We start from the raw sequence: 72,089 nt of genomic DNA on the forward strand, positions 1-72,089 counted from the left end.
GCTTCTTCATTTCATGTTTGATGATCCTGTTTCTCTGTAATAAAGGAGAATGTTTACTACTCATCAGAATGAAAACTGCAATAGCCCAAACACTATGCCTTAATTTAAATTCTAAGCTTCCAGATTCTGCCCTTTTTGATAATCACTCTTTGCTAACCAATCGTATTTATATTATATAGTCAAAAGCTTTACTATACCATGTATTTAATTTAAAATGTCAAATTCTACCTAAAACTGTTCTGATCTACCATGTGGACAACATCATTCTGGCTAGTAACTCAGGCACCCCAATATTTCATGTGTAATGACTTTCATTATAAAGTGAAATACTAACAGCAATCCATCAAAAATATCTGATTTCTCAGCAGGTAATTCCTTCCTCAGCTATACCTTGGAGGACTGACACACAGATCATGTGGCTTCAAGTCCGATCGACTACTGAAGAGAAAGTGGTGGCCGAAGAAGCATGAAAAATCCAAGGTATTCACATACTTTGTGTCCCTCCATAACCCAAGCCAGGAATAAAAGGCTATTAACACCTGTATGCGATTCTAAAGCGAGAGCTACAAGCACTAACCCCATAAAGAAGCGACACTCAAACACTTACCATTTTCTTTGCTTTCATAACCTTGTAGCGATCGAAGTCAGTCATTTTGGCTTTCTGTTTGAAAAGAATCAGTCATGAAGCTCCGATATATACATTCACAAGTAGTAAAACTCAAGTGTTACAAAGCATTCCACAAGTAACTCTGATCATCTCCAAATTAGGTTTAGCTGCACATCTGGATCTAGTTCACTATTTAAGGCCTTTGCTAGGAAGCAATGGTGCAGGAAAAAAGGTGGTTATAGAAATGACTAAACAAAACCACCTTTATTGTTATAATACAAGAAGCTGATAGCAAATTTTAAAATTCTACGCCTTGCCTGTCTTTAACCTTAGCCTGCAACTGAAAACACAGAGTTTATTAGATTGCACCTAATTGTACTAGGCAGAAGCAGTACAACATGTATTACTCATCCAGTGGAAAACAGTACCTTTTCTCGGGCTTCAATCTTCTTTGCCCATCTTGTTGCTGCCCATTTTTCATTGATATTCTCCTTCTCCCAGGCACGTCGCACACACTTCTGACGAGCACTGCATTAGAACAGTCACAAAATTATATTCAGTCTTTGTAAAAAAAGCATCTCTCTGGTGTTGGCCCATCAAATTTCATTCAAGAGAAGATCACCCTCTACATTACTTCAGACCCTTACATTAAGTCAACATACATCTCTGTGGCCTAGTTAACATTTTGCTGTGCAAATACTTGCTAGGACTGAACAGATGAGCGACTCCAAGAGGCATATCCACAGACTATTCCTAGCACTGCTTCAGAATCAGAAAGGCAGCAATTTTTGTTTCTCAATTACAGAAACTCGTACAGTAACTAAGCTGAAGAGAACACGATCAGTTCAGCCTCCTGCAATTCCAGTGTAGTTCTGCAGACAGGGAACATATTTACTGTCTCCAGGCGACCTAAGCAGTAGTAAAAACAAAACCGCACAGTACTTACTGCAACTGCTTCCCCCTCAACACCACTCACGCCACAACTATCTGCAAGTTGACTAGGCCAGTGTGCTATTTTCTTTGCTCCTGAACAACAGTTATCAGCCATATTGACGACAAAAACTTAAATGTATTCAACTATGATAACACAGCCCGTCAAATTTTTATTGTGCACACGTTAATCCATTGACTTAATGTTGTATGAACTTTTTAGATTTAGCAAGCATCAGATCACATAATTCAGGCATCAAGTGACAGCATGGTGCATTGTTTTTTTTTTTTTTTTACACAGATCAAAAAAATAGCAACTACTCACCTGTGTGGAAACTTGAGAACAAAGTCAGTCAGCTGCATGCACTTGAAGGGCATAGCCTGCCTTCTAACACCACTGCAGGGGCCATCAACCAGTGCCTGAAAAAGGAAAACAATTGTGGGGGGTTTTTTTAGCAGTTTTCCCATCATACCTGATTTAGACAGCAGCTTCCTAATAATGTACAAACAGTATCTTGACAACAATGGTACAAAATTGAAACAAACATTATGCAGACAAAATCTGAGATTGTTAAAGTCTTGCATACACAACCCAAGCTTTACAGTAAGAATTTTAAAGGCCCATCTGTGCCTTTGATAAAAAAACAAACTGAACTTTAAAAAAAGCACACAGAACTAAGACAGCATACTTCATCTTTCTTTCTTCTCCATTTTTTTCAGGAACATTAAGCAAAAAGAGTCTCCTAGCCCAAACATTTGCTTTAAACATACACTAACGCCATTCCATTCATAAGTTTCAGACTCCAACTGACATCACTTGTCCAGTTCTACTCCTAGGAAACACAGCAGAGAGGGGAATACATCACTTGCCAGTGAAAAAAGCTTGCTACTGAAAGTTTCAAATACAACAGCTGTTATTTCCCATCTCTCTGTTACAGAAAATTTACTTTAAAATCGATGCACTGCCTTAGTGTACAAGCTTCTGTTAAGGCAGAAAAGAGAAAATAAAGGTATAGCATTAATAGCTTACCCTATTTTGGTCAATAACGTCCACAATGGCCACCAGCTTGCCAGCATGTGGCCCGAAGGAAATGAAGGCAACTCTGCCAATCTCGACGAAGCGTTTGAACACCTGGGAGCGGTAAGAATTGACAGAAATTAGACGAGAATATACTTCAGGCCATTACCAGATTCAAGGCTTTCACAGCCTTTGAAGCAGGTTCCCAAGCTTTCGAACTGCACAAAGTCCCCTCGCTTGAGCAAACGGCCCCCGGTAACGCTCTCAACTACTTCTTCTCGGCCCTGGCCACGCGTGGAGGCCGCGGGACAGCACTGCGCTCCGTGGGCCGCAGAGAGCCAGGCGCTGCCCTCTGAAGACGGCGCTGCCCGACCGCCAGCCGCGCCCGCCCAACGGCCGCACGCGGGGCCCGCTCCCGGCCCCGCACGGTGGGGCGGCCGCGGCCTCCCCCCGCCGCCCGGCTCCCCCCCCGCCGCCCGGCCGGGCGCAGGGCGCCGCGCGCAGGACGGCACGGACGCGGAGGCATGGCGCAGGGAGGCCCCCGGGGCGCCGAGCCGCGGAGGCCCCGACCACCCGCACGTACCATGATGGCCGCCCGCGAGCAAGAAAGGAGGGGCAGCCCCGGCAGTGGCCGGAAGCCTCCCCCGGGCCGCGACTGCGCATGCGTGGAGGCGGGGCCCGCGCACCGCCGGGCGGGGTGCGTGTGCGCAGAGCGCCTTTCCCGTGCGGAGGGAGCTCGGCGCGGGCGGAGCGCCGGTACGCATGCGCAGCACGGCAGCCGCCGGGCGGGGGGGGGGGCGCGGGCGCGCCTCTTCGCGCGCATGCGCGCTGGGGTCGGGGAGCCAAGGGAAGGCTGGTCGCCGGCGGGGTGTGCGCGGTGGGTGAGGGTGTCGGCGCTGCGCGGAGCCGGTCCCGTTCATTCTAGCGAGCGGCGGTTCCTCCCGAGCCGCGGGGGTAAGGACAGCCGCGGTGCGTCGACCGGCAGCTGGCAGTGGCTGCGGACCGCGGCCAGAGAGCGGTTGTGGTTCCAGGCCTGGAGAGCGCGGCGCGGCGGCCGGCGCATACGGCGAGGAGAGCAGACGCAGGGGCCGCGGCTGTGCGGGGCCAGCGCTCGGGAGCTGCTTGTGTCTGAGCGCGGGAGGAGGCTGGCAGAGCACAACCAGCACGCTCTGAGACAACTTCTTAAAATTATCCTTCTCGTCGAAAGGTGTAGCGTTTCAGTCAGGCGATGAGTAAAATAAAATACCAAAATCGTGCGTGCTTTTTCATGTCACGGTGCAGAACTGGCCCGAGGTGAGAGAGCAGCTTGGTCATACGCAAGGCACTACTCTGGATACAACGGAACGAATAAAATGGGCTTGGAAAGGAGGCAGGAGTAGTACACATTCAGAACAAACTTTTAAACAGGGTAAAAACATTATAATCCAGCTTAGTGGGTGATGTAACCTGATGGTGGAAAGTTGGTTTAAAAACAAACAGAAAAGGAGTGTTTCATTGACTCCATGTGTTGTGCGTGTTAGCACTCCCTGTGCGGGTCAAGCGCCTGGCCGGTGCTGCTCACTTCCTGCTGCATGTGGCAGAAGGCATCGCGCTAGCGCTGGCGTCACAGATGCACACGCGCTGCCAGGAACACATGTTCCTTCTGCTCTTGGAGCGGGTTACCTCTGAGCTGTAGAGACGAGTGCAGGACAGCTCTTAATTTGTTCCTTGGTACCTGCTGCCACAGGAGTGGCGTTTCCTGGAGAGCAAAGAGACAGCGCGAGCTGTCTGCAGCGCATGCAGGACAGACCTTTCCAACCTTGAGCAGAGCTGCAGAGGAGGTGTGCCAGGTGGAGAGATGTTCCATGGGACGACCGGCTCACGGCGTTGCAGGAGCCCAGCCCAGCGTTTGACCCAGAGCTCTCCGCAGGCCTCACTCTTCTTGTCGCTCTGCCCAGCAACACCGCTGCCGAGGGGAGGGAAGGCGGGTGGCTGGGGCCTGTCCTGGTTTAGCCCAGCTGGCAGCTAAGCTACCATGTAGCCGCTCACTTCACTCCCCTGCCTTAGTGGGGTGCAGAAGAGAAGAAAAAGTTTCCATATTGCTTTATGAGAAGTTTGTCACTTTTCCCCCCTTCAGAAATGGCCATATGCATTTCATTTCTCATCTCTTTTCTTCTGGTGGATTTTCTTGCTGCTTCTCCACAGATGAGGCTTTTCATACTACATAATCCTGTCCCTATTCCCATGCCTGACAGTTCTTTTTTTAATCAATCTGTATCTCGATGGACTGTCTGTGATAACTGGAAATTGCTGTTTATCTGTCACACAAGCTTTCAGATCAACATTATGGAAGTGAACGTGAAAGAAGCCCTAGAAAGTGTCAGTGTCCCTGAGTGAAATGTTAACAGTGTTTAAAAGTAGAAGTTGTTTATATGTGTTTATGTGTGTTGTGTGTACATAAATAAGTCAGAAGGGCCGCTTGGTTTTAACCATCAAGAGTTTCCTTGCTGAGAGTATGGATCCTGGAGATAATGAGCACTGTCCACTACAGAATCTTGCAGGATCAGTTCGGCAGTGTGCAAATTCCTATTCCCCAGGAAGAGCATTTCAGAGATTTCCTATCCCTCTAACAAGAATAACTTGTCTTCCAGGATGAAAACGTTGGTATTGGGGGAAAAAAAAAATACACTTGGCTTAGCTTTTCACAACTTAATTTTATTAATCTTCATAAGCAGGCAGTAAAGAGTATAAAAACATAAATAACCTGTAGTTTGTACACATTCCTGAATGCTGTTCACTTCACTGGCTCTCCCAGAGATCTGTCCAGTTCTAGATGACAGGACAACGTTACACCCACTGATGCGGTTCTGACTCACACTTGGAGGAGGATTTAGCTATGGTTACTGAAACCATTACTATCCCCACTGCCTCCCCTCCCCTCCAGAAGCCACCACTACAGCCGAGGGTAGCCAAGCCAGCTGCGTGCCTGAGCCATGGTTTTTTACTCTAACACTGAACTGCAGCCATGATGCTGGCTTGGAAGAAGCTGTAAGTGATGGTGGTGCAGCTGCCTGGCTGGAAGTTTCAGCTTTCCCAGCTGGAACTGACAGGAGACAGAAGACTGAGCAGGTGGGTATCCTGGTGATACAGGAGGGATGTTATAGACATAGGGAGAAGAGGGAACTACTGAGAAAGAAAGAAGGTGATTCATGGAGGGAAGGCATTCTTTGATCAGCTACTGGCTCTATCCAAGTACATCTGGAAGTCCAAATGATTTTTGAACAAATTTACTTGTTCTTTAGCTGCCATCTCTAAGGAGACAAACTTCCAAGCATGTTCCATTTGTGCAAAACCACATCTGAATGGCCCTGCCATTCACAAGCAAAGCAAAGCAAAGGTTTTGTAGGGCAAGTGAATATCCCAGAATATAATTTTCAGCAGAAATTTAGCAGCTGAAGAAAACGTTTCAATGGTGTGATACAGCTGCCTTTTTTTTTAACCCTGAACTGCAGTTCCAGATCCATCACACAAAAGAAGACAGGGCTTTTATCTCATGCCATCCTCTGTAATGTCCATGCATTCTGAAGTAAATTTTGTGTTTTATCAGATGTAATTTGGGTGTCATAGAGTGCTTCTTCATCTTGTAATACCTTCTGCCTTATTTTAAGTACTGCTACTCAGGTAAGACTGACAGGACATAGTAGTATACCAACAGAGAAGGGACAAAGCCCTCACTGCTGATCCTCTTGAAAAAGCACTGACTTTTTTCTTTTTTTTTCCCTCTTTTTTCCATATAAAAAGATATTTAGTTCCTTTCAAATCAACTATCAGCCTGTGAAAAACGAAAGAAGGGAAAACCGTACAACCAAACCGGAAATAGAAATAGTGATATAGAAACAAAAGACAGAAATTGAAAATACTATTAATGGGTAAAAAAATAGTTCTCCTATCTCACAACCTAATCAATACAGGGAACAGATGAAGTTGAGATAGAAAACACATTATGTGCCATTGGAATTCCTAATCCAATGTTAACTTGACTTTTGTGTGTATGCATCAACAAGCAGATCTCTTGCGTGCCACACACCTATATGGAAACTGCTACTCACACAGCCTCACAGGCTTCAGCTGGTTGGCAATAGATGTTGACTATCGTAATCTCCCTTTCAGATTTTACTTTTTCACCCTGAAAAGCTCCGTGCATGAAATGAGTAACCATCCTTTCAGAGAGGAAAGATGCAAGCAAGGGAAACTACACAAAGAGGGGAGAAATCCTGAGAAGATGGAGAGGAATGCATTAAAGTGATTGGCAGCAGCTATTTGTAGGACATCTGGGGAAATATGGAGCCCCATGTAGGTACTGAACCTGGGTGAAAGGAGACAGTAGAAGGAGAAGAGGGAACAATGCCTTCTTTCTGCTAACTCTAGGGCCCTTCAGATGCATTCCCCTTGCAGCTTCACAGATCGCGTTATGGCAATATTAAGACGAATTAACAGAAACCGTGTGCAAAGGGAAGAGATGGTAGGTGATGTGACAGGAGGCTTTTTCAAGGGTTATTTCAGAAGCCAGCTAAAGAAGACCAAAGCTATACTAAAGACAGGCAGGTAAAAGGGGCACCTACCATGAAGAACTCCTTGAGCAGTGGGTAAAATTGTAGTCTTACAATTTAAGGGAATGAGAGGTTTGGTGAAGAATGCCTGGCTTTCGAGGATGTCAGCTCTTTGGAGCATGAAGGCAGCAGCACTTCCAGGAAAGCTCTGGAGTTAATACGTTTGACAGAAGCATCTGCTAGGTAGATTCTAGTGCTGCTGAAGGAATGCTAAGGCCAGGACAGTGGAAGGGCTGAACAAGGCATTACTGCTGTGACTGCAGCTCCAGCAATGTGTTCCCAAACCTGCTACAGTGTTCTGCTGGCCTGCAGACTGGCTCCTATTCCTCTTGGCCTGGAATGAAGCGTTTAACCCGTTAATGCTTCGGAAGGTCCCAGGTCTGAGACTCTATCCAGACAGTTGAAATAATATGTAACGTGACAAGTCATTACTGTCTGTGACTGTCTGAGATCAACAAAACGTGGGCAATACAGGTCAGTGTTTCAGGATGAGAACTTACAAAAAGTATTTCCGTGAAAGTTAGAGAAAAGGACACTGAAAACTCTAGTGGCTTCTGGAGGTAACTATGAGTCGTTTAAATTTAGGCTCAGTTACTAAAGCGTGAAAAGCATTTTGTTCCACCTTCAAAGCAAATCTTATGTACCATAGCAGAGGCATTCCGAGATCTCCATGGTACTGAAAGATACAGCTCAGTTTTAAGACAGGCTTGAAAGTCCTGAGAAGTGTTAGCAGTCTATTACACCTTTATGCAATAGGGATCAATGAGTTTGGAACAGCAATAAAAACAATTCTATCTCAGCTGTTCCTTTCAGTTCCTATCACTACCCAGTGCTTGCTCCGGTTTCAGAAATTAGATTATTTGCAGGCTTTTAGTGTCAGCACTGCACACAAGAAGAGCTGACATGTTCCCACCTCCTACAATTCCTACTGACTTGTTGTTTAATTTTATCTTAAACAACCTCTGCCATGATCGAGTCCATCACCTCTTCAGTTTACCAGTTAGCACAGAGTTAATGAACGAAAAAATAACGCGTACCTGGCAGGAAAAGGCTATTAATCCCTTATCAAGCAAAGTGACATATCTGCCCACGTTTTCTCTGCTGCACACTGGACAAACTAGTTTTACAGAAACAATTGCCAAAATATTTCAAAAGCACTCCAACTCACCATATCAGAGATTCCTTTTTGTCTCTTCTCTTCTCTATTTATGCTTCTGGTCCTGAAGTCCTATTGTCTGTCTTTATTTCATCCTCCAGTTTTCAAAAATAAAGTCCTACTTAACAGCACAGTAAATTTTTTGTTTGGTCTTCAGTAAAGTTCATTCATTCTGAAATAAATACATGTTCAACCCGACTGATGTTCTTCCGATTACGTGATGCAATACACAAATAAACAAGGAAGAGAAAACACAACAATGCCGTAGCTGTGAGGAAGACGAGGAGCCCAGCAAACAAAGAAGGTTTCAGAGGTAATTGGATCAGCTTGCCTTCTGCTGGAATCATGTTCGTGAGGCTTAACATGTAACCAAGTGACCATGCTATACTGCTGTTACCAACCTGAAATAAAGACAGAAGAGTCCTATTCCCATGGACTTTTCAAAGAAAAGAGGTTCTAAAAGCTCAACTGCTGATGCTGGCAACTGCCTTTAAGTTAGCAAGGAGAAAACTTTAATAATGGAGTGTACAAAGAATATACAGAACCATTTTAAATTACCCTTTTTTTTTTAGTCCCAGAGGATGCTAATAAAATTGGTCACTGGGCTAAGGAAGTGAGAAACAGGCATTAGATGAATGGGTACAAGGATGTGTAGCATACATGCAGACAGTCAGTTATGGGATTTTCTATGCAAGAAACACACACACCCACAAAAGAAAAAAAAAAGGCAGCACTACTGTGCCAATTCTTAGAATTAGCCCCTCATTTTAGCCAAATCCTAGGATGTTATTTAGGTCAAGCAAACAAAAAAAAACCTCAAAGAGTCCCACAGACATGGACAAAGAGGAGGAGGCCAGGATAAAGTCCCCAAAGCAGGAACTCTATTTATTACATAATCCTTTGTTCCACGGTTGGTTTTGTGCCTGCAAACAAACCAGCACTAGACTTTTCCATTTAAAAAATAAACAGAAGTGGAAAATTACTTAGGAATAGGTGAAACAAAAGCAAAAGGGGTACATTTGTATTTGCCGCATGCTCCTCCTGCTTTGCTGTCTTTCCCTACTTCTAATTTGAGCAACAGAGTTAAGGTTCTTTTCATTGGTTGTGTTCACTAATTAAAAGGAAATATACTCCTAGCATAGGCAAAAAAACCCACCCTTCACTTTTGGAGAAACTGTGCTGTTATCTCTGGGGTAGCTTAGCTGATCAGTTAACATTAGATCTTATTATTATAGTACAAGCAGATCTAATTAACAGAATATAGTTTTTCCTTTTGGAGTTTCATGATACAAGACATATTTAAATATTGAGACAAATCCACCCCTCACCAGGTCCAGATTAAGATCCCAAAGTAAGCTGGTAGAAGGGTTAAACTCTGGACGCTCCTCCAGAGCTGCTACTGGCTGTCCACCAGAGGACAAAACACAGCACTAGAAAAAGATATGACTGTTCAGAAAACATTGCTTACGATTTCTCATTCAAAGCTTGCCAGACAGTCTGGGACAAGGTTTTAGAATAAGGCTCTGTACAGTAGCAGAGAAGAAAGGGTGGAGTCACAGAGCACTGTGGGGACCACACTTTCTGATGTAAAAACCAAGCTTAGATAGTGGCCATGCCTTCTGATTTGGAAGCAAAGATTTCTTAGCAGTAGTTTTAAAATGGGTATATACAAGTTTGTTTCAAATACTCTTTTGTTCAGGAGAAAAATTGAGGTCAGGGAAGAGAGGAATGCAGCTATTACACAAACATTGTTGTAAGCCTTCTCACTCTGCCGGCTGAAAGGCAATACTCCATCAATATATATTCTTATTCCAGAGAACCAGATTACGGCACCGATGGATGTGCCAGCCGAGGATGAAAACTGCCCTAGTTGCTTCATCACCACTCATGGACTACAAACCAGCTCTGCTGGTTCCCCACGGCTCTGCCCGCAGACAGAAAAGCGGGAGTTCTCCTGTCCAGCTCAGCAGGGTTAGCTCGAACTGACCTCAGCTGGTGAGGTGTTTCAGGCAGATCACTGCCTACAGTGAGCCACTACTTCAACAAACTGAGGAAAGGTTTAAAACACAATTATGTGATCCTTCCGTAAAGCTCTTTGAAAGAATCTAGGCAGCATCTCCAAGTAATGCTGCAGCCCCTGGAACCAGGCTGAAATTGCTGCTGAGGCTTGAAAAGCAGCTTAGTCTTATGCCAAACATTGGACAATCATTTACAAAGGCTGTTTACGACCATTATATTTTTGTAGGCTGCTCCATCTTCTGTCTGCTTCTAAACTTACATGGATTAAAATAACAGTAAGAGGAAATTACTATTACTCACCTCCTTTTGAAAATGTATCTGTGGCCAAGTTTCTGCATCAAAGTTGTAACCATGTACAAGCAAGTAATAAATAAAATTAGCTGAAAAACAGTAGGATCTAGCATATATTTCTTCAGATTTAGGCAGCATAAACTGGAGCTGAAAGCAAAAAGTTTTTAAAAAACATGTAAATTACAAAACCCAAATGCCTTTGTTTTTTATAACTAGAGAATACTTTGGATTCTAATTAGAAATTATTAGCATTTTTCAGAAACATGAAGTACAGTTGTGGATAGCTAAACATGGAAATTCAGAAAAAGAAAGACCCTGACAGTGATATAGCTTATGTGGTAAAAACGAAAATAAGCATAAAACTGCACACAAAAGATTGAGGATGTTATGGGTCCTAAATTTTCCGTGTCATCTTTACAGCATGGTTAAAACTGTGGTAGTAAACCACAGCCACAAATCTCTTTAAAGGATCACAGAGTCAACCTTGCATGTGGCAGTCAGTTATCAAGTGAGGATGGTAAGTTACAGTTGGAAATACTAGCGACAAAATGAATGCAAACAAGGAGCCAGTTTGGTGATCTGAGGTACCTTCCTGCAAATTCAAAACAGGTCTGTCGATTTATTCCAGGTTCACACTAACAGAGCTGAGATCAGAACACGGCATAAGGAATATTGCAGGACTAGAAAAATACAGTTAAACGCCCATTAAATACAGATGCCTGCAAGTTACATAGAACATGTTATATCACAAGACTGCTCTTTGGATGTCAGCTGTGACCTGGGGTGCTCATTTGGATCATGAACGTCAGCTGGAATTCACAGTCCCAAGCAAAGTGCTTTGATCTCCCAGCCTGATCTGAAAATGCTGTTGCAAGCTGGTTACAGCAAGATCAGGACCTGAATATCACAGCATACACACACAGACAGATTGATCAAGCTGGAAAAATGAAGAACTGCTGGGTGAAAGCTGTTCAGAAAAGGTCACGGATTGCCAGTTGGGGACAATTTGCTTTACCTGAATAAGTAACAGCCAAAAAATATGAGTAATAGCAAAAAATATGAGACTATACCTTTCCCTCAGATGAACTCTGTGAGGACAATAATGAAAAAGAATCAATTTGCCTTCCACTAGTAAAAATTCTTCAGGCAGCAGTGCTAATCCCACCTCATCAGCTCCAACTACACTGTGTCAGCTCTGTGCTACTGTGCACTTTCAGATAATGTAGGATACAACTGATAAGTACTAACTGCTTTGAATATATAATGCTGATAATATGTGTGATTGAAGTGTGTTGTTAATGAATGTCAGTCTAGCAGAGTTTTGTTCTAAAATTTAAACTGACCTGTTCTATTAGCCTTCTAAAAACTTTTATTTACACCCACATATATTCAGTTGCAACACCCCTTACTATCTTTATGACATCTCAGATGTACAAAGCTCAAAGATAAAAAGAGGAAAATGCACACGCTGCTTGGCTACGCTTCAATATAGGCCAGAAACTCAGCTTAGCATCACAAGGAATGAAATTTCCAAACCTAGTCCAAGTTTTAAGCATGCTAGAAATACTGCATAGTTGGAAGCACAGTGGGAAAGCAAACTTTGAGGTTGATACAGACCTTCTGAAAAGTTCTGAATACTTGTCCAGTCCATATTCTTTTTATATCTCCCTTTTATAGATTCAAAAAAAAACCACCAAAAAAACCCAAACAACCCACTCACCTGTGCCCAGCTCTGTGAACAGAAAAACCACATACTTGAATTGAAGTCAGCTAGGGAGAAGTGCTCAGACAAATTCAAAGCATTAATTGTATAGTAGAATCCTGAGAAAGCCTATCGAAAAGGAGTAGATGACAGGCCTGTTACTTTCAGAACTACAGAAATCAAAAACAAGGAAGCTCAAAAAGAAATGTGTTTGCAAACCTACCACAAAATTCCCTTTAACTTTTGGCTGATGGATTCCATTGAATGGACAGTCTTCTCTGTCTCTGCAAGCAGTGAAGTTAAACAATAAAGAAACCATCTCCTGGCACAGACCTGGGTCTCCTGTTCCATGGAAGTTCACAAGCTGGTTTGGGTAGTAATTTGCTAGTCTCAGAGACTGTGTACAAAGACTGCCAGAGAAGTACTTCATCGTTAATGCAGTACTATAATTCTGAGGGTAACATGGATTATCCACATTGGAACTGGTGTTTGATTTCTGGAAAAAGAAAAACAAAACAAAACAAAAATCAAAACAAAAACCCCAAACAATAGAGGCTACTCAAAAGCAAGAAAGACCTAATGTGACATTAACTATGGGAATCTTTTTAAACCACATATGCATGTATTTTTGTTCTCTGTCATGGCTGATTAGTACAACATTGCTGATCATCGGAATTCATAGAAACTGCTTTCTCCAAAAATCATTGGCAAGATCAGCAAAACACTTACAGGACTAGTTGGGTCAAACGGTACAAAATTCTTGCCAATTTTTAACAAATATGAAGATCTTTGTATGAAACCTAAGTGTATTTGTCTACACAACAGAGCTCTTATTGGGATCTCCAAGCTCCACCAAAGGGAAACCAACACAAGCCTAAGAACCTTTTCAGACAATTACTGAACACCTGCAAGAGCAACATAACAAAGGGTCTTAAACAAACCTGGAGCAGCAATGCTAAAAGCCTTTTCTCAGCTTCATCTCTCCCGTAGCACTGGAAGCTGTGAGTATAGACCTTGTAGTTGTAACCATACAACTTCACTTGAAAAGTGCTATTGAAGTTCTCCTGAGAGTCCTCTGGGATAAATGAAATTTGAGTGGAAGCTCCTCCAAGATCCAGTGCACCCATAGTCTCTTTTCTGTAAGGATGGACCCATGTCCTCCAAAGGTTTCTCTACATGTAAAAATAAAAACAAGGCTAATTAGAAATGCCATCTGCTTGTTCTCCCTTCAAGCTTTTCTACTTTACTTAACTTTTTGAGACTTCCCTCCGCCTCTTTGTCCTGCACCCCACACAAAAAAATCGTAGCTCTGAGGAAAACATGCAGATGTTTTTTAGATAAAAGGGATGTACTTCACAGAGTGAAATGAGCTTGAAAGATGGAAAAAGGAATGCAGCGTAGCTTTTAACTCAGAGGACAGCACAATGATCAAAGCACAGGACCAGCCAGATCAACGTCTGCACTAGAATGCAGGGAATTGAAGACCAGGTACCCGTGAGATCTTGAACAAATCTGGATGGAAATAGTACGAAGATGTTCTTGTTTCAAGGCAAGAGGAATTATTAAAGGAATAGAATATTAATGGATCACATAGAAAAAGAGAGTGAACATAAAGTGAAAAAACACAGAAAGTCAAATGAAAGCTCCATCAAAGTCGAAAAACCAAGGACTCTAATCTGCATATTTCCTTCACTGAAACTGCAGTGGCAGTAAATTTGATCTGTTCCACAGGCACTTTTCCCTATTACCCAAAACATCCCCCAAATTCTGTATTTGATCTATACGGTCACAGTGCAGAATATAGATTTTGTATGATTATCTATCTCAATATTTACTGTAGTATTGTTTACTGAACATGATGATAAGAATATATACATGAGAAGGGAAAAGAAACTTCATAGGCTAGCAAATATATGCAAGAGAAAATTCTACAGTGAAAGATTCCCATGAATAGCCCCTAACAGAATTTGACCCTTAGCCTCTTGTCACAAGAATGGCAAAAATTTCTCTCTCCTACTAGTGATATTCCACATGTAGGTCTTCACACAACTCTTGATACTAAACTGGCTTCACAGCACCTTGCGGTCCCTTCAGTGGTCCTTATGAATCTTTCATATGGAATTTGATATTTGGATTATTAAAATTCATGTGGTAGAAGACTGACACCACCTTGAAGTTCATGATGTCATTTTCGGTGCCTGAAATGTACACAATGAGAAAAACTCTTCCAGAACGTGTGATTCCAATACCGTTTCTCTTAACTTTGCAAGAGTCAACAGCACATTCACCATAAGCTATCACTCAGACCACCAATGACTCACTCCTGCTTATTAATTGCCATGGTCTAACAGGATCCATTCAACCAGGACAGCTAACAATATTCCAGAATTTGGTTGAAATTTCTTTCAACCTAGCGAGACTACCTGGAAGAAGTGCAGTTAATGCTGAGGGCACCTCATAGCTGCCATGAATGCAGATAAGCAGTCGCTGATCATCTTAGTACAGCTTTTACTGGGAATGAAAATATACTGAATATCTACATATGAAAAGGGATCTTCTAACACATTTGACTCCCTCTCTATTTGACTCTGCTGTGAGGCTCCTGCCTGACACTACTCTGAGTTCAAGGACAGCATAAGTATCCTTATATCGGTATCACTTTGTCTGCACAAGACATGACAGTTGGTATCACAGCCCACCGCTTGAAGCCTGCAGAGTTTCAGCAGTATTGCAATGGACTGTATAGGAGTGATTTCTAGCTCAGCTGAGGCATATTTGGCCACATCATCATAACCACCTTCACTGCTTCAGACAGTCTTGTCTCCTTAAGACAAGTGAGCCAACGCTGCTGAACAATTTGGAGGCCCCTAAGCTGTGCACATGCTTCACCAGTAGAGCTGCAGGGACAGCAACCACCTGAGGAAGAAGTCACAGAAAAGCAGAAGAAAACATCTTTAATTGGCACCACTGTCAGGACAATCAATGCCTGTCACACTGAACACACCAAAGCATTTAAGAGCCATGCAACTTCTGTTCCTAGGTAAGGCATCTGACGTCATTTAGGAAAGAGCTCTGTTTTTTGTGGATCAACAATTTCACCTTTGCTGTGTCACATTCCTGTACATCATACGCTTTGATTTATGTTTGCTTTTTTTCTGTTACCAACACAAAAAGACTTTGTTACATGTTTCAGTGCAAAATGGAAGTTATAGCTATAATGTTTTAACAGGCACGTCCTCTCAAACTTCTCATTTGTAAGGAAGAAACAGTGAAAAGAAAAGCATGCAGGTTTTTTTCCACACACCTCTAAGAAATTGCCCATTAAATAGTTGGCTGTTATCCATCCATACACCCCTTCCTCTGGCCCAGTTATGATTTGTGCACCCCTAAATTCAAAAGGTTGTGCTCTGAAGTAGTTTTGAATGCTTGCAAGGACTTCATTGGCTGCTGTTTCATTTTGTAACCTAAGCAATTCACAAAACATGAGACACTGAGCATCTGGAAAGGCAATTTCATGTTTATTGTTCACTGACTAGCAATTCAAGAAAACTACAATCACCTAATAAAAAATGGACATTGTTTCCCTAAAGGGGAAGCTTATGATAGGAAACAGCAAAGTATCCAGCAGTGTTTCAGCAAGCAACTCCCCCACTATGTACAAACTTCACTCTTTATCATGCAAGTACACGAGTGTTCTGTTTCTTACATATATTTTTCTTTTTAGTGATCTGAGTACTTATATGACAGCTGCTGGTCAAAACAGTCCTGGAGCCTTTCTTCCCACTCTGTTTAGCCATGGAACAAATAGAAAAAGACAGTTTGTGCCAGGGCTAAAGCCACAGACAGACCTCAAAAGCCACATCACACCACATTCATGCTCAGAAAACTGCAGTGTCTAGCTTTAATCTGCCTTAGCTGCCCACAGATATGCACAAACACTACCTGTTTACATAACACTGAATTTTAAGACAGATATGGAAGAGAAAATTAAACTCTTGCCTTTTCTAGAGTAAAGCGAGTATTTCTTTTCAGTGTGGCATAACAGGATTTTTATACAGCCCCACTTTCTGTATCAAAAAAGTTAATTAAATTAAACTGGCTGGGCTCCATTTCCTTTTGAGATGGCCAATTTACAATGGATAAAAATGCGTCCAGTGAATTTTTCACATTCTGTTTTCACAGACTGCTATGCTAGTATGCATACAGAGGAGTTCAAGTTTCTGCCATACCTCAGTAGTCTCATGCCAGCTGTAGCCCCCAGATAAACAGAAGTGTTTTTATGCAGATGAACTGGTATTCTCTCCTTCACTTTATTCAGACAGTCATCAAAGGGTTTGGCAAGAGCTCCAGGATTACTCTCATAGCTGGATATGCCAGGGCCTAAAAGAGAACAAGTGGATTGATTTCATTCTGCTTTGCCAAGTACAAATAAGCCCAATTAGCAAACAGGTGTTAAGAGAAAGAGATTTCCCCCTTCCCTCCCGTAATTGCACACAAGGACAGGATGGCTGAAAACTACAAGGGCTTAAGGAATAACCAATGTAGTGACTGTCTTGAGCTGTGTGAGACAGAGAAGATGCCTGCAAACTGCTCGTCTGATTTCTGTGTGTATACATATACACCTATAGTACCATACCTAGAGTAAGATATACAGTATAACCATATAACAACACAATGACAGCAGTGCTATATTCATAAGGAAAACAGGTTTACTCGTGGCAAATGCTGTAGAAAATAGCATGTCCAATGGATGTAGAATTTTTCTGATCTGTTAAAATATAGAAAAATCCCTTCTTCCACAATCCAAGACAAAGATTTCCTAATGTGGTTTGCCACAACTGTCGCGGACACCATGGCACCTCTACAGCTCACTGCTCTCAACTGAAAATAAAATAAAGAAGCTTCTGCAAGGAATTGCTGGTGGAATTTCACGATGCATGCAAATGGCTCTTGAAGTCCTAGAGGTCCAAGTCTAGGCTGGTGCATGAACTACTAAGTACTTCACAGCTCTCCAAATTTCCAAAGCCTTCAAATAACAGAAATTAGAGTTACACCATGCTGCGTAAGGCATAACTATTTGAACCATTAACATCAAAGTCTTTCCGCCCTTGCTCAACACTCCAAGGACCAGCAGAACCTCAACCTTGTTCAGGCTCAACTTGGGTGTGAATAAGAACATTCCTTACTAAAATTGCCTAGCTGAGGAACTTGCACAGGGAGAAATCCAGGCATTCCCATGAAGCCATTGCCCCACGGAGAACAACTCTGCCAGGGCTCCATGTATGAGTCTCCCGTAACAGCCATCTCTCTCACAACCTGATCCCAAGTGAAGCAAAAGGTGGCTCTTACAGAGTCAAAATGAGAAACCATTTCTGTTCAGCTACATTGCATTGATAAAAAAAGAAGAAAAAACACATAAGACTTCACAGACTCCACACTCCACCACTCCCTCTTCCCCAGTATGAACTTAAACATAAACATTACCATGTCATCATTAGATGTTCACAGCCCTGGTTTGGAATAAGACTTTCTAAAAGTCTTAAGTCTAGCACAGGCAGGCCTGAAGCTAAAAGGAAAGATGTCCCCAGAGGAAAACAGCGCAGCAACTGCTGTTTCACATCCTCAGCAGCTGCTGTTGCTGAACAGATCACAGGCAGTGACCATTTTGTTCTGGACAACTGCCTGCTTTGCTGATGCTTAGAGCCTGACTAGGACAGATTAATTGCACTATGTTGAAAGGGTTTTGATTTGGGGCTGGCTCCTACGCACAGGGGCAGGGGTACCTAATAAAGGCAGAAATGAAATCATAAAACCACCATGGAACTTCCAGAGTAGTTGATCATTTGACTCTTTGGTTTAGTAGGTCTGTGAAAGTCTGCCTCTCTGAGTGCCCAGAACCATCCAATTTAAGTGCTTTAGGCTATGGGTAAGGGTCACTAAAGAAACACTGGCAGATGTGTTCACCCTGCTGCCCACTCTGTGTCCTCCAGTGCAGTCACCTAAGACTGGAGCACCCAACCCTGGTGACTCTGTACACTGGAGGATGAGGAGTACTTTGGTTAACCATGGTTAAAGCCCCTCTGGACCTGAACAGTTCCCAGCAATTTGGACTCCTCAATTTTGCAATTTTTTGTTTTCCCTAGAGGCAAAACAAAATCTAAACCCATTAAAACTAATTCACAAAGTACTCCTCTGTCATTTTTCAAGGAGAATAATAATGCAGCTTCTCTCTGCATTTTTTTCTCACCAGAATTCCTAAAGGCAACATTCCTAATGAGTCAAGGCAGGACCTCAGCAGGCCGGCTGCCATTCCTGCAGCCTGTAAGGACACACCATCAGGCACACAACAATGCATTCCTTCTGTGCACGTTACACTCGCTTTCCTTTCCTTGATCTAAAATTGCTAAGAATGTCCACACATATATTTAATGCTGAAGATAGAAATGTTGATGCTGTTAAGAAACCATTGCCTTCTACTCATTTCCTAGTTACTCATGGACCTCTATGGCTACTATAGAGCATCTATTCCCATACACAAAGAGGGATGCAGGATTTTGCATGGTCATGACAGAGAAGGAAAGGCAAAAATTCTCCTTGAATGCCACAGTTATTATCAGAGATCAACAAAATCTGCACTGAGACTTCCTGAGTTGCCCCACCTTCTCCTCTTACCTAACTTGCAAACACAAACCTGTACATTAAACAAAAGCAGTACTGCTTAAGTCAGTATCTTAGAGAATAATCTAAAGCTCATTTAACTCAGAGTAGCAGAATTTATAAAGTTTGGCTTTCTGCAGAAATCCTTTATGGACTAGCTACCATTTAATAATGTGGATTTCTCTCTCTTGCCTGGCCACCTGTCTTCATAAAATGTGTGGAATTTTGGTATCTTGTGGATAGAGAAGAGGATTCTGAGCTGAGGAAAAACGCAGGGGTTCTCCCTGCTGCTGTTCCTCTCCAAGTCCTGCAATAATGTCAAGACACTCCAGAGATCAAACAAAGGACATTGTTGTTGTTCAAGAAAGCAAAGCATGCATCAAGGTTGTACACGTCAGGTGACAAAAACATCTGGAACAAAACAGAAAACTGTGTATGTGCTTGGACTGTTGCCTAAAACTTAGGAATGCAGAAATACACAATTCCATTGTTGATTGGAGCATGGGAAGGGGCTCTGTATGCTATAAATATGGTAAAGGGAAAATAAACCTTGATTCTGTCCTTGCACATACAGAGTCTGTGTGCTTCATACACCACAAATGGCACCTGAGCAGAGCTTGAAGAAAAATAACAACTTGAAGAGGCAGACCAGTTGCATACCCCCAGCTGGACGGAAAAGGACTGCCTGACTGTGCGTGCAAACTATCGACAACATCGCCAGTCGCTGGACAACCAAGGTGAGCAGCTGCAGGAAGACTTCTCTGCCATTACGATGGGGCAGACTGCTACAAAAGAGCAGAAATTATACACTGAGATTCTGAAGAGAATTCTCAATGAGCAGGGGTTCAAGTCCAGACACTACAGTTGGTCAAGCTGCTTGTATGGGTCCGGGACTGTTGCCCCTGGCTCCCTGTTACGGGATCCTATGACAGCCAGTTATGGCCAAAGGTTGGAGAGGAACTTCAAACAAAAAGGGACTTGCAGTTAAATGTTCTAGAACGACTACTGGTAACATGGAGGGTAGTTTATACAGCATTAAGGGCTTTATGCCCAGCTGAGGACATTTTGCAAACAGCTGCGGTGCCCCCTCCATCTCCTATGACGGATAAGCCAGTCGTATCTCAAGATGATCCATCTTTTGAACTGCTACAGGAGGAGGCAGAATAGGATGAGGTGCTCGATACTCGAGGGTCCGCAGTTGGGGATGACTCATTGCCTAAAGATCCTTTTGATATGGGGCCCATTGATCCAGAGCAGGAGCCTGATTTGTATCCACCTTTAACTCCTGTGAAAGCCATGGCTAACGGAGCACTGAGTGCTAAAGAAATTCTGCAGCATCAGCGTAGAATATCCCTTTCCAGAACACAGGAACAACAAACACCCCCGCTGACACCAGCTGCACTTCCATTTGCTCCTTCTCCCTATTGGCCAGGCTTGCATGAAAAGGAGAAGGTTCAGTGTATGCCTTTGATGACATCTACTGGACTATTAGATGAATGTCGTGTGGAAGCGTTACAGAAAGGGGATCAAGCAATGCCAGGGATCTATAAGCCTAACAGACCTCAGCAATTGGTGCATTTGCCATATGAAGTCATTAAAGAGTTGCATAAATCTATTAAGGACTATGGACTTCAGGCATCATTCACTATGAATTTATTTCAGGTCATTGGGGAATCATATACTATGACCCCTGCTGATTGGAAATTTGTGTTGCGATCGGTGTTATCTGCTGCCCAGTATTCCATATGGTTAACTGAATTAAGGGAGCTTGTGACTGTACAGGTTATGGATAATATAGCCACCGGAATTAATGTGGGTCAGAATGAGCTTTTAGGGGAAGGTCCGTATGCCACGGGTCAGGCACAAGCAGGGTTACCGCAGGTGGCTTTCCAACAACTGACTGAATTGTCTACGAGAGCATTAAGACGTTTCCCTGATTTTGGGACAGAGGAGGCTTCCTCTGCTTCCACTCAGCAGGGAGCACAGGACCCTTATAAACGTTTCCTTGATGGGCTGCAAACGGCAGTTCAGAGACAAATATAAAATCAGGCTGCTGCAGATGTATTGTTATTCCAATTAGCAACTGGAAATGCTAATGCAGGCTGCCTGCAAGCTATTGATCCTATTAGAAATCGGGCAAAAACAATTGCAGATTTAATAAAGGCGTGTCAGGATGTGGGCTCGGAACAGCATAAGGCAGAGATACTGGCAGCTGCTTTGGCACAACAGATGGTTGTGGCCCAAGCAGCTGTTAAATGTTTCTCCTGCGGAGAAGAAGGGCATATCAAAAAAGATTGTCCTAAAAAGAGAGATCAAGGCAAAAAGGGAGCTCCAACTCAACTCTGCCCACGTTGTAATAAGGGATATCACTGGCGAAACCAATGTCAATCCAAGTCTGATAAACAAGGCAGTCCCATTTCAGGAAACAAGAAAAGGGGTGCACGTGCCCCGGAAACACACAACAGAGTCAACCAACCTGTAATGTACCCTGAGGGTCCAGGCGAGTTGAACAATCCATCACTGTTGGTGCCCTCTGGCCCTCCACCTCAGGAAGCGCAGGGCTGGATTTGGCCACAACAAAACCAACAATAATCACTGACACATACGTCAGTGCGTTTAATGCCTACTGATGTCTTTGGTTCTATACCACAAGGATTATGTGCACTATTGCTGGGACGATCATCTACCACGAAATCAGGATTGTTTGTACTCCCAGGGGGAACTGATTCTGATTATAAAGGGGAAATAAAAATCATGGCATGGACTCCTTCACCACCATTCACTATTCCGGCTGGGGAGAGAATAGCACAATTGTTTTTGATGCCTCGAAGCACCACATCACCTCCATTATCAAACATGGATAGCGGTATAGGAGCATTTGGTAGTACCAGCCAACCAAAAATCTTCTGAACACAGAAAGTCACGGCTGGACAACCTGTTTTAACAATAACCATTAATGGGAAGGCTTTCTCTGGCCTAGATGACACAGAGGCTGATCTGTCTATAGTAAAAAAGATATGACTGGCCACCCTCTTGGCCTCTGATACAAGCCCTGGCAGCTGTAATCGGAGTAGGTGGAACACGGATCCCACAGCAGAGTGCACAATCCTTGTTGCTAGTAGGCCCAGGTAATAGACAAGCTATTTTGAAACCATATGTTCTTGATGTTCCATGTATGCTATGGGGTCGGAATTTGTTAAATCAGTGCATCTAATGCATCTAATCACAAATTTTTAGCACAGATCACTGATATCCAGCCCCGACTCAAGCTGGCCTGATTGACTGACAATCTGGGTCGATCAGTGGCCTGGTCTGGGTCGATCAGTGGCCCTTAAAAGGTGAGCGGCTGGAGTGGGCTCAAAAATTAGGCAATGAACAGCTCAAGTTAGGACATATAGTCCCCTCGACTAGCCCACGGAATACTCCAATATTTGTTATCCCAAAGAAATCAGGAAAATGGAGGTAATTACAAAATTTAGGAGCTATTAACGCAATCATGTCACCAACCGGGTATACCAAATCCTACTATGATTCCAGAATGTTGGCATTTGATGGTGATTGATTTAAAAGATTGGTTTTTTACTATTTTTTTACGCCCTGACAATTGTCCTAGATTTGCCTTTTCAGTTCCAGTGCTTAACAATGAACGACCCATGCAACGATATCATTGGATTGTACTGCCTCAGGGAACGAGGAATAGTCCTACAATTTGTCAATTGGTAGTAGATGATGCTCTCCATCAGGTCAGACAGGTATGCAAGAATGTTATATTGTATCGTTATATGGATGATATTTTGTTGGCTGTGGAAACAAAAGAAGCTTTGCAGCAGGCGTTTGAAACTACCGAGCTCATTTTACATAAATACGGCCAACAGATTGCCAAGGAGAAAGGTACAATTGCAAGCTCCCTGGAAATACTTAAGAGTGGAAACTTTATGAATCATAGATCTTTCCTCAAAATATTTGATTAGCAGCAAATGTTAATACTTTGAATGATCTATAAAAATTGCTCGGAAGCATTAATTGGGTTAGGCCTTTACTTAGCATAGCCACTGAAGAGCTTTCTCCCTTGTTTAATTTGCTCAAGGGAGACCCTGACTTGACCTCTGTATGTAAACTAACAGAACCTGTTAAACAAGCTCTTCAATGGGTTATGGACAAAATACTACTTTTGCTCATCGAATTAATATAAAACTTCCTGTTTGTTTGTTTCTGATTTACAACACCTTTCAACTTTATGCATTGTTGGGACAATAGAATATAGGCGATGCTGAGGATTCGATATGCCTTAAAATACGTGAGTGGATTTTTCTCCCTCATTCGTTTTCTAAAACACTCCCTGCTGTGCTAGACATGTGTGTTCATCTTATATCACAAGGATGACTGAGATCTCAACAATTAACAGGACATGACCCTCAGGTTATTCATGTACCATTTTCTAAAGATGAATTTGCTGTTTTACAGCACAACAGTCTTTCTTTTCAGATTGTGATGGCTGACTTCAATAATGAGATATACTATAGTTTACTGCGACATAAATTGTTACAGACATTACGAAATTTTTCAGTTCAACCACAATCATTATTACAATCTGTTCCTATAAGTGGCGCAAGAACTGTGTTTCTTGATGGTTCGAGAAAAACTGGGAAAGCAGCCGTCGTATGGAAACATAAGTCTGATGCTGATTGGAATTCTTCTGTTATTACAGTATCTGGCTCAACTGAAATTGTTGAATTAGCAGCAGCAGTCCATGCATTTAAACTGTTTGCCAATGAGCCACTGAATGTCATAGCAGATTCAGTTTACGTTGTAGGTATCATTAAACGAATTGACACTGCATTTATCAGATCAGTTGATAATCCATCACTGTTTAATCTGCTGCTTTCCCTGGCAAAACTTGTTAAAAATAGAACACATGAATATTTTGTATTACAGGTTCAGTCACACACGTCCTTGCCAGGACCTATTGTAGAAGGTAATGCAGTTGCTGATGCATTAACCATGATGGTTTTATTACTTGGTCATCTAGAATAAGCTCGTTTGTCACATGATTTTTTCCATCAAAATGCTCATGCATTGAAAAAAATGTTTTCTTTAACAGCAGATCAAGTTCAGCAGATTGTATGTGCCTGCCCTGACTGTCAATGTATTGTGCCTTTGAATACTCCGGCAGGAGTAAATCCAAGGGGTTTGCGTGCCAATGAATTATGGCAAACTGATGTTACTCATATTCAATCGTTTGGTGGATCTAAATATGTGCATGTAACTGTTGATACGTTTTCTGCGTTTGTTGTTGCCACTGCTCACACTGGAGAAGAGGTGACGAATGTCATTGCTCACTGGCTTCATTGCTTTGCAACCATGGGAGTGCCGCAGAAAATTAAGACAGACAATGGTCTGGCATATATTTCACGGCGGGTTGGTACATTTTTACAGGATTGGGGAGTGACTCACACTACCGGTATCCCTCATTCAGCTACGGGACAAGCTGTTGTTGAATGAACTCATTCAACATTAAAACAAATGCTTGATAAATAAAAAAAGGGAATTGTGGATAGAGAAGAAGATTCGGAGCTGAGGGAAAACACAGGGGTTCTCCCTGCTGCTGTTCCTCTCCAAGTCCTGCAATAATGTCAAGATGCTCCAGAGATCAAACAAAGGGCATTGTTGTTGTTCAAGAAAGCAAAGCATGTAGCAAGGTCTTACATGTCACGTGACAAAAACATCTGGAATAAAAGAGGGAACTGTGTATGTGCTTGGACTGTTGCCTAAAACTTAAGAATGCAGAAATACACAATTCCATTGTTGATTGGAGCATGGGAAGGGGCTCTGTATGCTATAAATATGGTAAAGGGAAAAAAACCCTTGATTCCGTCCTTGCACATACAGAGTCTGTGTGCATCATACACCACAATATCTTTGAAAGCTTAGTCAAACATCACTGAAGTTGACTAAGAGATTCAAAAGTTCTTATGAAGGAATCCACCACAAGCTATCAGAACACATAATTAACCATACTGGAGTGTGAGCAGAAGTCAGTCTAGCTTAGCATCCTGTCTCTAAGAGGAATCAATGCAAAACCTCCAACAAAAGACAGGGCAGGTAGCCAGCGGTACTTGTCGTGGGACACCTTCTAGCAGTGCACAACTACAGGTCTTCCTGAGCCAAAGGCCAGACCTGCGTATTTGATACAACTATGAAATCCTGTCAGAAACAGTTCGGCAATTTAGCTATTTTACTTGATAATTTTATTAGACACTTCTGAGTTCTGTAGTATGGAGAAGCTCTTCCTGTTCACCTTCTGCCTTTCATAATTTCTGCGCTCTGTTGCCTCTTTACCAGGAATTACAGAACAATTCCAGATGAGCTGCATAAGCCTTGTTTCTCTAGGAAACCTGACTCAAAAAGTAGACTTTTTTTTTTTAAACATCACCAAGACTTCTTGAAAACAAAACCTAATTTGTCAAACTCCTATAGCATAGCTGACTGCTACACAGCATAATACTGCCTCCATAAAAATTAATGGCTAAAATCTAACAAGGGCTAGATCCCCATTATTCTCAAAGACTTTTTATTCCTAGCTATTTTAAAATATATTTTATACTTTCCTTTTAAAAGAAATTATTTCAAGGCACAAGGACTAAACATTTACAGGGCCTCATATCCTTTAGATCAAATTCTGTCTGCACCAATCATGTGCTGCAACGGAGTAAACCAAGTTCACCTACAATTTCCTCTCTCTGTTACAAATTAGAGCACCCTGCTGTACCAGTAGGAGAAGGACTGATGCTGACAGATAGAGACACAGTCTGAACAGTTCTTGCTCCCCAACACTAAAAAGGGAACACAGCAGGGAAAAAACAGTATAGGCTTCCAGATAACCTCTTCTTGGAGGCTAGAAAGAAATAAGGAACTTCCATTTGAGCTCACCTTTCACATTGCACTTGAAGGTTTGGCTTACTACTCCTGTGTCATTTTCTTTTTCTGCTGGCCATTCATAGACATAGACTGTAGTCCGAGAGGATCCAGCATCAAGGACTATTCCATACTGGAGAGAAAAAAAACACAACATTAGATCAAGAAACAAACAGGGACAGCTGTACTTCTTTGCACCATCAAACTCTTTAGAAAATGTATGCACAGTATATTTACAAGAGAGATTAATTCTAGTGTTAGGCACTTAGGCATGAATCCAACAGCCAAGCACAGAATGAATCTGGCTGCAAAACAACATACTACGGATCTTCAATAATTAATTCAGTGGGGATGGAGAATTCTCATCTCCTTTCACTGACACATAGATAACACTGTGTTAGGACCTGATTTTGCAGCTAGTTCACTTCCCATTATCCCAGCTACACTCCCTGGGCACTCAAGGGATTGATACCCAAGCACAGGCTTTAAATTCAAGGATGCACAGGGGATCCATAAAGGTACGAGCGAAGAGGTAAAGTACATAATAGTCCACAGTGAGAATGATGTCCTAAGTGTGGTTCTTTTCTAATTGCCCTATAAACCTCTCCCTTTGAGTGGTTTAGGCAGTCCGCCTGCGAGTTTGCCACTGAAAACAGGCTGTGCCAAAGTGTGAGACAATGAAGAGGGAAAGAGAATCAATATTACCCCATGTTTATTTATGAAATAAATGAGAAATATTTAAGTGACTTGCCTCAGGTCACTTGGACTCTCTGTGGGATTAAAGCACAGGTTTCTCCATGTTATTCCACTGCTCACCAGACCAGTCTTTCCCCCTTTCCCATCTTTTATGGCAGCAGAAAACTGTAGCAACTGGGAAGGCAAACTGCATGAAGGGAAGAAAACTGCAATTTTGCTTATCTTTTTTATGATCGTGGAAAGGACATTTAGCTGCCCCCCTCTTCCTAAGTCATCTAATTGGTAGGAATCACACAGTGTACGGTTCATGTCTGTGTAAACTTTTTTTCTTTTAAAACAGACAGATGCCCAGGAGCCTGACAATACTGAAAAATAAGAGCCTCTCTCTGGCTGCAAAGCAGTAAGAGCCCCTGCAGCAGGCAGATAAATCTCATCCCACTGCCTCCCTGGGGAGCCTCAAGTCCGACCGAGAAAGATCACTGCTTCAGGTGGCACACCATTCTGCTTCCACACCTCATTAGTTTCCAGCTTCCACTGTAATCCTACAAACTCCTGGCCCTCAAAGAACTACCAGCAATACCAGTCAAGTCTGTTTCGTAGAGGACTGTTAGATAATGAAAATTTCATTTATATTTATCCAGATGATATTTACCCTGATCAACTAAAAGGTGAAAGGTTCCACAGATACTATCAAACCCCTACGCCATCAGGTTCTGTTCAAGTAACTACTCTAGCAAAGATACTTTGAGTGGATTCCTTCTCCTTGAAACAGATGAGCGCTCTGGAGACACATAATACAGTAACAGTCAACCTGCTGAAGGGCTATTAATTAAATCTAGTCTTGGTCGGCTCAAAGTGCCAACCATAAGCTTTTAACTTAGCTACCTTTAGAGCTAACTATCATGCCTAAGTAGAGCTGGAAGATAACAGAAGGATTTTTACCTCAGCTAACTGAGGGGCCTTTTAACCAACTTTCATCCTCCCCCTGCATTTCCCAGCCTCCTTCCTGAAAGTAAAAGATTTACGTCCCAAAGAATAGTGGTGTGACTGACAATTTTATTTAATTCCTCCTCCTATGTTTCCTATACAGCCTCTCATTTCCTTTAAAAGAGAGGCTCATCTTTGAAAAGGACTCTTGGGCCCGTTTCAGGGTAACTCTTGAAGCTCCTCGGAACTTGTGCGAGTTCACTCTGTGTGCACTGGCCCGTGCAGCCTCATAGTGATTAGTGAGAGGTGTATCAGATGTTAGGACTAAGATTAATATTTAAATAAAAAAAAAACAGAAAAGAAAGAGGATGTGGCATTTTAAGAGGGTGAGCGAATTAGAATCATTGAATCATAGAATCATAGAACGGTTAGGGTTGGAAGGGACCTTAAAGATCATCTAGTTCCAATCCCCCTGCCATGGGCAGGGACCCCCTCCACTATACCAGGTTGCTCAAAGTCTCATCCAACCTTGATGAGGCCTTGAACACTTCCAGGGATGAGGCATCCACAACTTCTCTGGGCAACCTGTTTCAGTGCCTCACTACCCTCAGAGTGAAGAACTTCTTCCTTATATCTAATCTAAATCTCCCCTCTTTCAGTTTAAAGCCATTACCCCTTGTCTTATCACTACATGCCCTTTGCAAAAAGTCCCTCTCCAGCTTTCCTGGAGAGGGAAAAAAATTCTACATGCCTGTCTTAACCTGCTGCCTAAGACAAACCAGTTGAATTAAAATTCTCTGGTGATGTTACATTTCTGCCCAAGCTGCAAGTCAAATCACCTTTGGCTGCCCTTTAAGGACAAGCAATGCCTCTCTGCTTTGAAATGCACTGTGTAGGACTGAGAGCACAGGCAAACCCTTATCCTGGGCTAGCAGTTATTATAGAACAGAACAACTTTTCCTCCCTCCTCTCCCCTCTACTTCAACTTTCCCATTGAGGATTTCCATCATCTCTACTCAAACATCAGAGAGAGATTGAAGGCCTTGTGATTCCCTAATACCTAAGAACCGCACCACCTAGGCAATGGACTAGATTAGTCAGACAAGACAGGGAGACAACACTAACCAGAAAAGCTTCAGAGTTCTGATTTCTAGTCCAGCAGAAGGAAGAAAGAAAGGAAAAAAAAAAAAAGTGACTTAAACAAAAATGCTTATTTTGGGGTTTACTGTTGCCCAAAGTACCTCCAACACTGAAGTGACCATGCTGCCTACATGAAGCAAACATACCGCTTAGCTTCTTGGGTCTGGCAGGATACTATGACTACTGCACACGCTTACCAGAAGCTACATAAAAAGCACAGTAACAATAAAACAGACTTTGTGTCTCTAAAGGTGCAGTCATAGATATGGGTTTTGGCTGCAGCTGAGCTGACTAAAGAGACAATACCCTCTCCTCTACCAACTGTTTGTCCTTACCTTGCAAGTGCCACCTGTGTGAGTACAACTACCTATACTGTTTCAGAGGCAGTTTCATGCTGCTCACTCAACCAATCTGGTTGTGACTCAAACAGACAGGGAGATTCACATGAATGGCTTTGCAAGTACATCCTGAAGAGCAGTAATCCCAACAGGGAAGCAAGAACAAGCCCCACAATTAATCACTTTTTCAGCCTGAATACCATCCCTGTTGGAGGATGTACAGACCCTTAAAGCAGGCCCAGTTATGATGGTTCACCTGCCTTACAGTCACTTTGGAAAACTGCCTTGAGAAGCTAACAAGCTAAACCAGTTACAGGGGAGATGGAGGCCACAAAAGTGGATCTATGCTAGCAGTGCACTTCAGTTCAGCTATATAGGTTTGAACTACTTTTAATAAAGTATAACATCCACAAACGAGGCAAAACACATCTTAAGAGCCAAAAGAGACGTGCAAAATTTAGGTGTAGAAAACTGTAGCACCTGGAGAGGCAAATTAAAGTAACATAATAACAAAGGGAGAGTTTTTTTCTCTTTAGGGCTCAGCAAACATCAGTAGACAGAAATTTTTTTGACTCATACAAAGGCTCGCTACATTCAGTGCTAGCATCATTTACAATCGTGGACTTCTTCACAAACTATGGCGCTAAGGATGTTTGTGCTCTCCTCATCACTCTGCTGACTTCACGGTGTATGCCAACGAGGCATGAGCTCTTTCAGTGCCTCAGCCTCATGCACATGGGCAGGTCCTTCCTTCACAAATCACTGGCTGAATCTTCAGATAACCCAACCACAAGGAACCCAAATATTTAATTTTGAAACAACACTTTAAAACATCAATGGCCTAGCAGATAACTTATCTCATGCCACAAAGGAATGAACTTAGACACTCTAAATGTGCATCCTGGAAGAGAGCTATTATGCCATAGATAACACAAACTCTAGTTATCCTTCAGTAGCTGTTTTGGTTTCATGGAGAAGAGCCAGAAGAAGAACAAGGCCATTTACAAAGAGTAAGTCTGTTTTCATCATGTTAGTGCTCCATTTAATTTTAATCAACCAGTAACTTCAGGACAATGCCACTTCCACGCTCCACCATATCAGCTAAGTACTGGAGGGTTTCACACTGACATACCAAGGCCCTCCCTCGGCTTCTGAAGAATTACTTCTTGCAAGCGTTAATCATTCACTGAGCACTACCCAGAAATCTCAGGAATCAAACATAGAGTCCTCCATATCAACTGGGATTTTCTGTATTGGCAGACTTAGAGCTCAAAAAGAAATCCAAAGCCAAGGCACCCAGCAGAGGAGCTGCTCCCTCCAGAACCAGCCATGGAGCCTTTGTGATTCGGGAAGCAGACCTCCCCACCTAAACCAGTTCCAGATGGTCAGGTTGGGTCCGATGTTTGCTCAGAGTAAGACAGATAATTTTATGACTGTGAATGTGAAACTGAATTAATGACAAACACAAGTGATATGTAGACTGTCTTTTAGATAGTGGCTTCAGCCTACATGTCAGTCCAGTCTTGCCTTGCATGAAAACTGGCAGGATGTAAGCTGCTGCAAGCAGGGATTCCAGGCACAACAAGGAGTAAACTTGAGGCACTGTGTCTCCATGCACACACACCCTGCCACACCACACAAACACATAAAACTGGTATCAGAATACAGTTTTATCCCATTGTCTGACTCATACACCATCAAATGGTTCAGACAAAGCCAAAGGTGTTTATAACCCCATGAAGTGTGATGAGACATTAGCCTATCACTATCAGTACGTGAACTATCCAGTTATACACATACGCAGAGGGAAAGGTAGAAAGGACTTCAAAGGAGGATCTGACAAGGTTTATATGCTTGTAGCTATGGTGGGAAAAAACAGAGAGCTCAAAATGCCAGACCGCAGAGCTTCTCTAGAAGGGTAACTTCTACAGCTTTGTCGTCAGTTGTGTACATCTCTCATTGAAGGATCTGCACACATTCTCCAGCAGCACAAGACAAAGCCTGACTTCCCGATTATTTCAGTTTGTCTTTTCCACTTTGCTCTGCCCCTCCTCATGAAGCTACTTTACTTCTGTTAATATCCAGCAAGTCCCAACATGTGGTAAATCATAAAGTGCTCACTTACAGCCCAAATGCTTTTGATACACAGGAGCAGTTTGCAAAGATTTCAGCATAAACGTCCTAGCTGTGCTTAGGGGCAGAATTTAAACTCCACGTATTTCCTCCTTCAAAATGATTTTGAAATTATTTCCAATCTCTGGAAAAATAAAAAAGCAGTGGCATTTTCTCCTTGTTTAGCCTCTTAGTCTTGAAGACACTGTGGGTTAGTCATCACAGACAGGGAATCAAGAATACTTTTCCTGCTTTGACACTCCCTCTCTGATCTTGACCAATTCTCTTTTTCTCTCAGCTTCAGTTTTCCCACGACGAAGACATGATTAAACATTAATTTATGGCAGTAAGCTCATTTGAATCACCCCATAAAAACTAGTTTAGAAAGGAAAATTATTGACTACCAGCTCAAAACATTGTTCTCCTTCCTTACATATTTTAAGACTTACCTTAAGCCCTGGCGAGAGGATCTGTTGCCGATTTATCTGAATCACTGCAATAGCAACAACAAGAACTATGCTTAGGAAAAGGAACACTTGGGCAATGACACTTGAGGTTCTGGTGTGCATCCTGAAACAAGAAAAAGGGGAACATCTAAGAAATGTGAAAGGATTCAGGGATTCTGTCATAAGGCTGGAAGCCTCGAATCAGTTGAGACTCCTCATAAAATCTCATTGCATCAACTAGATTACGCTGCAAGAAATTCACCGTGGTTTAACTTGGCTGGCAACTAAATGTCATGCTCACTCACACTCCCCTACCCCCAGGGAACAGGGGACAGAATTAAAGAGGAAAAGGGAGGGAGACTCATGGGTTGAGATAAGAAAAATTTAATAATAACAACAATAATAATAAAAATTAAAAGTAATGATATAATAAGAATATATGTGTGTGTGTCTATATAATGATAATAACATATACAAACAAGTGATGCACAGTGTAATTGCTCACCACCCAGTGACCAATGCCCGTCCCATTCCAGCAAGCGATGCCGAAACAGGTAAGTCCCAACACCGCAATCCCAGATGAGTGAGAGGCCCGAAAAGAGAGCAAGAGTGAGATAGAACACCAAAAGACTGAGAGTCCGAGAGAGCCCTCAGAAGAGAATTCCCAACTTCCCGGTCAACTCTCATCTATATACTGGGCATGATGTTGCATGATATGGAATACTCCATTGGCCAATTCGGCCTGCAATCCTAAGTCTAAATTCAAATCCTGGGAGAAGTTGTGGGGCTTTTGTCCCAACCATGCTCACCACCAACCTGTTGTGCTCCTGCACACTGGCAAAAACACAGCAAGCTGAAAGATCCTTGATGTCTCAGTACCAACTATAAGCATCAGTGCGCTACTAACTCTCTTCTCATAACAAATCCCATACTAAATCCAAAACACAGAGCTCTTCTAGCTGCTAAAATGAAAAACTAACTCTTTCCTAGTCAAAACCAGGACAAAAATTCTGTGTTCTCCTCAAGAAGTGCCTGGTGTTTTGCTACCACTAACTTTTTATTGTCTAGAAGGGGTGTGTCCATATTGTCATGCTAATGATGCCAGATTTCACCCTCAGATGCCAGTTTGCTCACTTCCTACAGTGCATACATGTAGATGCATGCTCACTATCTCCCATTGCCTCAGGAGATGAGAGCAATGGGCAGGCTGAAGCTAGAACATACTCAACAATCCTATGTATGCCTACAACATAGACACAACTATGGCTATGTAGAGACAATGCTCGTGGTTGCTGAGTACAGCTAGGTGTTTCTGCCAGAGGTGCAAGGTCAGTGTCTATAATAGATACAGGCTGCTTCAGCAAGAAACAACGGAGGTTTTAAGAACATTAAAGCTGGCATCTTCTAATTGCTGATGTGTTCATGAAGTATATTTGCGTGCATGTCTGCATGGATGTTAACACGGAGCCTATTATTATCACTCTGCACTACACACAAAACATAAAATATACAGTTTAACTCACAGATCTTGTGATGAAAAGTTACTAAATTTAAGTAAATCTAACATGTAGTTATGTTAGACAAACCCAAAGGTGACATGAAACTTACATACTGACCACAAGGCTGTTTATATATTCACATCGTCTAGAAAGGTTTTCTAGAATTCAAAAGTGGTTTAGATTTCCTGCAATTTCTGTTCATCCTTTATTTTTGCATGTCCCTGGCCAGACAGCTCTTCACTCCAAAAGGCCTTTCAGTACCTCCAAGTACTGACAATCCCCATATCAAAAATTCTTATGCTCCACAGGGGTTGAGGAGGAAAGAAGTGGCCTGGGGGGAGATAGCAAACTTAGGTGTTTCAGAAGAACACAAAAAGGAGAACTTTCCTGCCTTTCTCATTTTCAGAAACCAGTTATATTGGCGTAGAAATATCAAGCTAGCCTGGCGTGATCTATCCTGACTCCCATCTTCCTAATTCTTCCATTCTAACGGTGGAGTATACCAGTGACTGTTCAGGGCTGCCCTGCTGTTGCAGCGATTGCCAATGCCAGCCTGTGCTGAGCACAGGAGCTAAAAGGTGGTCTACAGTCCGCAGTTACAGCACATTGGGTCAGCCCCATTGTACCTGCAACACATGGTCTTCTCCTTAGCTCCAAACAGAGCCAGAGGGCTGAGGGAAAAGGCAGAACAAATACTTCTTCACATGGTTTCCATATTTTAAACCCCATGGGTTCTTCAGCCTGTGTACCCATGGTCCGGCATCCACATTCACATTCAAAAGAGGAGCAAGTTAGTTGTTTTGTTCTGGGACTAGCTTCACTCTGAGCTTTGCTCCTGCTGCTGCTTTCCTTCTTTGTCTTCTGATTTTCATTGTGAAATCTAACTAAGATCAGCTTTTGCAAACTCTTCATTTCAGCCTGACACATCTCACTTCCAGAATGTCCTTCTTCACGCTCATTAACCTCCTTTTCTAATCCATATGGGCTCCTTGTTTACTGCCAATCCACTCCTCCAACACTTTCTTTTCTTGGCTTGGTAGTAGCCTTATTATCTTAATCATCACACAATTTTAATAGAAAACTATGAGCCACACTGATGATTTATTTACTACTGTCCATTGTTTATTATCGTGAGGCATTCAAACATCATGTACACAACGCATAAATGATAGAATGAAATCTTATTTTTACTATTGGAAAATACGTTAACACCTAAGATGAGTTCTCACTGTAATCTGTGGATGATGTCAGGGAATACTAATTAGAAGTATTTATACAGATCACTTCATTTTTGCAAGAAGACAGTAGATTTTAACTATACATTAGGAATAACCATCTGGATAAAATACTTGTCTTTAGGTGGAGAAAACATCTTTTTCTTTAGCTTTCAACTTTGTACACTCAGTTATCTGTAACTGAAAAGTGACTTAATGGCTGGACTTGATGATCTTAAAGATCTTTTCCAACCTATATGATTCTATGAAAGAGAACTATCTGCTTGCAACCTAATATATACCAGTCACTCCTAGATCAAAGCACCGATGTTCAGCACTGGAAAAATTAAGTTGTCATTAAAGAATAAAAAAAACCCCAACACTCAGGGGAAATGACTCTTTGAAAAATTAAAGTACACAGCAATAACCATTATTTTACTATTAACACTTAAGAACATCCATGATGACTGCTAACATATTTTCTGCTGCATCCGTTTGTAAAGGGGAAATTGAAAACTTGGTTTGTTGAAGTTCTCATGTGCCTCGCTGATACTGGGATTTGTCTTCATCAGAGATCATTTCTCTTTGCAAAAATCTTTTTTGACAGGGAGCATATTAGGTAAAGGAGCATCTCTTAAAATATTCCTCAGACAATCTTGTCCCATTGGCAGTCAGGACAATTTCATCAAAGAATAACCTGTAAATCCTGATTTAAGCAACAGCCTCTGTGTCAGAAGGACACCTTACACTTCATGCCTGCTTGAAGTCATCATGGAGCTGACATCTTTGTTACCTGAATTGTGCAAGACACTGCAAGATTTCACGTAACTGAATCAGAAGCATAAGGCTGTATTTACTTTTAGCTACACTCACCTAAGTCTCACACACATACCAGGCAACAGATACTTGCCCATTCACCGGAATCTGTAGATATCAGAGAGGAGTGCATTCACTCCATAGTTTAAACAGAGTAACATAAGTAACTCTAGCTAACATTGCACACTTATTGGCAAAAAGCCAAATAAAAGAAGATTTTCATCAAGTATTTAAAAGCAGGTGCATTCCATTATCAAAACAACATCAACCTGAAGCAAGAAACGGCATAAATACATATTTTCCACCCTCAGTTAAGTACAGTGGGCCACACAGGAGTATATTGGAAGGAATCATTTTCTACACCTTACTTCAAGCAAGAAGAACACCTGCCTGCAAAGGAAAATGGACGGAACTTCTTCATGCCACCAACAGTTTAACTAGGTTAAATACACATCTGTATGAATGACAGTGCATATTATATGTTTAAATTCCTTTTCCCAAGTAACTTGAAAGATCGAACCCACTCATTTTAGGTACTGACCTGTTTGTTCATAGGGCGGGTAGGCAAGCACCATAAATATCTTTCTTCACACTATAACCGGAGAGATTGAACACATTAGCACTTATTTTAGAAGTGGTCTGCATGTGAATGCTTTTTAAGTGCTGGGGAAAAAAAAGCCAAAACCACCAAAAAGCCAACACCCGCAGCATTTTAAAACCCACAATGAAAACCTGCGAGGAGGTTTCACAGGCCGTCCTTCGGAGAAGAAATTAAGTAAAAACAAGCACAGGGACCCAAAATCAGAGGCTGAACCTCAGCGCTTTCCCTCAGCTCACCGTCGTCCCAGGTGGGAAAGCTTCACACAACGGCTACGATTTGCGAGAAAGCACAAAATTTTCCCCGAAAAAACCTCAGAGGGGCAGAGAGAGGCCCCGGCCCCGTCTCTCCCCGATCTGGGGATCCTCCGGTCCTCCGCCGGTGTTTATCCCGCACCCTGCCAGCCCCGCGCCGCATCCCAGCCTACCTGGGTAAGCCGCGGCTCCTCCGCTCCCAGGGTGCCGGGCTGGGGAGAAAAGGGAGAGCGCGCACCCTGGCAGCGGGGAGGCGGCGGCTGCGAGCGTCTCTCGCCCCGGAGGGGGTTTGGGGAGAGTCACTCGGTTGTTGCTCGCTCTCCGCTCCCGTATTTCCAAATAGATTTAGGAAAAAAAAAAAAAAAAAAGAAAAAAAACAACAACAACAAAAAAACCCATCCAACTTGCCGGTGAAAAATCCTGATGAATTGGTTCAAGTGGAGGAAGGAGATCTGCGGCGAGCCGACGCATCTGAAGCCTCACCGCAGCCAGAGACGCGGAGAGGAGCCGGGGCCGGTGCAGGGCGAGCCCGTGCCGAGCGACGGGTGCCGCCGGGGCAGCGGGACCCGGGCAGCGGGGCCCGGGGTGCAGTCCCGTCCCGACCCCTCCGCCCGGCTCACGCACGGCCGCTGCCGGACGGGCCAGCGGCGGCGCAGGCCGTGCCGCGACCGAGCATCCGCCCGCAGAAACTCCCGCAACACGGCCGTGCCTCCCTCCTTCCCCCTCTGCCAGCTGCTCCCTTCTTTCCGGAAGCGCAGATGTGGCTTTGCCTGCAGCTGATACAGCAGGATGTTGCTGGCTGTTCCTAAATCATATTCCTCAGTTCCCTCCCAAAGCAAAGCCCGAAGAGGGTTTTGTCTAGAGATGACACTGTGGGAGAAAAAAAATGGTATATTCCTGCCTCTTCTAAAAGGAACAAGTGCTCTCTCAGGAAGGCTTTTCTTAGCCCTCAGAAATTAGTAGCCCTCCAGTCTCAGGGCTACCTTTCCATTCAAGTTCAAGTGTACTGGCACCACTTGTTTTGTAGTTTTCCTGAGGTCTTGCCAAACCGAGACTGCTTAGTGGAGCTAGCACGTATCTAGAAACATAGGTAAGAGCAACATCACTGCAATCCTGCTCCCATCACTTGTCCAACCTGTGTGATCAGCTACAGCCGAGGATCATCCTACAGCCTGCAGGATGGGTTTGCCGGAGACATGAGCTTTGGAATCTGTTTCAACCACTTTGCCACTGTTTGCTTATTGTTCTAGGATTCAGATTCGCATAATGTAAAAAGCTAAACACACCTCTTTGATTCCTTTTCTCATAATGATCTTGAATTACAGTATCTTTGGTTTTTGAATAAAGAAAGGAGAACAAGAAACCAGCTGCAGCCTTGCGAGCCATCTATAACCATCCTTCCATAATCTATGCATTGTGGGAGTGGAGGTAATTTCCTCTTTTTGATGACAACGCATCATTAAAGATGGTTTAATGATGATCTTGGTGGATCAGTTCAGCTATTTCTGGCACATGAAGACAAAGCCTCCCATCCCTCCTGATTCTCTGTTGCACATAACCCCTCTCTTTTTTTCTGTATAATTTCTGTTCCTGTGGTATCTTTTTCTTCTCCCATCCAAGTGCATTTATTTTGATGCATTTAGTCCAACTGACTGTATTGGTCTGCTCTGCTGCAGCAGAATCTGTCTCAGGTATCCATTTAAAATGATAAGTTAGCTGGATTGCTTACCCCACAGAAAAGCATATTCTTTTTGCTACCATCAAACGTAAACATTTTGAACTAAAAAATAAAACATCGACACCCATCTCAACCAGTCCTACAACTAATGGCCAGCAGTGACTAAAATTTCATGCTTGCAAAGAAAGCAAACCCTACTTTCTGTATCACCTCCTTCTATAAAAACAGACATAAGAGATTCTCTTTGTTTCTCCACCATTTCCAAGAGCTGGGCTGTTGCAGAAGGTGCTTCTCTTGTAATATTTATTGCCATGCTAAAGCCATCCTAGCAGTATAAGTGATAAGGGCTATAAAATCCCCCAGCTGCTTCAAAGTCCAGAACACTGGTCCTAAATCATAGAATCATAGAATCATAGAATGGCATAGGCTGGAAGGGACCTCAGAGATCATCTAATCCAACCTCCCTGTCATGGGCAGGGACGCCTCTCAACTAGACCAGGCTACTCAAGGCTCCATCCAACCTGGCCTTGAACACCTCCAGGGAGGGGGCATCCACAACTTCTCTGGGCAATTTATTCCAAAGTCTTACCACCCTCGTACTGAAGAATTTCTTCCTAAGATCTAATCTAAATCTGTTCTCCTTCAACTTAAACCCATTTCCCCTTGTCCTATCAGTGGATATCAAATGGACTAGAAAGAAGACTCCCCTCCAGGCCTGCCCAGTGTCTGCAGCACAGTAACTGGTTTCATCGTTTCTCTGCTTCAACTCTGGGGACCCATCTTAGATCCACTACTTTATCTTTTTTTTTTTCCTAAGCCTATGTCTTTGGCTTTTCTTCGGTTTCCTCCTCAGCCCTATCCTCCCTGTTCTGGTTTCCTCCACCTGATCCTCAATCCCTTCCTTGCTCCCAAGGCATAGATTAAAGTTGCTCCCATTTTCCAAGCCTTTGCCAAGCCTGTAGCATGCATACCTCTCCCCTCCGTCATTTCGTTTGCTGCAGCACCTTTTTCCTCTCCCCCTTCAAGTATCCTTGTTTGAATGCATTTAGTGTAACTAACTGTATTGATTGGTTTTGCTTGGACAGAATCTGCCCCAGGTGTCCATTTAAAAATGACAAATGAGCTGGATTGCCGACAGCCCCAAGGAAAAATTTGTTTTTGCTACCATTGGGCATGAATACGTGGAGTTAAAAGACAATGACTGATATTGTCAGATTCACATATGAATATACCAGTTACTACGATCAATAGCAAATCTCTAGAAACTAGAATATTATGGACATGACAAAAGTGTTTCTTACAGACACGTCTGCAATACATTTATGGTATCTCATTGACACAGGATACACAGTAGATACTGCTCCATTTCCCTATAGAGTGACAGCAGCAATATCAGGAGAGGGGATGGATGATTATACATCTGAAGAGACGATAGAACTGCATCTGTTCCTTGTGTAATGCTCATACAGCATTTAATGCTGAAATATTAAGAGGCCTCAAAATATCCTCAGAAGAGATGGCAATAGGGTGAAATGGAGGAAAATGTTAACGTAAAAATGGAGGTAAGAACACATTGGTGGCTGCAATAACATGAGTCTGGTTTCTTGCATGGTACTTTGCCAGCTCACAGAAGTGAGATCCGTCCCCCATTTCTGTGCATTCTTTGCAAGTTTCAGTAAACAGAGGGCTTCTCCCATTCCTCCTAAGCTTTCCCTGCCTTTTTCACCATTTGTGTTTACGTCAGCAGATGGGTGTGATGCCCTTTAGCTCAGTTCATGGCTTCCATCAATCTTTCTTTCTTTCAATACTTTCTTCCTGGGTCTTTTCATCAGTCTTGACAAATCCCTCCATTCACTAGGTTTTTGCTCCTCCTATCTTCATGTTCACCTGTTTACCTCAGGATCAACTGTGAGAACTGGCAATGCAGGCAGAGCTGTCTAAAGAATTTGGGACTCTATGGGTCAGCAAGAGTCAGGACATTTAAATGAAATTTCTAGGCCATTTTTGTGACCAACATTTTATTCCAAGTCAAAAAGCACTTTTTCTGTTTGTTTCAGACAAACACTCTACATATTATGTGTCCAAAGAGGAGTAACAAAGCTGGTGAAGGGTCTAGAGCACAAGTCTTATGAGGAGTGGCTGAGGGAACTGGGGTGGTTTAGCCTGGAGAAAAGGAGGCTCATGGGAGGCCTTATCACTCTCAACAGCTACCTGAAAGGAGGTTGTAGCGAGGTAAGCATTGATCTCTTCTCTCAAGTAACAAGCGATAGGATGACAGGAAACGGCCTTCAGTTGCGTCAGGGGAGGTTTAGTTTGGATATTAGGAAAAATTTCTCCACTGAAAGGGTTGTCAAGCATTGGACCATGTTGCCCAGGGAAGTGGTTGAGTCACCATCCCTGAAGGCACTTAAAAGACCTGCAGATGTGGTGCTTAGGGACATGGATTAGTAGTGGACTTGTCAGTGTTAGTTTAACTGTTGGACTCGATGATCTTAAGGGTCTCTTCCAACATAAATAATGCTGGTATTCTATGATTCTAAGACTATAGCAGCAAACCTTGTTAATTGCCAAATTTAGGAAGGTATCTCCCTAGGTTTTCAAGCACGGAAGTCAGAAACCACATGGGAAATCTACACTTTGAAGAATCTCAGATGTGATTCTCCTCAGAGATCAAGAATGCAGGTTTTTTGTTTCTTTTACACAGTTGCAAAACTCATTTTTAGTAATCTTTAAAAGCATCTGCTGCTCTATAGTTTTCTATCATCACTGACAAAAAAAAACATGAAGCAAATTCACAGCTATGGCATGAGAAATTCAGTTTGTCCCTCTGTTTTAAATAATGGCTAGATATAGACACTGTCTTTTCTCTTTCAGAGTTTCACTGATGGCTTCTTTGAAACACCTTAGACCTTTGAAATACCTCAGGTTTATGTTTTTATTCCTTTACCGTAGCATTAAAGTTAATGATGTGTCTCATTCAGTTTCTGAATCTTTTGTCTCATATACATGACTGTGTGGTAATAACAGTTTTCTGGTCCACATCTTCTCCTTGTGAGGTCTTGAAACAAATAAGAAACAAATTCTGAAGCTGAACTAAAATACTTCCTAATCTATTTATTTCCCTTCCTAAGACTCAAAGCTTTATGCCTTCCATCTCTTGTCTAAAGAATCAAAAGCTGCTTTAGTCAAAAACCCTCAGGGACAGCCTCGATCACATGAATATGAGCCAGGAAAAGTTGTAGGCATGGGCAAAATAAGCACGTAATTAGGGCAACAGATTGCTGGGACAGCAGAAAAAGACAGCCCTTTGTCTATTTTGCTATGCCCGAGTTTTACAAAGCCAAACTAGCTGCTGTGGCAGGAGAGGGTGTGGGCCAGCCATGCTGTGCTGCTGGAAGGAGAGGTGCTCTCCAGGAGTAACAGGGACTGCTCCCATCTCTCTTGCTCCCTGACCCTAAGCTGCAGGCCAAGCTCACAGAGCGTTACAGCAAACTCATTCAATTGTTTATAGCCATACCTGCAAACATATGTTATGTCCTGACATATATATTCCATTGTCATAAAACTGACCACAGGAATCTGATAAAGAAATACCACTCTCTTACAAGAAATTCACTGCGGTACTCAAAGAAATGCACCATCTCCAGTGAATAGGGATAAATTCCAGAAACTGCTCCTTGGGACTTAATCCTTTAAAAATTGCTATGCGAAAAAATGCTCAACGTAGAATATTTTTGTGAGGCTGACAACTCTAAACAAATAACATTTCACTTTTTATGGTTCAGAAGTAATTACCGGCAAAATGCTAGTTCAGAAGAAGAGATTCATCCCATATGTTTTCAAAAAAGTATGAAGTAGTCCCTATAACAACATTTCTATCACCTTTTTGTGCTCTTCCAGGAGTGGACCAAATTGGCTGAGTAACTCTAAAATTCCTAGATAAAATACTTTCCATTGCAATTCCATGCAGGTCAGGTTATCTCCTTGAGTACAAGATCTGTGGATTAAAAAAGTTCTACTACAACTCTTTCCAAGTCCACCTGCCAGTATTGTTGTTCACTGTTGCTTTGCTTCACCAACTCTGAGTCAATGCAACAAGTTCTTCTTGTCACTTTCTGTGCACTAACATTAAACTGCAATTGTCTGGGATTGTTCATAGGCTCAGAAATGCAATTATAGCCATTAAAGTCAGTTGTACAGAACAAGAAGCCTATGGGAGAAAACAACCAGCACACAAAGCAGTAGAATGATCCCTGCAATAGAGTTTTTAACAATCATTTCTAATTTGCAGACTCACCCTTATGTAGTTTCTGCTTGAAAACAGCCTGCACTAAATAGCTTGTTTGTTCACCAACTGAATAAATAGAGAGAGACTTACTAAAATCACAGTTTTGATTCTAACAGATTGAAAAGCTTTTTCTTATCCAGTATGGGGGAAGAGAACTTCTTGCTAACTGGAGTGCAAAGCTGGGTCTGGTGGAGGCCGTGAGGCGCACATTGATTGGGATGTTCCCACAATCTTCACTGTGTTTCACTATCTTCATTCACCTTTGTAGGCACAAGTACAGTACCAACCATTTCTCCAGTTCATAACAGTAACAGTAAGTAATACACCTGATGCGAAAAATGCATCCAATTTTGGTATAGCTGTGATTTTTCCTTTTGTTCATTCTTCTTGTCTCCATTTTGGTGCCCTGAATACTTGTGACTTGCATAATGGCACATCACATGCACCGTTTTAGCATTGGCTGATGGGTTTATGAACCCTCTCAAAGCAGCGTCTCCGGCTTACATCAGACAGGTTTGTGCCTTGAGTCAGCCCTGGGTGCAAGTATGAGTACCAGAGACAACATAAAATCTAAGTGACAGAGATGCTGCCTGCAACTTGATTCTGTGCTGGTCCTAAGCAATAAGCCTTGTCAACCATAGGATTTGTTGTATATGCACAGTGAAGCCAGACACATTAAAGGTAGCTGATGTATGGACCAGCCATACCCAAGAGTGCTGACTCTCTCCAACACTGCAGTTACTTGCTCGGCCATGTCAGCAGTATAAGCACAAAATAAGAAGGGTGATAATTTCATATGAACACTTTGAAAGCTGGTGTCAGTCTGCCTAGGTATTTGTTTCTTTCTCTGTCTCCCCAAGTCAGGTGTCCTAACAGTATCCTGTCCCACCGCTCCTCCTCCAAAGCCAAATACGCCTTTGGCCCCTCAGCATGACAGTCATCCTGTACCTTCTTACTTGTCTTGCTTTGCTCCTCGCTCAATCTTCAGCTCTTCCCACTGGTTGTGCTGCTCTGATGAAATAGTTTTCCTCCTCGAATGGCTCACGCATATAAGACCTCTCTCCACAATGTTTCCATCTGTCAGTGGTGGCAGATTCCTTTAAATAAATTCAAGAAAAAAAATCTCCTTAAAAAAGTACATGTGTGCACTGAATACTCTGTGACAACAGGCAGGGCACTGTCCTCTGATCTCCCCCCAGTCATGGTCTACCCTGTGAGCTCTCTGAGGTCGGGATTATCTCTGAAGTGGAAGAGGCATGGTGCCAAGAACAGTGGATCCCTCATTTGGCCAGGGTACAGGACAGAACTGTGACAAAAGACATCAATCACCATAAACCTGAAACGGGGATCCATGAAGCTGCACATACTCATAGTCCAGCTGACTTTGATTAAGATCCACAAGCACAAAAGCTTACCTCCCTGGGGTCACTTCACATCAGTGCAAATGATTATCACCCACAGGAAAACAAATCATTTCTCTACAGTTTCCAAGCTATTTTATTTGCCAAGAGCAAATTAGCTTCATCTCGTATTGTATATATACAGCTTTTTACATAAACCCATACATGCAAAGTTTTACATGTGAGAGGCTGCCAGACAGGCATTTTCACTTTGACTTCTACCTGCTGAGCAGGGTTAACTGTATTTCGGGAGCATGCCTATGCATACTTTAATACTTTATTTTTCAGTTTGCTTCTCTTTTTTCACCTCAATAATTCAACCCTGCTTTCCCAAGACTAATACAAAAGAACTAACAGGCGTACTAGACCAGACAGAAGGTGGATGTGTCTTGCCTCTAAACATCGATAGGAGCAGATGTCTATGAGAAGGCTGTTGGGACTGGGCTACCACACACGGGTAATTCCTCTGAAATACCCTCTCAATTGCAGCCATCTCAGGCCTTAGAGACTTCTTGAGCCAGATGTCACATCCGCTCTAATAGCCCCTGATAGACCTCTCTGCCCCTGAATCTATTTAATGGCGTTTTGAGCACATGCATGTGCAGCAGGCAAATCCACAAGGTGCCTATCTGTTCTTAAAGGTTCAACAGCAGCTCGAATGCCAGAAGTGGTCTGGTTTAATCGGCTTGGCCTGCTCAGTAAGTTCCAGATTTGCACAGAGAAACTTTGTCCAAAAATGTCTCTTTTTGTAAATCTCTGAGACATGCTTAATTCTTTTGTAAACTGAGGTATATTTATCCAGGGTAATAACAGTTGGGTTTTTTTTAGGGTGTATTTATGCTTTCCTACTGCTTGTGATTAGGTTACTAGTTTTAGTATAATGATGAAAAATGAAAACATGAAATGCTCTAATGTTACTGCTTCAAATTCCTAGGTCTACATGTGTAAGCCCAAATAGGACTAGAAAAGCCTGGGCAGTAATAATGGTAATAATAACAATTACTAAATTTGCAGGCACTCAGCCTTTCATCCTGTTTTGCACTAGGACGTGTAGGTCCATTATGGCAACAGTAAAAAAGGCAGACAGACTCTGTAACGTATCATTTAAAATGCTATTTGTTAGAGATAACTATAAGCAGAGAATGGTATAGATAACCTTATGTCTCATTAGCTGGTGAGAACCGCACGTAGGTGGTGTAGCATCAAATGGGGCTCTGACCCATGTGCAGCATTTTGGGCAGACACCTTCCATGAGGAGATACTCCCCCATTTCAGCCATTGGAGCTACCACAGGATTTTCTTAAAAGTAACAACTCAATTCATCATTTCCACTGCCAAACAGAAAGCATATTCACATGAGAGCTTGCTGCTGCATGCCTAGATAACGGCATGGACACACAGGAGGCCTAATCACCCATGCCAAGAGGAAGCTGCCTGCAGGCTCCTCCACTACAATCAACTGCAAAGTCTATCCTGCGGCCAAGCAACTTGTGCAGCGCCACATGGGCCTGAGAACTGTGGGTGCAGCAAAGTACAGCCCCAAACAGGCTGGGCGCCTGGGGACACCCAGCATGGTGACAGTGGAGCATGCAGAGACCAGGAATCACGTTTGTAATGTGATTCCACTGTATATTACTATTGCGATACCATGCTTGTATTGTGCCTTCAGTACATTGCCACTATCACTTTTCTAAATCAAAATCGCATGTAAAGCCAAATATATCACAGAAGTCAATTTGATATTAAACATTAAACTCTCCTCATGGAATATCTGAAGGAGCCTGGTCAGAGAATTTGGACTCTGACAGCATCGCAGACAAAATCTCAGTGTGTGTACATGGTCTTTGCTGTGGGTGAAATGTCTTTTCACAGGCTGCATACAGCAGCCAAAAGAAGAGCTTAAAGGAAGCATGATCAAGCGCAGAGGCTTTTTGCTGTCTCCAAGCAGCACAAGCTGATTTCAGCGCTACTAACCTGCCTCGGAATCAGCTTATTTACATGTATCACTTTTACAGCCGGACCTTCACAGAGCTTTCTGACTCAGACATGAATTTGAAACTTCATGTCTTTTTAGGAGTCTGACTGTCAACACTTGCCTTGGACCTGATCTGTGACCCACAGGCCACCTCCTGCAGGTCCCTCTGGCCACTCCTTCATGTTTCTAGCAGACCTTTAACATGCACCAGGTATAACTTTGCAAGGCTTTTGGACAATCAAACACATGAGAAAACTATGTGAATTAGGGGCTCTCAGGGTCAGAATTTAACAACCAACAAGAGTTAAAGACCAGCCTATACACTCTGAGAAACATAAGATTCACTTTTGCATTAATTTATAAACATTTGCATGACTCTGCACAGACTTTTAGAACAAGCTGACCTCATGAGGAAATTGCACCCATTCCTGCACACAGTCATTAGAAAAATCCAGCAGGAGAAGTAACTGTCAGTGCCACCTCATCCTAATTAGAAACCAGAGAGAGAAAAAAATCAGAGAGAGAAAGTTCAAACATGAAAGCAAAACCACCATGATGCCATTCTCATCTCTTTCAAAAAAGAAGCTTGCTGCTGTCACCTGGGAAGGGTCAAAAATTAACAAATATTACATCTACATCATCTCTGCCAGCAGAGGTTGTCCACATTCCTGCCCCTAATCACCAAAGGTGATAGACTAGAAATTAAGGGACCATGGAAATGAGGAGTGCTCTCCTGAACAGCCAGGCTCCTCAGTGAGATATATTGAGACAGGCACAGAGGCAGCTTTCAGAAATGAGGCCAGTGGCAGTTCTCTATAGCTGACACAATACGTATGTTTATTGAAGAAACAAGTGGGAACAGAAGAAGAAAAGCATGGCCAGAGCAAAGAAAAGCATGTTTGTGCTCAGCACATCGGAGAGGACACCAAAGAATTGTTCTGTGTCAACATATGACCTCTGTGCTGCTGCCAAGGACATGGAAGCACAGTATTAGGAGAAGCAGCTTTCATTAAGCACCTCATATTTCCAAGATAAAACCAACAGAAAATACACAGCAAATGTGTTGCACTCAGTTATTTCGTCTCCTCTTCCAAGTAATACCCATCTCATCCCTTTTACCTGGAGACAGCCCAATACACTTTCCAAGTCAGAAGGGCAATTTTGCCTCATTCATAGCTGGGTACATTCGCCCCACAATGAAACAGAAAATCCAAGCATGAAAGAAAATAATATTTTTTAAAGCTTCTGCTTGAGCGGTTTACAGTTATTCCTCTTTTCCAGAGCAAATACAGTTGAATTCTAGGAACTGACAGCCCACTAACAAACTGATCTGTTGAGACCATGAGAGAGACTTATTTTTCTGAGGTCAAATTCTCTATTGGCTCAATTCCACTGACTTTAATTGAATTCCGCAGCCACAAATTTTACAAAGCTAAACTTCACAGACAAAATTAAAACTCACTCATTTTTTGCAGCATTTTTTCACACATCGAAGCTAACAATCTGAACTGATGAGTCATGCAACAAATTCATATAACTGTTTTTCTTCAGTAATAGTTAAGGCTGCCTCAAGATACATTCTCTCCTCCTAAGGCTGTAAATGAGACACAAAGGAAGAGTCTCATGTATTCTTCCCTTCACTAATAGCATTAATAATATGCTGGGACTCTCCATAATTTGAAGAGGTAGTTATTGACTAGCAATCTGCTTTCTGCAGAGACTTTTAAAAAGCTCCCCACCTAAAAGTGTTTTTAAAATCAGTCTCCTGCTAGAAGATGAAAATTTGGCAAAGGAATGGGTATTTTTGATCAAAATTTTCATTCCAAATCAAAACCAACCATTTCAGCAGCAAATGACAATAAATCAGTCCACAGACACAATGGTGAAAATGTGAAAATGGGCTCAGTTCAACAGGAGAGAATACTCCCCAGCCCTCCCCTCACAACAGTTTATTGCCTGTTGGTCTCAACATTGTTGTGAGAAATGGAAAGTGTGTATGTACGTGAATCCCCACTGGAGGAGGCATGAACTGGATCTGAGTCTCTCATGTCATGAAAGAGAGCTTTTAGCAGACTATTATAGGCAAAAAGGATAAAACACCTGCCATCTGCTTAGTTGCAAAGAGTGATTTTACTCTGCCAGTTCCCAAAAAGGACCTTGACACCCACTTGCAGGAAAGAAGAACAAGCCACTCATCCTGAGTGCAATAAGGTGCTTCTCTGTGTCACCAAGTAAGGCTCTTCCTTCCCAGATACAATTAGGATTTAAGAGTCACTCCTCAGTATTTTCTCCTCCATTATCTGTGGCTGACATTTCTAAGGAGGATGTCATGAATCCTGTTTGGAGGCACTTCTCTGCCTCCATGCACAATCTAGAGAGTGATGGGGACTAACTGATGGCTGCACACTTCACCAGGAGAAAAATAATACTTGGCAGATATCTATGGATATATCACCCAGCTGGCTTGTATTGATAACTAAGGGTTAGGCCCTGCCTACAAAAGGTGGGCCATTTCCTCCTTGCTGTGGGAGATGCAATGACATCCTTGGAGCTGTAGCCCAGGCTGGTGAGTAACATCTGGTGACCCCGACGTGATACCCTCATGAGAGATCCTGAAGACTGTGACCCCGACTCCCTCGCTGGAGCCAGAGCCTAAGCCAGGGCCAAAAGAGCCGGAGCCAGAAATCCTTCGATAAAGAAGGTAAAGCCGCTACCCCAAAAGAGGGAAGCGTGCTGGAGTTGGAATGAATGAACTGGGTCTCTGCTCACTGTAAAGTCTTCCTGAAAACCAAAAAAACTGTAAAACAAAAAGGGGGAATTATGGATATATCACCCAGCTGGCTTGTATTGATAATTAAGGTTTAGACCCTGCCTACAAAAGGTGGGCCATTTCCTCCTGGCTGTGGGAGATGCAATGACATCCTTGGAGCCGCAGCCTAGGCTGGTGAGCAACAGATATCCATGTTCTCTGTTGGGTCTGGATTTCTACCCTTAACCACTGACTGAGCACGGACAGTAAAGGTTGGCACCATGGTATTTGCATAGAATCATAGAATGGTTTGTGTTGGAAGGGACATTAAAGATCATCTAGTTCCAATCCCCCTGCCATAGGCAGGGACACTCTTCACTACACCAAGTTGCTCAAAGCCTCATCCAACCTGGCCTTGAACACTTCCAGGGATGAGGCATCCACAACTCCTCTGGGCAACCTGTTCCAGTGCTTCACCACCCTCAGACTGAAGGATTTCTTCCTTAGATCTAATGAAAATCTACCCTCTTTCAGTTTTCAGACATTGCCCCTTGTCCTATCACTACACAGTCTTGTAAAAAGTCCCTCTCCATTTTTCTTGTAGGCCCCCTTCAGGTACTGGAAGGCTGCTATAAGATCACGGTGGAGCCTTTTCTTCTCCAGGCTGAACAACCCCAACTCTCTCATCCTATCTTCATGGGAGAGATCCTCTAGCCTTCTGATCATCTTCGTGGTCCTCCTCTGGACCTGCTCCAACAGCTCCATGTCCTTCTTATGTTGGAGACCCCAGAGCTGAACGCAGTATCCCAGGTGGGGTCTCACAAGAGCAGAGTAGAGGGACAGAATCAGCTCCCTCGACCTGCTGGCCACACTTGTTTTGATGCAGCCCTGGATATAGTTGGCTTTCTGGGCTGCAAGTGCACATTGTCAGCTCATGTTGAGCTTCTCATCAACCAATGTTGTCTCTGGATACAGGTGAGAAGGAAATAGCAATGGCAAAACCTCATTTCCTTCCCAGGGCTTGTTGTCTAGGCTCCTGGGTTAGACTAGTTTTGACAGCTAGTCCCACTCTGAAAAGCAAGATCACATCATCTGAGCAAAGAGGAAAAACCACCTATTTTCAAATAAGTGAACAAGACTTTGTCTCTTAACAAATACCTGCCTTACAAGCATTTATCCACAGAGGCTTTTTGTGAATGCAGTAGTTCTTATATCTAGATCTTCAGTAGAAGACTACACGCAGCCAGGACAGAGCTGTGCCTCTGTGAACACCCATGAGACCAGTCTATGGCCTTTGGAAAGCAGAGGAGGAGACTTAAAACCGTAACTCCAGCCCTTCCCGTGCTTGAAATACAGCCAACCTATCCACAACACTGCCTACATTGTGACTTGCCAGGCTGGGGATTGAAAAAGGGGGAGATAAAAGGTTAATGCATTCAAGGCAAGAGGTGGGAAGAGCAAACACAGGTAGCACGGTGAGCCAAGCTAAGAAACACAAAGATTTTGCTTATTTCCAAGTAGTTTCCTTGCTGGTTTTTGAATGTCATTTAGACTAACGTGTCGAGGTCAATCTGAAAAAAAATCAAACATTTCCTTGATGTGCTCCCAGCATGAAGGATTTGCCACATCTTGCACCGAGCCACTGATGGACTCTCATTCCCCTGGTGAAATGCGCTCTCAGATGCACTAATACTGAGAAACACGGAGAAACTGTCATTCACTTTTAGAGCAGAATTTTAAGGGAGGATATGACCGGTCCTGCTTCGCGTGCATCTCTGTATTTCCCATTTCCTTGCAGAACATGAGAAAGGAGGAGCATCCTTTTTCCCCACTCTAGTTCTCCCTGCCTGTGCTTTTTATATCCCAGAGATGTTATCTCTGTCTCCACATTCATCTATCTGGTGCTCAGCGAGGAGGTCCTCCAGTGTGCCAGTTCACTTATGGGGATTTAACTTGCATTCTCACTGCAGTTGGGAAAACAAATGGAACACCACCCTGACATATGCCAGTAGGTACCAGGAAGACTGGGAATAATATATGCAAAAGCTCAACAAAGGAAGTGGATCCTACTTTGCAGGATCAGTTGTCAACTAGGACAACAGAGGAACCGATCCTATGTAAAGATTCTTTTTTTAACCTGCTGGAAAAGCAGGACAAAGGAGGCTACAGAGGGCAAACAGGAGAAGTTAGAAAACACAAGCAGAAGACAGAATGAAGAAAGAAAAGAAGTAACTCTCCTTGCAATGAGAGAGCATAATAGAGAATTGCAGTCAGTGCAGGCAAAATTCTCAATTGATATTAAGCAACAGAGCTCTCAGCCATTTCAGACCAACACAGAATCTGCCCCTACATGGATCACAGATTGAATTTGAGAAATCCTGCGCCCCTCCAGGAAAGAGGCAACTTTCCCTTGCATCAGTCGTGTGTTCCTCCTAGAACCTTGTGTGCACCTTGGACCTTGGGAATGCTCTGCACTGCCCGCTGAACTGTCAGAGCACAGCAGCAATGTTCAGGTCTAGCAAAGAACAACCAGCTCTCTTTGCCTGTGTTTATTTTTGCAATGTCTCAATTGTATTTGTGCACTCTTATCAGCGCTGCAACCTTCTCTTATCAGGAGAACATATTCAGATACAAAAAGCATTTCAGAATATTTTCCCACAAGCTCTTGGGAGCCTCTGCTGACCTCATGCCAGTGGCACTTCAAAATATAAACCAAACCTACCCCTTCCAGGAAGAAAAAGGAGATTTAAATCAGAACAGGCTGTGATGGGAGACAACTACTTAAAGTTTGGCAGCTTCTGATTAATACCAATCTTAGTCCACCTCCCAAGAAAGATTTTCCAATTTATTTCAATGGGGTTTGGTTAAGGTCCACATTGCACATGTTGTGGGTTATTCCTCTCATCTTAGGCTCTCAAAAGTACTGAACAAATAGGAATGAACTTAAAAGGGGGAAGAAAGGTCCCAGTTTTGCCCTCTTTTTGCATGGACAGGTTCAGTGGACTTTGACGAGGTAAATCAACTGTCTGATGTCTTTTAATTTGATGTCTTTTTTTACAATTTTGAGAGGAGTGTCATGTTATACTTGCAACATCCATTCTCTCATGCCTGACTGGCTTAGTAATCATGAGGGGTAACATCGTTCCATTGAGAAGCAGTGAAACCACACAAAATCTGCAATTTCTCTGATGATACATCCTTACTGTTAAAATACTGAAAAGACAAAAATCTTCTGTAGGAAAAAAAAATATCATCTAAGTTTTCTGTATTGCTGCTGCTCACTGAAATTTCCTTCTGACACCAGTTCGATGGTAACAGAATTGAGCAACATGCTCCACAGAAAAAGATAACAAAGAATCAATGTCTAAGCAATTTCTGGATCATCTCTGAATTTGATGTCCAGCTGATTAGTTTATATCATAATGGTTCTTCGGTCCTATTTTAAGAATCTTAGAGAAGAACACTTTGTAACCCAGTTAAAATGCTTCCTCATCGGACAGAAATCAATATCCAACAAGGCAGCAATGACCTCTCTCAAATTTTGTTATGCTCACCACAGGAGTGCTTAAAATATTAATCTCAGGGAACCTACTTCAAAATTGAACAGGTTTAAAATAAACCAGCATAGTAAAAGGAGCTTCTACCAATTCATCCAGAGAAGAGAAGACTGCCTATTCCTCCTTCCTTCACCCAGATTGACAGAGTGAGGGTGGCTGAGCCTGTTTGACTTGGTCTTGAGACAAGGCAACTCTCAATGCCTATGTGTCACGGAGGGAGGCAAGGCAAGCCACTCTTAAGAGCATGTTCTCCGTGTGTCAATGCTACGTATTTGGAGTAGAAGGGCTAAGGGAGATCATTGCTCTGTTGCCTTTAATCCTCCGTAGTCCTTTTGACCTTTGCAATATCTGTTCTTGGAAACATCATGAGAGAATAGCTCATATTTATCTCATACATATATATGCACACATACGTATATACACACATACACATAATTATAGAGATATATATTCTTCATATATATATATTTCTTCCTGTGTGCATTGGGTCTCCTCATCTGTGTTTCTGGAGTAGGACTCATAAGACAGTGCTGTGCTAGATGCCATGCATGGTCATAGGCTTGAAAGAAAAATCTTCGCTTTTCTGACTAGACATACTATTAATCCAATTACAATAATACTAACACATACAGACCGAGCTATCCAATTATCGCTCACTCCTATTCATTCTCTAGCTAAAATTGTTATACACAGGCTTTCTGGTATTCAGTCTTTTCTCTGGTGTTAATGCTTACCCTTTCCAAGCCCTCCTGGGTCCTACAGTTGACAGTGCCAGTCTGACATTCAAGTTAATGACCTTCATCAGCTGGTGTTTTTCTTTAATTCAGAGCAGCTCTATCTACCTCCGTTGCACTCTGCAGATCTGCATTCTAACTTCCTTATATTTTTATCTTCCTGGACTTCATTCAATGCACTCTTCTTGCCCAGCCCAGAGTAGCTGGACCTAGAAAACCTTAATGCAGTTGTGCTCCTACATTCCAGGGCCTTGTCCCTAATACTGCAAAACACAGTGTATTCAGACATTCAGAAATTTCTCACTCTCCTTTCCTAACGCGCCTGAGTGAGGCACCAGCTGGCTACCAGATAGTTTTCCAGTCCTAGCAAAAGCCAATACAGGAAAAAAAAACAAAGGCAAACTAGAAGAGAAGGATTTCGTCTGAGTCAGACATAAAGAAGCTCACAACAACTTGAAGAAGAATGGAAGAAATTACCTGCTTTGGTGATTTAACAGACCAAAATCTGTTAATCTGGAATGATGTTTGCACAGCAAAGTTTTCACAAGGGGAACGTTTCTCCTCCCTCTCTAAAACAGAACAGATGGGGGCATTCTCCTGCAAACACTACAGAAACAGAAATGGGATTCTCCTGTCCTGATTTGTCAAGAAGTCTTTATCTGCGGCAACAGACAAAAATTAGTGCTGGAGAAAATATCACACAAGCTAGAACTTTGGGGCCTTCACATTCACTCTTGTTTAGTACCACTTTTTAAAAATGACCTGTTGGATTACTGCAATCACTGGTGGAATAGAGAATGGAAAGGATGGTAGGGTCACTCATTTGAGAGATAAAGGGTACACAGATTCACCTATTTGGTGTTGCAAGACAAGCACTGAGAAATTTTGTACTGCTTAAATTAGAAACAGATTCTGGTCTTTTTCCTCAATTGCAAGGGTGATTAAATTCTGAGCTAATTAAACTGGATAGTAATTATTTTGCTTGTTTTAATGTGCCCTCTAGAAACTGTGTATCATCTTGGTCATCAGACTGGTGAGTGCTTATAAAGTACTTCTCTTCGGTGCTGCTGATCATCAGAAAGAGCTCCTGGGGGCTCCAATCTTCACATCCACTGCTGCTCAGACCCACTTCTTCTGGGACCCAAATGTCCCTGGGCAGCAGAGAAACAATGAGCACCAAGTGTTCAGGAACAGAGAAACCCGCAGGAATCCTGGAGACAAGGAAGTTCAGTGACCAAGGAAAATTATCCCATTCAGCTGGTGAATTTGGAAACAGTAAGACAAGAGTATTGTCTCCACAAAGAGACAGGTATGAAAGTCCTGGTGTAAGGTCAGCTAGTGGCTTCAACTGCCCAGCCCACACAAAGGCAGGGTTCACATGGGATTATTTGAGTGGCACCACTGGCCTTTGCACCCTGTGTATGAAGCAGGCAGCCAAGCAGGGGAGGACCATGGCTTGCTCCTGTCCTCCTCCCCGACATATTTGACCCAACTGATGACCACAGGGCTGAGAAGGCAGAGGGACAGGATGCCAGCCTCTTCCAGAGAGTCACCCTCTCACAAGGAAGGGAGTAATACTGCTTTCACAACTCTCCTCTGCTTATACGCTGGCTCGTGCTTCCTCTGCAAGCCATCCCACACAAAACCAGCCTTTGCTCAGGTAACACCACTCTACCTTCAGTGGGAGTTTGAGTGGAAATGGAGAAAAAATCCAGATTTAGGTTATAGCTGTGGGAAAACAACTTCATCCTCATGAGAGTTTGGTTATAACCACATTTTCATATTAGCAAACTTTTTAAAGCATAAGAGAAAATATCTCTCTCCTGCTCAGCTCTGCTATCTCAGTCTGTGTTCCAGACAAGGAGTGCCTGATAAAGACTCAGTATTTTTCCATTAATTAAGATGCTTTAATTAGTTGGGACAGCTGATTTAAATTAGCTCTAGGAATAAGCATAGCCTTCAAGAGAGCAAAGGACAATGACTGTAGTTAATACAGAATAGTTTGAGGGAAAGCTCTGCTTTAGGAAAGCCATTCAACCAGTAGATCAAGGTATCATTGGATGTACAGCTGGTCACTTAAATGCAACAGGTTTTATTTTATTTTTCTGCAAATAGTGCCTGGTGCTCCTTTCTGGAGTTACAGGCACACTTTTTTTCCCTGTGATGTGATTCCAGATGGATTTTTGCCTGGACAAAAACCATACTTTTGACAACCCTGAATTACCTTCATACAACGTGAGAACTAGAAAGAACACCCTGCTGTGTCTTCCCAGTGATGTCATACTGCATTTCCCCCAGCTCTAAGACAGTCGGGTCACGAGCAGTTCTTTCCATTACTGCCTTTCTTTCACCACACTGAGGGATCACACCGTGTGACAAACCAACAGGCTGATGGCACATACCAGGGTTGGCTCACCCAACTTGTTAGCGCACGGAGCAGGGGTGGAAGATGAGATCAGAAGCCTATTAAGGAGCAGGAGATCCAGAGCTGATGCTACAGAAGATCACCTGGTTCCTGATTCAGAAATGGGCAAGGAGCCTTTCTAAGGAGGCAAATTGGACTAGAGGTGCAGAAAACAATCAGACATCTTTTCGTTCTCGTTTGCACAAGCACACTTCTATCAACAAAGGAGGGAAATGGGAGAAACAAGGTGCAAATTTTGATTGGCCATTGTGATTATTCTAGCAATAACTTCGCATTTTAAACTCCCTGATGTGTTTATCACTACAGGAAGAACTTGTTCTGCAGAACAAGTAGGGCCATCTGTGGGTGCAAACAAATCTATAGGTTACTGCTGTCTATACTGAAACACACCAGTAGGCTGGTCTGTGGAAGGATTTGACACTAGATAGGAAAAAAAAAAGTGTTCACTGAAGAGAAATGTTCTAGCTAAGCAAAAACTGTCGGGGCCAGGATAGAGTCCTTATCACTGGCACAGATGTGCAGATAACAGCTGCCTCCAACCCAACAAAATACAGGTAATTTAGAAATAGCAGCAACTTCTCATCCCTGCACAAACAGCTGCAGTTGGACATTGTTTGCAAGGGCACACGATTTTTGCTTCTACCTTGTGCTTCACATCAAATGTGAAGCAGGATCCCAAGCCAGCGACTTGGACTTCTTGAGACTACGCTGCTTTTTTTTCCCAGGAAATACCACTGTGAGCCTAACAAACACATCACCCCGTCCTAACAGAAGCATAGGTTCTGCAGAACACGCATGTAAAACGTAAGACAGCAGATTAAATTCAGTTCTGCAGATCAGCTGATCCACTTTCCTCCAGGGAGCACATCGCAACATGACACATACGGAACATGAAAATATGCCTGCAACAGACCCCATGGGGTTGACCACCCTATATTCAAATACAGGTGTTGGATTCCCCACTCTCCACCCTGTGAAACATTATAAATCTCTATCAGCCCTATATGAGGTACCTCACTTACCACTTAAAGAACCCCAAAGAGCTGGCAGCATCAATGCAAGGCTGACATTTTTCAACACATTTTTCAGTTCATCATTTTTCCAGGAAACCTGGATTTGTTTGGGATTTCTTTATTTTTGGTTTGTTTGGTTTGGGGTTGTTTTTTTTTCAGCTCTTGTGTTTTAAAATGGTAATCTGTTGAAAAACCCAATTACTACTAAATACACCAGGAAGGCCTCTTCAAGCAAACAATTAAACAATTACAACGGAAGATATTAAAATAAGGCTTCTGTGATATGATGCGATTGATTTAAGAGGGTTGCAGGAAGCTGGAGCCTGCTGTTCTGTGACAAATGATTTCCCTGAGAAAACTCAGTAAGTGAAACATAATCACATAATGGAATCAGTCTTGAAATATCACTAGCTCCAAGGTTTGGAAATCAGCAGCCCCCAGTGACCTTGTATTTAACATCTTTATTCATGATCTAGGAAAAGAAAAGGTAAACAGCATAAAGGATAAACTAGTAGACAAGAGGGGCCTTCAACTGAAGCAGAGGCTGGCAATGTCAGGTTTGTTTAGTCCATGGGGAACTCAAATGGAAAGAGATCTGATTAGAGAACTTAAGCAAGATGATACAGGCTACATCAAAACCCAAGTCTGACAAGTCATTTAAGGGTAGGACAGAATGGAGGGTTGCGGAACGGGAGAGTAAGGCAAGCAGAAGCAGAGGAAAAATTGAGCTTATTGATGTGATTTAGGGTCATGTGAGAAGTACACATGGTGCCCACCTGAACCTAAGAGGTCCAGAAGCCCTTTGCTTCTCAAACACCACTGGACTCAAACAGTCTAGATCACCAAGATCGGAAAACCAAGAGTGGATGTGCAAATTGTGCCTTCCCACCCCCTTCATCTCGAAAAATGAGAGTGGTTACAGCATCCCATCACGAGCCATCCCCTGGGCCCACTGGTAACACCAGTCAGCTTCAGGGCAACTCTTGTGGTGCCAAGCAGGTAGGAAAGCCTGCTTCTCTCCATAAAAACCGAAGTGTACTTGGGGCCCCAGAGAGTCTGGCAGTGGCTGTGGCTCCAGAAGGGATTGATTTAATTCACAAGTAAGCATGAGGACCAGGAAATGGCAGGACTCTGTTCCCTAGGACACAGAAAACTCTGCCCAGAAGATAAGCAAAACCAGAGTGGCTACATTGTGGAAACCTTAGGCTTGAATTTCACGGCGAAAACTGAAAGGTTAACTATTGTGCTTAAAGGACTGCAAAATCCCTGTTCATTGCTAAGGAGCACCACGAAGTGTTCATCCCTCCTGGAGGGGATGAGGGCTGGAGGAAGAACCAACTTTTCACATGTAGGACAGAATGACAAGGCAGTGAAAGATGTCACAGCCATCCCAAGCAGCAGCTTTCTGTCTACATCCCTCCTTCCCTCCCTGCGCAAAAACCCTGCCAGCAAACTGAAACATAGAGCAGCATGAGCACTACCCGTGGTTTTCCAGTGTCGGGGGTTTTCCAGTGACCCCCCTTACTGGAGGGTGGGGAGAGGCTGCTGTTGCAGCTATAGCCTGTAGGAAAATCCAGAGACGGACAAAACGAGTGATGGCTGTCCGTTTAGCTTTTCCTGCGAACCATGCCCAGCTTTACAGCTGCCCCGTATTCCCTGTGGAGCAAGAGTGGCACCTGGTGGTCACATACACCTCACACTAGTCACAAATTGATTTTTTAATTACTAATTTTTTAAGTGCTCGGTACAGTGGAAATGAGAGGGGAGCACTTTGTATAAAGCAGTCCCGATTAACTAGCTCAGTGACAACTGCTGGCTGCAATTATTCCTGTAACTCACTATTTTCTGACGCCCTTCGTCATGCAAGTGGCACCAATTCACAATCTGTCGTTGCAGCATGCCCGCTGCACGAGCCTCCCTACCCACATCATTATGCTTCTGTGAGTGGGAAGGAAGGAACGAGGACCTGTCCTAGCTTGCTGAAAACAAGTACTATTTTTTTCATGACTGCTTAAAAATAATAATCAGGGCTTCCTATGTGGGCAGAGATAAAATAAGCCTGTTTCCAATCAGCTACCAAATGTGCATCCCTAGAGATGCTTAGGACCACGTGTGCCTTGGAAGAAAATGTTGTTATACTCCTTGTGTCTGTCTCTGAGGCATTCTGTGCCTCAACAGGACACAACTTCTGTAACTCCCTGCACTCTGCAAACCCCGTGAATAATAGATGTGCTCTGAGGCAGAACTTCTGCCAGGGGTGTTCCTCACATCACTGACTTGTCTGGCAAGCTGAATTTTTGGTGCAGAAGGGCTCTGAGAGGTGAACAGAAAAACAAGTTCACACAAGGCACTGAACCTGAGACAGCCTGTTGTCACTGAATTCAGATCTTGCCGCTGAGTGATTTTTGTACAGCTGGAGCATGGGCGCTTCATTAGAAATCAGAGACTGAGGGGTTGTCTGTCCCTCTACTTCTGATTTCCTACTGGAAGTTTTTCTGTAGCTGGGCCACTATCTCTCTCCTGGGCAGAGTATTTGCTGTTTAAGAGCAGCTGTACTCAAACTTCTGCCTTTCCCTGTTTGAGACTTATTTTTTGCCCAGCTGCACCCTTTCCTAAAACTCACAGGAACATACGGTCTCAGAGATGCAGGTTTGGTAGGAGTTGTCCAATGTGTTCAGCAGCCACTAGGATGGGCAGTGAAGGATGAACACACAGTGGCGTAGACACACAATGGGACAGCACAAGCTGCGCTTCCTTAGGAAAACAGACTACAAAGTCTGGGGCTGCATGAAATAAAATCCAGCTGCTGCATGAAATAAAACATAGCTGTTGTTTTGCAAAGAAATGATGAGAGCAAAAATGAAGCAATTATACAGCAACCGCCACAGAGCAAAAGTCACCAGGGCTGGCATTCCTAGGTGCCAGGCTCATCTTCCTGGGCACCAGAAGTGCACTCAGAGAGGGCAATCTGCCTGTTTAGCATTGCACCAGCACAGGCAGAAAATGAAGAAAGGATGGCTTTATGTGAGCACTGCAATCAATTTTAATGAAGAGTGGGATCTGCAGGTACAGACTGTGGATGGCTTCTCTGGCTTTGTTACCCAAGAGACCACTGAGGTAACAGAAATGTGACAGTACACGATGCAGCTCTGATGTACTCTGAAAGGTTCATTTGGTGAAGAAAGCAAAGAAGTACTAGCATCCTTCCCTCCAGCAAGGTTTTTCTCCTGCTCTGCTCCAAGAGTTGCATCCCTGATGCAATGGCAGAAGCTGTGAAAGAAAGAGGTAAAGGAGGGGAGAGAGATGGTAAGCAGAGCGCTCCGTCATTGGGGACGAGTGCTAAGAATACGGTCATTCAAAGATAAGATAGTGTAGGAGTGCAAGATGGAAAAAAAAAAAACAAAACAGCTTTGAGGGACAAAAGATTTATTCTTTCTTGATTCTCCTTGAGATCTGCCTGCAGATGGCAGAGGAGCATTAATATTCTTGCTCCATCTTCTGCACAGATTCAGAGCTTGCCCTCAGCCTGCTCTCTTCCCCTCCTGGTTTTACACCATATGGCCAGACTGAGGAAAACACTACCAAGCCCCTGACCGCAGTCAAGTACAATGCAGCTGAGCTGGACCAGGTCTTGCCACTGGTTCAAAGATCTGCTTAAACAGAAGAGCAGAGCAATGGTAAGGCACAGCATGAGCTCAGACTGCTGTTGTCACACCAACACAATGCTGAGGGTCGACCTCTTTTTCTGACACACAGAGATTTTTCTAGTTTAGCTTATGTCATGCTGAAATGAGTTTAAAACAAGTGAAAAAAAAAATGCCACTTTTATTCCACAACAAAAACATCCACACAGGCCATCAGCCTAGTGGAAGGACTGAATTAAACATTTCTGCCCAGAATCACTCAGTAGGGACTTGTACCATGTCTTGCAAGGTCTGTGCAGAACTAGGAGGAGCTGTACAACCAGGGCCTGTTTTGGCATCCATGTCACACGCCTCTGCCACAGCACTAGCACTGCACATGCAAAGAGGGAAATGTCTTCTGCAAGGCTGAACGTTAGCAGCACAGAAGTGGTTATAGACACGGCAGTGCAAAAGAAGTATCAACCTACTTTGCGTGAAATACACTGCAGGGCTCCAATGTAAAGCTATAGGGTTAATACAGGACTGGAAAATACCATCCGGAACTGAATTTATTTGATAGTTTTCCTGCGCTGACAGAGAACAAAAGGAAGAAGAAAACAAGATTGCTACCAGCTTACAGAAGGTAAAAGGATGAGAAGAAAGCAAATTAATGTTAAACTGTAAATAATAATAAATATAATAAAAAATCAGAAATAAATTGTAAATGGACACTAAATAGCAGGGCTGGCTAAAGGCAGCAGGATACATACCTTTCATCTGCCAGTCTATGCTCGATAGGCATAATATTCATGGGAAAAAAAAAAAATTCTTGAGTACTTGACAGGCTGGAGAGACAACCTGCCTGGTGTTTGGTGAGAGACAAGTCCCCACCAGAAAAGGGTGGCAATGTGAACTGGTCTTCTCAAAGGCGCAATCGCTTCTGCGGTGGAAGATGCTAAAGCACTCTGAGACAACAGACCACAGAAACGTCACTCTGACAAAATCCTCTTGACACTGGAAACTAAGAGATTTCAGTAACACAAGGGAAACTGTTTTGACAAAATCTCCTGTAACCGTTTGTTTGGTATCACCAGAGAATTGTTATCATTCAGAAGAGCTTTACAGTGGGAGAAGTAAAACACTAGGTCGTAGGAAAGCAGCCGGATTTTGAATTTTCTTACACAAAGATGAGCAGAAATTCAACATTAAGCTGTTCCCACTGTACATTCATATACAAGATAAAAAACTGGACCCCAGGTACAGCCTGAGCAGTACAACTCAGCATTCTGCCTTTGTAAATTGATGTAATATTTGGCAAGATTTTCAAGCCAGTTGCTGAGGTCACACCTTCAAGTACCTGTAGGTCTGTGAGCAGAGCAGATGCCCTCACAAGCCAAAGTGACTAAAGCCAGCTGCATGCTGGGACTGCATGCACCAAGATCTGTTTGTAAAAGCTCCCTCTCCTCTCCCACTTTTCATGAGTCCAGATTTCACGTACATCAAATTTTTAGCTTTTTTTTTTTTGATAGATCCCACACATTTTACTCCTCCAAGAGCTAGAAGAAGCTCTGGCGGCAAGAAGCGTGTCACTTGTCTGTACACACCTGGGCTCCAGGAGGTACAAGCAAAAGCAAGACACAGATACACACCCTCCTCTTTCCGATATCTGATCTGGAGGAGGGATTCACATGGTGCTCGTTTCCCTTTGCCACTTCCTCCATCCCAAACAGCACATACCACGCAGTGACACCTCAGGACGGTGCTGAGTGGGCAGCAGCAAGGAAGAGCTTGGAGTTGCCTCAGGAAGGGCCCAAAACTCACTTGGGCATTGGCCAGAACAAAAAAAAAAAGGCAGGTGTTTACCTGCACAGACACAGCCACTTTAATAGCTCATGTCTCCTAAATGACTGCACATGCTATTTGCAGAAACATGCAAAAACAGAATTGCAAAATGAAAGACGGATGATATTCCTCCTGGTCAGCAGGGTTACAAGCCCCGTGGGCCACTGGCTGTTCTGTCAGGCAGGGCAGGAACAGAGGCTGGGTTTCTGCAGGACATCATGGTCCCTGTTTTATAGGGAAGGAACAAGCCCTACAACATCACAAGACATTGTAAAATCATTTGCATTCATTTGCATGAACATGAAATCTCTGCAGACTCCTGGACCTTGCACACTGTATTAAGAAGCTACCACCAGCTGTAACCACCTAGCAGAAGAAAAAAGGTATCATTTCAATGAAATACTAATTGCAGAGCACATCCTACTACAGCTCCTCAGGGAGGAAAGAAAAGCTGTGGGGAGGACGGCACACGTGGTTCATTTGCATCAGTTGCCCTTATTATTCCTCCAGGTTCTCTTTTTTTTGCTTCAATATTAATTAAAGCTCATGCTGTGACAACCATGGGGAGGAGGGGGAGTGATGGGGAGGCACACTGAGTGACTGGCAGACATTTCAGTAGGTTTAATTTATCCCACTACATCTTATTTTTTCCTAATTCCTTATTTTTCCCTAGTTTCCTTTTTTTCCCCCTAAAAATCTAAGTAGGATATGCTCAGGAATATAATGCATCTAGGGATAAAAACCCGATGGAAACAAATTCCTGCTTTCTTTGCATAAATAACCCTGTTCATCTCCTCCACAGACAATGCACAAACTGCTGTGCATATCCAGAGCTTTCCCCCACGTTTGTGAAGCTCCCAAACAGGAGGTGCACTCCTGACTGCTTACTCTGCACAGGTTTTGTAGTTACATCCAAGGGGAAACAATGCCTCCAAATTGTTTGGGGCTTCCAACAAGTTAACACAGGTCTCATGTCACCTGCTCTGAAGATAGCCTGCAACTCCACAACTGATTTAAGTTAAAAAAAAAAAACAACAAATAACAAACCAAAAACAGGGTTCCATTTAACAGCCTCCTTTCCAGGAGAATTAATTTTCACCTGAAAAGGTCATGAACCAGCAGAAGCGTGAAGTCTGGTAGCATCAGCAAAGCCCTGCAGGTTTCTACTCAAATTGCCATAGGAAAGGACCTCCCAGCCTCTGGCCTCTTGTTTTCAATTGGAAACTTGGTTTTAAAGCAAGCTTTGCCCACAGTGCCCAAGTATTTTCCTATGTACATACCACCATTTGGCCATGATTTGGATGTACATCAGCAGAAAGGCTTGCAAAGCTTTCCCTCCAGACCAGACTCACTTCCTTCCCATGCTGTCTCACCATCAGACCCCCACACTGTGCTGATGGCACCAGGGAGACCCAAGCTGGGGCCCCTCCAAGGGTCATACCTGCAACATGCCTCAGCACACCTGCCCGGGGCTTTCTGTCCCTTTTCTGGCTGATGGCAGAAGTATTTTTCTTCCATCTCAGCCCTGAAAGTATGAAAACAAAGAGTAATCTAACCTGTGTCACCTCAGGGTGCCATGGTGAGAAGCTACAGACAATTCAGAGTTTGATTCCTAATGAGCATGAAGAGTGGCCTTTGCATCTTTTTAGCAATGAAAACTCTTTTTTTTCCTGACAGTAGGTTTCAGAGTTAACATTCCCTCTTAAAAGTATGCTTTGCATGCTCTGTAGACTCAGGAGGCCTCATTTCAATGAGCTGTTCAGTGCTCTGCAGTAGATATTGACCATCTCACTGCCCACAGGCTCAGAGCACGCAGCGCACATTTGGGTGCTCTATCAACTGCAGTTTTAATGAAGACTTTAATAAAAAGGCTTAATAAAAGCTGTTGGGAGTAGAGGTTTATATTTTCCAGATAGTTTAAAACCAAAGCTTACTGTGACACTGACCCACACTGGCAGTGTCGGCCCTTCCAATCCAACTCTCACATCCATCACCCTCGTGAACAGTTGACAGGCTCAGTGTCCTGTTTCTAAATCACTGTGGGCTGTGCTGGGGAAGAAATAGGCTTCAGAAGTGCAAACTGATTGACTCATTTATATTAAAAATTAATCTAAATACCATAAATCTAGGTTTTACCCCAATAGCATTTGAATTAGCATCATGCCATATCTAGAATAGGCAAGACCAACTTACATCATGCACACCCAAACCACACTCCTGGAAATACTGGCTCGGTATTCAGCACAGACTGTAAAAAATTGAAACCTCAACAGATTTTCATCTGAAAACACCTTTTTGAGGGATTAAATACTTAGAATTGCAAGAGGCAGTGTTTTGATTATCCTGCAAGCTTGACTGCAATATACATATATATGCAAATATATTGCTTCCGCAGCTTATGCTTAGGGGTAGCTAGCGAACGAGCGGAAATGCCTCTGTGGGTCAGCAGTTGCACCTGCCTACACCATCTCGCCTTTTACTCTCGTATAGTCCCAGTTTACTCTGCTCTGACTGCTCCCAGCTGGGAAAAGTCGTACTGTTTTACTTCTCAAGGAACAGATCTTAAATTCGTCGTTATTTACATCTCCCTCGGAAGCGGCCAGGCGGCTCACGAAAAAACGCACTGGCTTGACTTTAGCAGGGGGGCTCCAACCCACCCCGTTGCGGTACCGGGGGCTGCAGGCGCTCCCCGCGCTGCAGGGCGCGGCTGAGGGGCTGTAACGCGCCACGCAGCCGCGACAGCGCGCCCCACGCCTCGGGCGGCGCCGAGGCCACCGCCGCCGCCGCCTAGATGGACGTCGCTAACGCACCTTGCTCTACGTCACCGCCCCGCGAGAAGCGCGTGACGCCTGCTAAAACCCGTCCCTGCCGCTTCTACGTCACAGCGCCACCGCCTCCTGGTCCCCACGTGGCGGTGGAAGTAGCGGAAGGGGCGCCTGGGCGGGGCCGCGGGGGGGGGGGGGGGGTGCGTTACAGCGGCGGCGCGGCGGGCCTGTGCCGGTGCCGTGCCGGGTGCGGGCCGATGGAGCCGGACGGCGGCTGCTTCCTGTACTACGGGTACGGCAGCAACCTGCTGCGGGAGCGGCTGCTGCTGAGCAACACCTCGGCGGTGCTGTGCGCCGTGGCGCGCCTGCAGGTGCGTGCGGGGGGGCCGCTGGAAGTCCGCTTGCCCCGCCGGAGCCGAGCGCGGAGTCCGGTGCTGCAGGCCGGCCGGCCGGCCGATGGCTCCTGCCGGTAACGGGGGCGGCCGCGGCACGGGTGACGCGGTGGATGCCTTCAGCCTTAACGTGGGGTGCGCGCCGGGAGGCGGCGGGCGCCCGGGGCCTGCCTGCTGTCTGGAGTGCCCGCTGTCACGGGCGGTGTTTGCCGTATTCCCACCTCCTCCATCGGACCGGGCTCAACCGAGCGTGTGAGGCTGCCAGCCAGGGCCCCACGCGTGGAGAGTTATGAACCTGGAGCTGGGAGTAACAGGTGCTCAGCTGGGTTTGTGGGACAGGTTTCTGGCAGTTTTAAAAGGATAATGCTTCGTTAAAAAAAAAAAAAAATCAAAATTTCTCCTGCCACGCTTGTTACAAGTGAAGTGCCCTCCCCGTGCTGTGTGTCAGGTGGGATCCAAGCTTTGACCCAGTACCGCACAGCTGCGGTGGGCACCTTCCTAGGCCCTGGCAGCTCTCCCCACCTAGGGTTATTAAACGTTAGTCTATCAACTTGGCTTTAGTGTAGACTTAGAAATAAGAGCTCATGGTCACTGAACTGTTGATGTACAGGTTTGTCTAACTGGAAGGATCCTTGGAGGAGCAGAGCATTGATTGATACCACTTAAGGACGACTTGAAGGTTCTCTTGGGGTAACTGGCAGGAAATGATATACATTAGAGTGTATGAAGAAGTTCCAAAAACTTGTAATTAATAAACTCCCTATAGGCAGATAGTTCGTGTCTCTTAGGACTATCAACCTGGCAACTGAGGCCCGCTCTTGTAAAGAGTGAGGCTTTTACAGATACCACTGAGAAGCTGAACGTGCCAAGAGCCCAGCACCTTGCAGGATCAGATCTTGGAAGCAAGGAGGAAAGCAGTGGTGCTGCGTGCTTACCTTTGAATAAAAGAAAGCCCTGTGCTTCAGCTTTCCTTCTGGGTTTCAGGTAGACTGTCAGGTTACATGCTGCAGGTTAGCTGTTGAGGAGCTGGCAGCCAGGCACTAACTTTTCCAGCCGGCCTTTGACTGATTGCTGTGTTCCCTGCTAACTCCGGGTGGCTTCACTTCCTTGCTTCAAGCTGGAAAATCACTGATCCTTGAGGAAGCACGCAAGGTCAGAGCTGATTTCTGTTAATTGCTCTATAGTAATATCACCTGGCCTAAAAAAAGGAAAAAGAGCCTGTAAACAGAGTACTTTGGATGCTAAACTGGAATATTAAATTCAGTCTCTGTTTTTATTTTTTAAAGCTTTGTTAATCTTCAATCAAAAGCTGTAAGAAATGGGATGTGTAACAAGCACAGAAAGGGTGTTACACTGGTACTTAGGAGAAGGGCCAAAGACCAAGTTCTTGACCCAAGAAAGCATCTAGTGTGTTTGTTCCCTCACCCCTGCAGTGCCTGCTGCAGTTGCCCGCGTGGTGTAACAGGAATTCCTGCTTCCAGAACCAGAGCTAACCACTGTACGGTCTCTGTTGCCCTGCTTGGTGGTATCTTCTGACTGTTTTACATACCTCCTTGCAGGCGTTCAGTGCAGGTCAGGTCCAAGAAAATATAGCTGAAGGAATAAAATAAAAATGGTTCCTTTTTTTTCGTTTTTGCTAGAGTGCTGTGAGTGTATTTGATTCTACGGCAGTATTTCCTTGGGGCTGCCCTGCAAGCACTTGTCCACATCTATAACTTCAGTCTGTGACTTGACTGGGCTATTTACTTGCGTACAAATTATTCGGGCTTGACTGTCTGCAGGGTCTAGTCCAGCATCATCCTCACACAATAATCCAGTGACCCGAAAATTGCAAAGCCATTTTGCAGCAGCTTGTCAAATGGTTGATGACTAGTGTGTCTAAGTGAACTTTTTTCCTAGTGAAATTAGTTTATTGGGGGATGTTTTATGGGAAAAGAAGATGACTGTATTGATGGAGTAAACAGTATGGCTTTGCCAGGCTGCTGATTATCACTTAGACACACACAAAAATTAATTAGTGTTCTGATCAGTGCTGTTGTTCTATGTGTAAGCCTCCAACTGCTCAACTTTTGCAACCTTTCCCCCATATTGGTCAGGACATATTACAAGAATGTAATTTGTCTCAGAAAGTGAAAATTAATATGTATGCCTGTATATTTCAAATTAAAATCATCTTACAGCTTGAAGAGGGTGATCATGAGAAATAAGCAAAGCTGTGGGGTTGTATAGGTTCTTGTTGGTTTTAATCCATTTTGCCTTTGCCAGATTTTGTTGTTGTGGTTAAGCAGGTAGTTTTCCTTGAAGTTGTGGGTTTTTTTTTCCTCTCCTTTCTTTACTGCTAGGTAAGGATCCACAAATTGGCTAACAAATAGGAGAGGAAACTGAGTGTATAGAGTCAGATGGGAAATTACACTGGAAAAATGCAAGAACCTGTTATTCTCTTTTTTGTTGTTTTTTTTTTGTGTGTGTGTTTTGTTTGGCTTTTTTTTGTTGTTATTCTCTTTTTAATATAATATTACTATTATTATAGTAATATTTTATATTACTTGTAAGAAAAAGATTTTATATTACTTGTAAGAAAAAGAGATACTTGATGTCTAAAATAATGTTTCAACTTGCAGAAACCTGAATAAGATCACTCAAGGGGGCATACATCTTGGCTTAAAAATACCCAAGAATGTCCCAGTTGAGTGATGAGATGGCACAAACCACTGAAAAATATACAGGACGGTATTTTATAATTGGGCAGTTGTATTAGTGCATGAGGACAAGACCCAAAGCTCACCATCTTGTAGGCTTCTTTACCCTTGTTGTTTTCCTGGACCATGCATGGTACCTTTTGAATCTTATAACAGCACCAAAAGCTGCAAAGGAATGGGCACCAGGTAGGCATGTCCTTGAGGAACAAGAAGGTGGCAGTAGTCACTTCCCTCCTTCACGGTACACCTCAGCCAAGGGCCCTTCAGATTGTCGTAAGGGGAAGCACATCAGCAATCTTGTCACTGCCAACTTGGACAAAAGTCAAGCTGGCACTTCTTCAGCACTACTGTGTTTACTGCAGAATTGGGTATGTGTGCTGCTCTTGAACAAGGGCTACCCCCGCTTTCTTCTCGCTGCTAGAAATTGTTAGCTAATATTTAGGCCAGACTACTAAGGGGTTTGGTCCAGGTCTCCACAGATGAAGACTTTTATCAGTGATGCTCTCTGCCAGAACTCTCTTCCCTTTGTCCCAAGGCTGTTGTTTCTCATGGGGAGGTGGAAAGGGCTGACTTCAGCCCCTCATGAGATGAGAGCGGGATCAGATCCTGCCTGTCTGTTCCTCTTTCTGTGGCTCCAGCTGACAGCTTGTAGACTCTCCTTTAGCTGCCCCTTTCATGTCAAGAATAGCCAACAGCCCTTGTCTTAAGTGGAAATTGATTCTCTGCATTGGTTTCATTTGCAGGATTTTAAGCTCGAGTTTGGCCATCATCAAGGCAGGACAAGTTCTGTCTGGCATGGAGGTACAGCTACCATTGTTCAGAGCCCTGGAGACGAAGTGTGGGGAATAGTGTGGAAAATGAACACTAGCGATTTAAGTTCACTGGATAAGTAGGTGACTCAACTTTTGCTGTCTTCTACTATTTTAGAGAACTATTGAAAAGGGATAGTTAATTTTTGGTAAAAAGCTGTGTGGAAGCTTTGGTGTAGGAATCAGGAAGATGCTTTGGATTTTAATATGTGAATTTAACTTCACAATGCATGTATTGGCTTCTAACACATTTGTGATTAAAATGGCTTTGTTTTCACACTAAAGCTATGTAGGGGTATTTTAATAAGGTGTGGACCTTGATTTGGAGCTTTTTTTTTTTTTTCAATCCCTGTCCTCACAATGTCCTGTCCCTTAAATTACTCTAAACTCTGTATTTGTCCTGTGATGCTTTTCCCATTGCTTTATGGAGAGTTTCCTTTGAGACTATCATCAATTTCTGCCTCTGTACATAGGTAGATTTCAATTGTAGCAGAAAAGGAAGGGATGAGGATAAGACTTTTCAGAAGAGGAGGAGATCTTTAATACATGCAAAGGGACCTTTTGTGGATGTTATTTGGATGTCTTCTCTTTTAAGGATTCAGACTTTTGTGAGTTGAGGTAGATCCAAGCAGGGAGCTGGGGTAGTTTTGTTTTTCTCTTTGAATGGGAGAGGCTGCCTGCACTATTACGATGCATGGCGGAGAATGTTCCACCTATGCCTGATAATTAAGACAAGTTAAGGCAACCTGAGCAAGTCCTTTCCAGGCTGAAGCCTGGAGAACCAGCTGGGTGAACAAATCAAGGAGTAGCATAACTTCTTGCAGGGTCTGAGGCAGGACTTGAAACTTCATCTCCAAAACTTTGGCTGGTGTCATGTGTTGGTTGCAGCTTTTGGCATGCGCCTGCACAGCATGGTGCTTCTGATACGCAAGGATCATTTGTTCAGAGCAGTCCATCACTGTCAATTAATTCCAGTAGAAATCTGGGCTAGTGAGGCTAAGGAAGCAGGGCATGTTAAACCCACTGAAAGCATTACATTAATATAGTTCTCCTGCCTCTGAGATTGTTGCAATTTTGATTATGGCTGCAGTGTGCTTTGTAGACATGTCCTTATAACCTTGGCCATGAAACTTGAAGTTCAAACTTGCTTTTCATTGCCTATAGTGAACGTGAAATACAACAGAAACTCTTGCCCAAGTTCTGTTAGCACATCATGGAAATGGATACTCTGAGCACTCTCAAGTACCTGGTTGGGAGTGTAAGTCCCAAGCAGGAGGGCATCTAGCTGTATGCTTCTGGTTGAGGAAAGCTTCGCATGTCCCTGCTTTGTTGTCTCTTCAGTTCTCCTTCTGTTGCTTACACTAGCACTCACCTCCTTGTCCACCCTTTCTGCTGACCTTTATTGAAATCTCCTGATTTACCATGCTTTCCTAAAGCATAAATTTCAGAAGTGTAAAGATGCTGTCTGGCAGCTGCTTTGATAGTAACACTAACTGTTCCCCCTATGGGGACAGCATTATGTATTCTAACTTCTAGAAGTGTTGTTTACATGCTATAGAATTGTAGATCCCTGGCATTTGTTTGACAGGGGATAAACTTTAATGCTGGCTAAGATGCTAGAGACTTGAGGGCTATATGGGAGGATGGACACCAGCATTAAAGATTGCTTTTTCCCAGCTGCCTCACTGATGCTGTGAAAGTGGACTGGAAATAGAAGGAAACAGAATGTGTTCTTGGCTTTTACAACGATAGTCAATAGTGTTCTTCTAAGGATTGCTCCTAACCAACTTGAAAGAGCTTCCATGTGTTCCTGCTGAAGATCTTGGGATTCTTTGGCTGTGTGCAAGTAGATATATTTTTAAGTTCCGAAGCAAGTTATTTCCTGGAATTTTCATGTATCGAGAAAAAAGATTTTCACTATTTGCCTGCTCCCTCCTTCCTTTTTTTTTTACCCTTCAGATCTGGATAAAGAAATTTGTGCTTTGTTATCCAGAAGTAGAGGAAGGAATGTGTAATTGATGCTGCATGTCATTAGTGGAAATACTAGTACAACAATGTAATATATAGAAGACAAATAAGGAAGAGGAATCTTTTGCTTAGATGGCTGAACTTTTTGGCTTCAGATGCATTTTGGTGGATTTTTGCAGTATTATTTTTTTTGTCCTCTGTACTTCTCAAATCTCTAAGTTACAGACTAAATCATGATTTCTCCACGTATACCCTAGCAACGGATGGGACGTTACTTAACTGTAACATTTTTCTGGCTCTCGCACACCCACGTGATTTATTTTGCAGTCTGTTGGCCTTGAATCTGCAGTTAACTTCCTGTCTCTACTTGCACTTAACCTAGTTAACTCACATAACATGGCCCAGGTTATGTGCATTAAATAAGTTGAAACAGTAGTAAGTCTTTAAAAGAAAGATAAGTTATCAAAATGATATTTTGATGAGAAGCATTAAGACCCATGTTATCACTCATATCTAAAGCACATCTAAAGTTAATTGTACCATAAAGTCTGTCTTGTATTGCTTAAGCTTCTCGTTTACTTCTTACTGTTTTCTCAGACTTTTAGTGGTGGCTAAGGGTTAAAGACAACAAAGTAGCAATGTTTTTGAGTTTGGTTTTGTTTTCCTAAGACAGGATGATTTTGCTAATAAAAAAATAATGAAATGGTTTTTGTCCTGATCTAGCTCATTGTTGCTGTACACGTCTTGTGCAATTAAAGGGTGTCTTGGATTGTTAATTGGAATGTGCATGGCAAGAGTTGTGTGAGTTTAGCCTTATTCAAGTGTAACACAATGGGCAAGATAAAACTTTTGCAATTGTTCCATTATCTGTGTAGAAGGTAATGAATGATATGTGTCTGGCTCAGTAATTCTGATAATCTTGGTCGTGTTTCTCTTGTAGAGTACCAGACTTGCACAGTAATTGATTCACAGGGAGTATTCTCTCTCTAACTTTGCAAGTTAACCACTAGTCATCTTTCTTACAGAGCTGAAATGACAAAGGTGAATGCTGCTGCTGCTTTAGAAACTTATTTTTGGGTATGAGACAAGTTTGCACAAAAAGTACTGGAATATATTTTGCTTTATTTGTTTTTCTTTACGTCTGTTGACAGTGCAGACCAGTGTCCTGCCTTGAATTCTGTTATAATAAATGCATATGTTTAATAAATGCACAGTTTGTTTGAAACATGCATCAGTTATTTGGCATGAAAGGAATATATGTCCTTTACAGGCAAGAGGGCGTTGAAGATGGCATTTATGTCCCTATAGAAGTTAATGTCCACACCCAAGCAGGAAAGGTACTGACCTGTCGAAGCTACCAGATGAAGGACTACGTCTGTGGTCCCCCTTCCCCTCAGTATAAAAAGGTAGGTTTTGCATCACTGTAATTTTGGAGAGAATGAACAGAAATATATAATGCAGTACTTCTGTCCTATTTAATAAGTACTTTATTTACAGTGGGTGGAAGACATGAGTAACTCTAATGTAAAGGTATAACTTAATCCTTGTGCAACGTAATAGTGTAATGTAACTTCTGTAAATAGAAGACTCCTAGCTTTTAAAGGCCTACTAAATCGGATATATTTTTTTGGCTTAGTTATGCTTTACATGAAGCCTCTGTTTAACCTATGAATTAGTTATGACTGACATAAGGATTTCTGAAGGATGTTGTTCACATATACGCAGCAACACTGTTTGAAAAATTGATGTACTCCTAAAAGGACAGAGGAAGACTTCTGTGGGGAGAATACAGCACCTGGCCTGTAGTCTCAAGGACATGGATTATCCCTATTGTCTGAGGAGGTATTTCACTACCATTTAAAGCAGGAGTCCACCTGCCTTCTTTTATCAGATGCGTCATCAGTGTATCGCAGGACTTCCAGCAGCATTGCGGAGCACAGCAGGGTTCCGACTTGAGGGCCGGTGAGGCAGAAGTGTTTCAACACTGTTCTGCAACACACTGACTCTGCAGAGACACATGATCCGGTCACGCAGCAGGCCTGACCTGCTTGGCTTGTGCGATCCGGTGATCCGGTGCGGGCCGAGCCTGGGGGGGCATGACTGCGTGTCTGGAATTGTGAAGCTATTAGCAACTGTAGATAGGCATCACTGTAACTTGTGTTGACTTTTTTTCTACCGAAAGCAAAGAAATAGGGCTTGAGCTTGTTAAATCCCAAGTGTGTTCCTCCTCTTAACTGAGGAACTCCCG

General features: G+C 43.2%; 3 protein-coding genes across 4 annotated transcripts in view; 1 reads left to right on the forward strand and 2 right to left on the reverse strand.

Annotated features, from left to right (window-relative positions):
• RPL14 (ribosomal protein L14) overlaps positions 1-3,378 on the reverse strand; it is a 3,526-nt gene extending 148 nt beyond the window's left edge. The window contains exons 1-6 of the mRNA XM_086615161.1: positions 3,139-3,378; positions 2,568-2,669; positions 1,863-1,957; positions 1,036-1,135; positions 608-661; positions 1-34 (exon numbers count right to left, since the gene is read on the reverse strand). The exon at positions 1-34 is cut by the window's left edge and continues 148 nt beyond it. Coding sequence (XP_086471287.1) covers positions 1-34; positions 608-661; positions 1,036-1,135; positions 1,863-1,957; positions 2,568-2,669; positions 3,139-3,378 — 625 coding nt within the window. The remainder of the gene's footprint in view (positions 35-607; positions 662-1,035; positions 1,136-1,862; positions 1,958-2,567; positions 2,670-3,138) is intronic.
• A 5,089-nt stretch (positions 3,379-8,467) lies between these two features.
• Positions 8,468-33,679, reverse strand: ENTPD3 (ectonucleoside triphosphate diphosphohydrolase 3). 2 transcript variants are annotated; one of them, XM_086614723.1, is made up of 10 exons: positions 33,669-33,679; positions 31,547-31,667; positions 25,900-26,017; positions 16,542-16,692; positions 15,617-15,776; positions 13,254-13,484; positions 12,536-12,808; positions 12,331-12,441; positions 10,620-10,757; positions 8,468-8,701 (listed from the first exon to the last, which is right to left on the reverse strand). In XM_086614723.1, exons 1-10 carry the CDS (start codon positions 33,677-33,679, stop codon positions 8,468-8,470), a joined length of 1,548 nt encoding a protein of 515 aa, XP_086470849.1. The 2 variants fall into 2 exon arrangements, with proteins under 2 accessions (XP_086470849.1, XP_009976759.2); XM_009978457.2 differs by lacking the exon at positions 33,669-33,679 and adding an exon at positions 32,594-32,649.
• Positions 33,680-63,999: 30,320 nt separating this feature from the next.
• GGCT (gamma-glutamylcyclotransferase) overlaps positions 64,000-72,089 on the forward strand; it is a 10,712-nt gene continuing 2,622 nt past the window's right edge. The window contains exons 1-3 of the mRNA XM_086615162.1: positions 64,000-64,344; positions 67,808-67,953; positions 71,112-71,247. Of these exons, the coding sequence (XP_086471288.1) occupies positions 64,000-64,344; positions 67,808-67,953; positions 71,112-71,247 (627 nt within the window). The remainder of the gene's footprint in view (positions 64,345-67,807; positions 67,954-71,111; positions 71,248-72,089) is intronic.

The sequence above is a fragment of the Tauraco erythrolophus genome, chromosome 7 (assembly GCF_009769465.1).
Source record: "Tauraco erythrolophus isolate bTauEry1 chromosome 7, bTauEry1.pri, whole genome shotgun sequence".
In the NCBI taxonomy this organism is placed as follows: domain Eukaryota; kingdom Metazoa; phylum Chordata; class Aves; order Musophagiformes; family Musophagidae; genus Tauraco; species Tauraco erythrolophus.

Bases quoted from the DNA above. Each gene is read 5' to 3' on its own strand.
- ENTPD3 (XM_086614723.1), bottom strand. The intron at 16,693-25,899 runs GTGAGCTCAAAT...GTTCTCTTTTAG, and splicing joins CTTCAAGTGCAATGTGAAAG to GCCCTGGCATATCCAGCTAT. The intron at 12,442-12,535 runs GTAGGTTTGCAA...CCTTTTCGATAG, and splicing joins AAGTTAAAGGGAATTTTGTG to GCTTTCTCAGGATTCTACTA.